Here is a 72,089-nt window from a genome sequence, read left to right as displayed (position 1 = left end):
TACCTTATGAGAGTGTAATGAGATAGCACAGCGTGCAGTTTTAATAGTGGCATTTTAATTGATGAAGTAGCCTACTTTTCTAGCCAAACCTTGCTCTTATGCAAGGCTGTTTTACATTTTTAGAGTCCAAGACAATGATTACATTTTGCCAGGGCGCATAAAACTCCCATCACTGTTATGAATAGGGAAAGCTGCATATCCTGTTCTATCGAGTGAAAAGGTCTGTTCGTTACTCCCCTTTCCACTAAGACTGACAGAGCCCAATTAATACAGCAACTCGGTGCAGTCTAAGTCATGCTACAGTGACTTTGTTTCCTCAGCCCCATACAAGGGGGAAGGGGGGAGAGGAAAGAGGAGAGAGGAGAGGGGAGAAGAAGGAAGTAGAGCAGGACTACATTCCCTAGTTCACTTTCCTCTTCTCTCACTCTCATCATTTGCTTTTTTCTTAATTTCTTTTCCTGATGAGAAGTTGATGAAAGGGGCTAGCCACATCTTTTGAGGAAGCGAGGCCACATCAGCAGAAGAGTGAAGCAGAAGAGTCCTGCCCCCTGCCCCCCCCCCCCCCCCCCCATTCACTCACTGACAGGTCAGTTCTCCTTGTCTCACATCACTGACCAGGCCCTTCACGAACTGCCTGTGCAGTGGTAAACAAGCCCACCTCAGCACAGACAGCTGTGGGACAAAATTATGCACACAAGCATCAGCATCTCCCTCTCCAACCCATCCACCACAGGCTCCTACTGTCAACTTTCATTTCAATCTTCTTCAATCCAACAGGCCCAAATGCCTGAGGACTACATATCCCTCCCACCCACCCAAATCCAAACTACACATTCCACTCCAATTTACAACTCCAGTCAACTTTCAACATTTACAACTCCAGTCAATCAGGGTATGCACAAGTCTGTATCCACATTACAGGCTAGTTTATTTAAAAGATTGGTAGTTGCTGGAAATGGCCATCTCAGCAAGAAACAGAAACCAGCAGAGAGGTCCTAAATTAGGATGGCCTGGTCCAACCACTCTGAGCCAAATGTCTCACTCCCAGTCAAGCATAAATCACAAGAGTATCCTGAAGATTTTAACTCTGTGCAGGTTACTGTGCAGGGTTTTGTTCCAACCAAGTAGTTACTTGGAGCTGGCTGGATAACTTCACAGAGCAAAACCTGGACATTTGGAAGGGTACCGAATTTTACAATGAAATGATCTAGCCCAGTCATTAATCTTGCTTCCTGATGTACCCCCTGGACTCAGTGAACGAATTAAAGCTGTATTTACCAGCATCAAGTCACTTGTGGGTGAGACCACATATCAGTATTCTCACAACCCTCCATAAACAGGAGATTTAGGGTGTGAATTCTGTTGGGGAGAGGTGATCTCAATGACCAGAGATGGAAAAAACAGTTCTTACCTGTGCCCCTGTTTACCTCAGGTCATGTGACCCACATTAGAGTGAAAACACATGTGGTTGTACTTCCGGCACAGGTTTAAAATGGACCTGGATGAGTACTGAATGCTGGGTAGTGCATATATACTACTCAGAAGAAAACAGAAACAATGATAGTGCATGTTTTTCAAGCAGAAGAAATTATTCTATCCACCAAATTTTTGTGATAAAACCCAGAGAAAATTTTAGCTGCATACCATGGAGATTAGCCACCTCTTTTCATTAAATATTTTTCTGCCTTTGATAATTTATTAATTCATGTATAAAAATTAATTGGAAGGCATTCACACCATCAACACCTAAGCACAGGGACTCCGGGGGCAGCTAAAACAAGTGAGGAGTCAGAGGAATTAAAAACATTTTCTTTCTGCTCAAACCTGTTGTAAATATACTGTGATCATGAAATTTTGGATTATCAAAATGAATCACTGCTGTACCTAATGTAACTATTTTGTCAACTAGATAGAAGATTTAATATTAACATAGACTCACGGTGTTCCAAACAGAACACAGTGTCAGGATTCGGGACAGAGGAACCAATCGCAGACTCAGGGATAACCTAATGAGGCAGGCCTTAATGACAAAGGGGCAGATCCAAAACAGTACATGCAGGGCAGGCAGAGCATAATCAGGAAACAGGGAGAGTTCAAAAACCAGGAAGTCCTAACAAGCAAAGGTACAAGTACAAAAACCAAAACACAGAGTCCAAAAACCAGGCAGAGATCAGAACCAGAAAATTCAATAGCAGAACTAGACTGAACATGGCACAGGTACAGGGAAGCTAGAACCAGGGTAGGGAACAGAATAACAGAAAGACAAACTAGCAACGAGAAACTGAAAAGGACAGGTTTAAATGCACTACTAACAAGAACTAAACGAGACAGAGGTGGAATCAATGACAGGAGACAAGAAGGAAGTACATATAAGGAGTGGGGAGGCAGAGACATGAAATGAGACACAGCTGAAACAAATGGATGAAGGTGAATGGAGCAGGAAACAGACTAAGGAAAGCACAGCGGTAACAAAAGGCAAAAATCCTGGGGACTTATACATAAAACAGACAACAGAAAAACATAGAACCTGAAGCAGCCACTTCCACTATAACTTAACATCCCTTCAACTGTAGTCCTGAGGAATATGATTTTTGATTATAGTTGCTTATTAGCTATCCCAGACACTAAAAAACCTGGAGTCATGTGAATTTGACCAATAATTATAGAGGAAACTGTACTTCCCTGTGTCCGGAAGATGGTGTTAGCTAGCAATTAAATCTTATTAAATCTTTATCTTTTCCCCACCACACTGTCACATGACCTTGTCACTGTATGCTGAGATAGGTTGTGTATGTGTCCAAGTTTTTATGAAAACGAGAGAAATGAGACTTTACACACACACAAAAACCAAACGGTTTTATTTATTAATATATTTATATATTTATATTTATATCTTCGGAACACCGTGACCTAACTTGGTGCTAGGAACACAGTGAGTCTATGTTAAATGTCTGCCACTTTCTTAACATAAGGTAATGGGGAGATCAGGCCATTCAGCCCAGCAATGCTCCCCTTTTCCTACCACTAAAGTGTAACTACTGCTTCATTTGCATAAAACTAGATAGTAACTAGCACTGTATCAAGCCTGGTCTTGAACACCAGCGTTTCAGCCTCTAATTACATGCCCTGGCAAGCTACTCCACATAGTAACCACTCTGTGTGAAAAAATACTTCCTAATATCTGTGTGGAATTTATCCATTGCCAAATTCCATATATGCCCCCTTGTTCTGCTAACCAAACCAGTTTAGGTTAAGGGCCTTTTACTGGGGTACAGCAGCAGTGAGCCACCTTAGCTGCAACCCCTCTTCACCTATGGTTTCACTACATGGCCTCCCCTCCTAGCAGAGAAGGCAGCCTGAGGCTACAGCCTCGGAAGTCAGTGCACAATAGGCAATACAGCGGTGCCTAGAGGGTGAAGGTGTACTCATTGTTTTTAACACCCCCCCTCCCAAATTTCTAAACCCCTGTCACTCCTCACTGATGCTCCACCTGTACTAGAGAGAACTGCCATCTTCCACACTAATGACAGGAGAGCGAACAGCGCAGGGAGGGTAACTTGTCTCAGTGGTTAGAGAGTCATTAGTAAGAGCTAATGCAGTCATTGCCCCAGGAATCCAACTTCAACCCACCCTTCGCTTTAAAGAGTCCAACTGTATTGTTTCTTTGTAGGGATAGTCAAGTGACATACGTCCTGGCACCGACGTCCTGTGATGCCAGCTTTGAGAGAATGCGAGTTATAAAACAATAGCAGTTCACCATCGGTAGCAACACATTAGCCATAGTTAGCTTGACAAATTTACAAATATTCACCAGGCAATAGGAACATAGTAGCGAGCGTTGCGAGCATAGTTGCACATGCGTTCTGTCTCAGGTGGATATTTCTAAATCCGGCAAGCTAACTAAAAGGTAATTTGCTTGTTGCTACCGTTTTATAACTAGATATGTATACTTTGCTTTGATAATAAGCAATAGTATACAGAGCTTCAGTGATAGCTTGTCTGGAGTGCAATTTGGGCAGCTACACGTTCCTTTTATCTCTTTACGTGTTCAATCATGCGCCTTTACCTAAACCCCTATTTGTCTCAAACTGTAAGTTGCAGTTGCATCGTTTGTGGTACACTATCATATTTTAGTTATATAGCCAGCTAGTTCCATAGCCAAATAAGTTGCTTGCTCATAAAATAGTTGGTTAGCTAAAGTGAAAACTTCAAAAAGACAAAACATATAAATAGTGCTGTGTACACTCAAGTCAACATTTCATAAAGTCACCTGTTCGGCGAACATTTTCTTAGTGTCACTGTCAACTTTCCAAACGGTGCTGTGGTTTGAGGGTGTTTGTTGCTGCAATTCCTCTCTTGACCGTTAGGAGTCCGATATTACCTATTGTACCTTTGACATTAATGGCATTTGGCAGACACTCTTATCCAGGGCGACGTACAATTGATTAGACTAAGCAGAAGACAATCCTCCCCTGGAGCAATGCAGGATTAAGGGCCTTGCTCAAGGGCCCAACGGCTGTGCGAATCTTATTATGGCTACACCAGGGATCAAACCACCGACCTTGCAGGTCCCAGTCATGTACCTTAACCTCTACGCTACAGGCCACCTTTAATTAGTACCATACAAACAGCTCATAACCTGTAATGAAAGATCATTGAATGGACATTACTACTATATAAACAACTCATGACCCTTAATGAATAACCTCTGAATGGACATTGCTATGATATAAACAGCTCATAACCCTTCATGAATCACCTCTGAATGACACACCCGGATAGCAAAGCTCAGCCACCCTTTTAGCTTTAATATACTTCAATATTACATTTTTTAATTAAGCCTGTCTGAATTTATTGCTTTGAGACATATCTCCTAATTCAGATTTACTCCAGATTCTAATATGATTTTTTCATTAGATAAGATGTGGCACTGTAGAGAATTAGGGGGGCCCTGCAACAGTAGACTGGAATAACAATGTCATCAACCGTCAGAAAATCCGCTCTGTGTCTTCAAGTCCAAAAGGAAATGGTATATCTCATGAAAAATGCAAATGGAACAAGCAGTTTAGTGCCTGAGAAACTTGAGGTTGGCTGTCAGCTAACCACTGCATCACTCTAAACCAGTAGTCTATAACAGGTAGATCGGAGATGTGAGAGAGGCCAGGCAGTGAAGCTTCCAGATGTGTGCATGCTGTGTGCAAAAGTGCTTTCAGTTAACCACATTGAGCTGGGAGCTGGTCTGAACTGGTCAACCAGCTAAACCATGTCGAGCTGGGAGCTGGTCTGAACTGCTCAACCAGCTAAACCTGTTTCAAAACCAAGCTGGAGCTGTTTTTTTCAGCCGGGCTCATTGCCTTGTCTGAAAGTAGAGACAGCCCTGGCACGGGCCACCTCAAAAGACACTGCATATTTAAATACGCACTTCATCCACTGGGTCATGGGAGTCACAGAAGCATACAGCGGTTTGGTTTATTTTAATGAAAATATTTAAATCGGAGGGTTACAGAGTGTTTGCTCATTTAATTTAAGCTGTGCAGTTAGCAGTGCTATGTGACTGTCAAAAACGCTTCAAAGCAACAACCATGGGTTCCTCTAAACAGTTGTCCCAGGATTTCAGAGTGAAGATGGTTAATCTCCACCAAGAAGGAGAAGGCTACAAACACTCTCTCAACATTTCAAACATCGTATTTCCACTGTCAGAAACATTATTTGAAGTCAAGGCAAGATCTGGATGACCAAGAAAGATTTCAGACAGAATGGCCCGAGACCTGGTGAGAAATGCTCAGAGGAACCAATACACCACTGCAAAAGAGTTGCAAAGAGGTCTAGCTATTCACAAGACAACAATACAACGTACTTTAAACAACAGACTTTCATGGCAGAGTTGCCAGAAAGAACGACCTCAACATAAAATGAAGTGACTGAAGTATGTGAAAGAAAACATTGAGCAGCCTGAAGCCTTTTGGAACAATGTGCTTTGGACTGACAAACCAAAGAAGGTATGTTTGGAGAAAAACGGGTGAACCCTTGTAGAGAAGAATACCTTGCCAACTGTGAAGCATGGAGGTGGCATGCAGGAGAAATACACACTAAACTCCAGTTTAGTTTTTCCAAAGGCAGTCTGTTCAGAAAAGCTCATTTATTGAGTAGTTGAATAATTGAGTGGAAACAAATTGAATGGAAAATATTTTCTACAGCTGTTTATTTTATCCTTTTTGGCAAAGTTTTCTTTTTGTTGTGCCTGGTCAGTAGCTTACTAACCAACTGGCCTGTAAGCCAGGACAGGTCAGTGGCACATCTCCCCATTCAAAAAGCCTTTACATAAATCTTCTCACCACTTAACTAATCTTGACAGGTAATTCAAAACATAGCTTGAGCTGGTCAAACCGTGTCAATCTAGGAGCTGGTCTGAACCGGTCAACCAACTAAACCATGTTGAGCTGGGAGCTGGGCTGAACTGGTCATCTAGCTACCTGCTGTTTCATAACCTAGTTTCAGGTGTTTTTTTCAGCAGGGATCACTACTGTTAATTTAAAAATGGTTTATTTTTTCTCTGGAGAGAAAGTGGTCGCACCATTATGAGTGCTCAGTAGAATTGAGTAGGCTTGATAATATTATCATAAAGATATACTTTCCAGATCTCACAGGGACAGCATGGGGTAGATTTCACAGCAATGTTTCGGCTCTACACTGAACATGACTCAAATGAAAACGCCCTCTAAATAATTCCTCCAATGTACAGTACAAAAACACAACATTTTGACTTTAACACAGGGAACTGTTCATAGGAAAGTAATTAATGAATACATCCAGCTGTATGGTGGGGAGACAGGCTATTTCTGGAGCCCGAAGTGAATGTTCTAGATTAGTTCCTATTTGGCTGGAGACCAAGGGAAGTGCCTCTATCATCAGAACCAAAGATAATGGTTAATGACATACTGTGACTTAATTAATCAACGGGGGTCTTGGAAGAAGCACTTCAGATTTGCCATGCATTTTGTAGCTAGCGGGTCCTCTTAAAAGCAGTGTACAGCATGCATTTAACACCAATCATTACCATCACCGCATCGAGCAACTGAGGTGTGACCCCACACTCCATACAAGGAGCCAACCGAGCCACAAATATTTGTGTTGCTGTGATGGTTGACAACTATTAAGAACCTGAAGTAATTGAGCAAGGCCTCACAAAACGTCCCTAAAAGGGGACTCCAATCTGTGCACTGTCAATCATCAATCTGTATGGGCCAATCAAATCACTGTGCAAAATGCTATCACTAGCACAAATCAGTGAGCTGATCTGGTCTCAGCAGAGGGGGATGCTCCAGGATCTTCCAGCATTTCCTCAGAATCCCAGAGTCAATTACATGCCTTAATCATCCACACATCATAAATTGGGATTTTGATTCTTAAGAAGACCAGTAATTAGGCAGCATAAGCCTGCCCAGCTCGCCAAACAATGTTTAAAAAAATTTTTGGGAGGTATATTCCTGGAAAAGTAGACTTCTGATTTTGTTTGGGGTACATCAAAAACATAATTTGGCATACAAGACTGCACATGAGAATAATCCTTTTTGATAGTGATTTCATTATAACTAATTATTAAACCTTTCTCAGGGGTGTTGTCCGAAGCCCAGAGTTTTGATCTTTCACAATGTATTTTAATGAGAAAAACAGACATGCAGTGCAGTATGTATTTGGTACCCCAACAAACAAAACAGCTGAAATAAAACAATGACTCTGTGGTTAAAATGCAGACTTTTAGCTTTAATTACAGGGTAATTTAATTTCTATATTGGATGAACAGTGTAGGAATTTTAGTTGTTGTGATACATACTCCCTTTACATACATATACAATTGGGTGCTCAAATGTTTCTTGGACAGGTGTGTTAAGTTTAATCATTTCATGCATAAGAGAGCTAGCAAAAGGTCTGGAGTCTAGGAGCGCCATCTGCATTTTAAATCTGCTGTTGTCTTTCAAAATGAGGACCAAAGAACTGTCAATGGTGCTAAAGCAGGCAAGACCTAGCAAGATCACACAGCAATGGCAAAGGACCTGGTAGACCAAGGAAGACAAGTGAAGTGGATGACAGAAGAATAATTTGAATGGTGAAGAAAAAGTATGAAGGCTGAAAGGCTTGAACTGTCCAAGAACCAAAGCACCGCCGCCTCATCATTCATTTATTTAATTTAAAAAAGTTATCAAGCACCCATAAAACCCACATTAAAAATTATCCACCTATGCATATATATACACTCACTGAGCAATATATTAGGTATTTATTAGACACATTTTTGACACTTCTACTGCTGTAGCCTATCCACTTAGAGTTGATGCGTTGTGTGTTCAGAGATGCTCTTCTGCATACCACTGTTGTAATGTATGGTTATTTGCGTTACTGTCACCTTCCTGTCAGCTTTGACCAGTCTGGCCATTCTCCTCTGACGTCTCTCATTAACAAGGCGTTTCTGTCCGCAGAACTGCTGCTCACTCGATTATTTATTTATTTATTTTATTTTTTGCAAACTCTAGAGACTAGTGTGTGTGAAAATCAGCAGTTTCTGAGATACTCAAACCACCCTGTCTGCCACCAGCAATCAAGTCACTTTGATCACATTTTTTCCCCCATTCTGATGGTTCATGTGAACAATAACTGAAGCTCCTGACCCATATCTACATGACTGTATGCATTTCACTGCTGCCACACAATTAGCTGATTAGATAATCGCATGAATAAGTAGGTGTAATAAATGCTCAGTGAGTGTACATTTTGGTTATTGAAACAGCATTTTATAAACACATGGTCCTATGTCCTGCACGTCATCAAAACTCCAAGAATTGCATTCTCTATTTTTGCTTTTTGGTATGGCAAAGGCATCAGTTTTAGGGAGTGAAATGCATGAACTTACTGCACATACTTTAAGACATTAAAAGTGTCACTGATATGCTGTAACAAGAACCTTTCCTCATCAGTACATTCGGCAAATGAAATGGGTGCTCCCTGCCCGACATTTCATCACTTCATGATTGCGTGCCTTCATTACTATATTGAATGGCATGCAATCAACCCCATCACTGCATCCAGAGACAAAATTAACATTCCATCTTTTCTGAATTTTAAATCAAACCATTACCGGCATAGGCCTCGCATTGCGTACATACGGATATCGTAATGTGTATTTCCCTTATATAATTTTCAACAACGTTCAGTAATGAAAAAAGAAACACATTCGTCATCGATGTCAGTTACTTCAGAAAGTATTTAGACCCCTTCACTTTTTGCTGTTTATTGTGTTGTAGATAAAATTTTAAATTGATAAAATTGCCTATCAATCTTCACCAAATAACCCGTAATGACAAAGTGAAAACATGTTTTTAGAACTTTTTTTTGTAAATGTATTCAAAATAAAAAAAATTTAAAATATCTAATTTACCTAAGCATTCAGACCCTTTGCTGTGGCACTCCAAGTTGTGGTCAGGTACATCCTGTTTGCTTTAATTATCCTTGAGATATGTCTAGAACTGAATTTAAAAATTGGCAAATTGAATTTTTTGGACAATTGATTTCACAGAATAGCCTGCTGGCCCCCGACCAGTCCGGCTTCAGACCTGGCCACTCGATGGAGATGCCTCCCTCTCCTCTGGCCTGATCCTTCTAGATCTCTCTGCGGCCTTTGGCATGGTCAACCACTCCATCCTCCAATCATCCCTGGCAGCTACAGGGATCTGCAGCATAGCCCTAGACTGGATTAAAGGTACAATAAATAAGATCTTTGTGTTAAAACATTGTTACAAACCATTGAAAATCCCTTCCTATCATCAAGGCTCACTGACATGTTAACTCACCCTCTGCCTATGAATATAGTCCTTAAATTCGGGTTTCAAAGTGTACATTTGTCAGGCCGTCACTGTATCAAAACATTGTACAGCTGTACAGCAATTCAAGCTCATTGGTTGAAAATTGGTTCTAACTACCACAGCTAAATATCTAGTTATAAAACATTACCAGTTTGTTATCAGCAGCAACAAGAAAATTAGCTATATTTAGCTTGACAAATTTACAAATATCCTCTTACGATAAAATATAGGCAATACAAACATAGTAGCGAGTGCAAAAGCGTTGTGCTTCAGGTGGATATTTGGGAAGCTAATAGCTAATTTGCTTGTTGATAGCAAACTGGTATTGTTTCTAGCTATATAAGCAATAGTATACAGTAATAGTATAGTTACATAGCCAAATAACTTGATTGCTCACCATATAGTTGATTAGCTAAAGTGAAAACTTCAAAAAGATATATAAATAGTGTTGTGTTGTGTAGCACAAGTCAAGATTTCATAAAGTCACTTGTTCGGCGAATATTTTCTTACTAGAACGCTATGAAAAGATGGCAGGCTCTGTTGCGTTTGTCACCGTCAGCTTTCCAAAACAGTGCAGGACAGCACTGAACTGCATAATAAGACTTTATATTACGCGTTATATTCATAGACTGTGGGTTGTGGTTTGAGGTTGTTGTTATAAATACATAGATTTTTTTTTCTCCCAATTTAGTAGCCAGTTATATCTCCCTCATTCAATTCGAGTTAGTGTTGGATACACCGTCCACACCCCGCCCCCTGGCGGGCCGAGGAAGAGCGACACGCCTTCTTCAAGACGTCTCATCTCTCTAATCCTGTCCGTGGTTCCAAGGCGTCCGAGGCGTCCGAGCTGCCAATCAGCTGCCAAGACCCTCCCTCTGGTGAGCCAATTATGCCGCTCCACATGAGCCGGCCAAACTTGGCCTTTGGCAGGACTGGGAATCGAACCCCGGTCCCCCAACTGCAGAGAACTGCATGCATCTGCTGCATCTTAGCCTGTTGCGCCACCACGGCCCCCTTGAGGTTGTTTGTTGTTGCAATTCCTCTTGACCGTTAGGAGTCTGAAATTACCAATTGTCCCTTTAAATCCCATCTCTCTGGTCGCTCCTCCCAGCTTGGTTGGTAAAGTATCAACCCCTCACCCCCTTGTTACAGGAGTTCCCCAGGGCTCAGTCCTCGATTCCCTCCTCTTCTCCATCTACACTAGATCCCTTGGCCCTGTTATCTCTGCCCATGGCATGTCATAGCACTGTTATGCAGATGACACCCAACTCTTTCTCTCCTTTCCCCCATCTGACACACGTCTTTGTTCGTATCTCCGCCTGCCAGAGAGACATCCAGAGCTGGATAGACAACCACCATCTAAAGCTCAACCCAGGTTAAATGAAGTTAATTGTCATCCGGCATGACTCCTCTGGTATTCAACGTCCCCAGACACTCTCACGTCACCCACCTGCTTACTGACCTTCACTGGCTGCCTCCCTACCTCACTGCTATGATTAGCCATGTGTATGCTATAGGTTATAATTGCAGTTATGTATAATTATTTTAGTATTTGGGGTATTCTAGCTGCCAAGCATGGTACGCAAGTTGGAAAGTTGATTTACTCTCCAAGGGTTCAAGTTTTATTGATTCGATCACTCTAGGACTTGGAACTGTACTGTAGGGTCTTTAACACACTTGTCTCTGGTTCTGATTTGCATTTTATTGTATGTCGCTCTGGATAAGAGTGTCTGCTAAATGTCTGTAATGTAATTTAATGTAATGTAATGTAATGTAATGGACATTGTTTAGAAAGGCACACACCTGTGTATACAAGGTCCCACAATTCACACTGCATGTCGGGACAAAAACTAAGCCATGAAGTTCAAGGAACCATCAATCAGGGCAAGGGTATAAGACAATTTCTAAAGTTTTGAGTGTTCCCAGGAGCACAGTGGCCTCAATAATTGTGAAATGGAGAGCCCAACGGTCACAACGGTATTGGCTAGACAGAAGCCAATTTTGAGTAAAAGGCATATGACAGCCTGCTTGGAGTATGTCAAACAGCATTTACAAGCCTCTGAGAGCCTGAGGAAAAAGATTATTTGGTCTGATGTGGCAGAAATTGAACACTTTGAGCACTATGTCTGGCGAACAACAGGCACTGCTCATCACCTGGCTAATACCATCCCTATGGTGAAGCATGGTGCGGGATCATGCTATGGGGGTGCTTCTCAGCAGCAGGGACAGGGATGACTGGTCAGAATTGAGGGAAGGATGAATACAGTCAAATACAGAAAGTTCCTTGAAGAAGACCTGCTCCAGAGTGCACACGACCTCAGACTAGGGCAACGGCTCACCCATCAGTACAACAACGACCCGAAGCATACAGCCAAGACAACACTGGAGTGGCTTTGGGAAAAGTCTCTGAGTGTCCTTGAGTGGCCCAGCCAAAGCCTAGACTTAAACCCCAAAGAACATCTGTGGAGAGACCTGAAGATGGCAGTTCACAGACGCTTCCCATCCAAGCTGATGGAGTTTGAGAGGATCTGCCAGGAAGAATTGGATAAACTGTGCGCAAAGCTTGTAGAGATTTACCCAAAAAGACTCGAAGCTGTAATTGCTGCCAAAGGGGCTTCTACAAAGTACTGAATTAAGGGTCTGAAGAGTTATATAAATGAGATTTTAGTTTATTTGTAATACATTAGCAAAATAATTCTAAGAACGTTTTCACTTTGTCATTATGGGGTTACTGTAGATTGATGGCCAAAGATTGCAATTTTATCCATTTAAAATACAATCTACAACACAATGTGCAAAGTGTGCAGACAGTAAAGGGGTCTGGATACATTCTGAAGCCACTGTATGTACTATTCTCCAATAAACTGGGACCATGTTCTGCAATGGCCATCCAGTATCCAGACTTAAATTCAACCAAAAACCTGAGCCAAACCTGCCCCAAGAGGGCAGTACTATCCAGAAGCACAAATCCAAGGATGTCAATGATCATGATATTGTGCATGGAGGAATAGTGAAAAACCCCTCCTCTCAAACCTTATCACAAACTATAGGAAAACTCACAGCTGTCATCTTTGCCAGGGGTCGTTGCACAAAGTATTAAACCAGAAGTGCCAGTAATAGTTTTTTTCACTTTTGCTTGATTAAGGATGCTAATAATTATGTACCTAACCTGTCTGTGTGTGTGTGTAAGTTGGATTTATCAATGCACACAAAGGCGTGTTTATGAAGACATAGCGGTCTGCCAGAAAAATCCCCCAAAAAAACAAACACTTATCCTCAATCGCCATCTAGTGGTTGTTTTAAATAATTGCTATTCTTCCCCTTCCAGCTCCCAAGATGCGAATAGACTACAATACAGGCAATTTCTCATGTTTTCTTTATAAATCAGATGTTTGTGCAATTTCTGGTAGCCAATACAAACTTGGTTAGTAATTCACCTTGACTGTTCCTGCATAAACAGTAAATATTGGGCTGAATACATTTCTTTGTTCTCCAATTACAAAGCAGTCCTGATGTTGGACAGTTGACACAGTTCCTGTTCTTTTGGCTCTGTAGTCCAGCACATTGGATTTGAAATGAATAAATATGAGGGTAAAGTGCAGACTGTCCCCTTTAATTGAGGGCATTTCCATCCATATTGGGCGATGCGTGTAGGAATCCTATCCTTTTTATACACAGTCCCCCTCATTTTAGGGGACCAAAAGTATTTGGACAGATGGCTTGTTAGCTGCTTCTGAATAGGCGGGTGTATTCAATCACTTCCTTAGAGTAGGTAATGGAGAGCTTTCAGTATCTAGTCTTGATTCTAGGCTTTTGATAGCCTTTGTAGTCTGTTATTGCCGTTTGTCAACATGGGGCGCACAGTTGTGCTAATGACAGTCAAGGAAGCCATTACGAGGCTGGCACAAATGCTGAACAATAGGCTTTCCGAAATAAACAATTTGGAACATCATAAAGAAGAAAGCACTGGCGAGCTCAGGATTTGCAAAGGGGCTAGGTAGGCCAAGGAAGACCTCTAGAGTTGATGACATCAATTTCCTTTGTTTGTGCTATACTCTGAAGACAATTGAGTTTGAGGTCAAAATATGTACATGAGATGATAGATCCAATTTCAGCTTTTATTTCCTGGTATTTTTTCTAGTTTGGTTAAACAACTAAGAACATATCACCTTTTTAATCATACAACCAAATCTTTGAGCAAAAGTATTGGTATAAGTGACAGGTGTTTCTTGTTGCCAAGATGGGTCCTGTTAGATTGATTGGTTAAATAATAAACAGTTCTGAATGTCGACTCTTGGTTTTTTAGCCTTGGGGTTTGCCTATGAAGACTGCATTTGTGTCAGAAAAAATAAACCAACATGAAGACCAGAGAGCTGTTTTTGGGAGAAAAGAAAGCCATGTTGAAGCTTAGAAAATGAGGAAAATCGATCATAGCCATAGCACAAGCATTGGGCATAGCTTGGACAACAACTTGGAATGTCCTGAATAAGAAAGAAACCGCTGGTGTACTGAGCAACAGACATCGAACAGGCCAACCAATGAAAACAACAGCAGTTGATGACAGAAACATTATTTAGGAAAGCTTACAGTTTGTTTCTTATTTCTCAGACTCAAAATGGCGCCCTTGACTATCATTGACACAACTCCGGGCATCATGTTGACAAATGCTAATAACAGATTCCAAAGGCAATCAAAAGACTAGAATCAAGATACCAGGCTATTCAGAAGGAGCCAAGAAGCCAACCGTCTATTTACTTTTGGTCTTCTAAAATGGAGGGTACTACATACACACATCACTCGATATGTACACTCAGTGAGCACTTTATTCGGTTTTTAAGAACTTATTTTTTAGACTTGTCTTCTTCTGCTGTAGCCTATCCAGAGGTTTGACGCAATGTGTGTTCAGAGATGCTCTTAAGCATACTACTGTTGTAATGTGTGGTTATTTGCACCACCTTCCTGTCAGCTTTTACCAGTTTGGCCATTCTCCTCTGACGTCTCTCAATAACAAGGCATTTCTGCCTGCAGAACTGCTGCTCACTGGCTTTTTTCATTTATTGCACCATTCTTTGCGAATCCTAGAGACTCCAAGTTTGCGTTTAGGGATTGAGTCAGTAGCAGTAAACTCTACTAATTTGTTGATTTGGCTTCAAATAAACAAATTGAGGAATGAGTATTTCCCGTATTCTTCATTTCGTAACCGGTCCTAGAGAACCGACATACGGTATTGTCTCTGGTATTGTCATCCTATGAGTATGTGGCTAGCATAGGCCCAATGTGAACTGGAACTGAGGTTGTGAACATGCCCGAGTGGAGTTCAGACCAGAGACATACAAGAACAGGAGACATCTTCTGCTTACCGGCCCCATGGATTCCTCTGGAAGACGGTTCATGGAGGCAGCCATGTTTGATTATGAGGCTTTTTGGCATCTCAATGGGAAGGAATGAACAAATAATCTCTTCTTTTGCGAACCAGAAAAAAACTAAATAAATAAAATCAGTCCGTGGAGAGTAGCCCAATTAGTTCAGTGTGAAGAAATGTTTTAATTTAAAAGTATGGTCCAACGCAATATAAATTTGCCGGGGTAAAGTCGTAGTTTTGAATGGACTTCAATAAGGAAATTAGCTTTTTCGCGAAAGAGGCTTATTACAGTACGCTGCAATACCTCCACTAACCAAGCTTCAGGGGAAATTAAAATCCCTTGTCGCGAGGTTCAGAGATTTAAAGGTGGAATCACAACGAAAGAGAATGAAGAAGTTTTAATCATCAGCAGGTTTAAGTAGCCTACGCAGCCTACCGTGTGATGAATGCTGAAGGCGATGGTTTAAAGTGCACTGCAATCGAGATTAGCACGGGACCACATCAAGTCAGAGCACAGCGCAATCTGCAAGGAGGCAATCTGGTGTTGTTCTTGATAAAATCTAAAATCAGCGGACCATAAACAGAAGACACTACAACGTATCCTTATTTAATAGTTTTATTCTCTTTTTTAATAGATCTGTACAACCAAGAATCAAACCTTTCACAAGCCTAGCAAAATCTGACCTGTACACGTGAATGCTCGGGGCAGGATTGCTTATACACACGGTTTAAATAATCAAACTATTCATTATCTAGCTAAGCAAACACTGCAAACCAGTCCTATCAGCAGAGAACAACAGATTTGGAAGGAGTGGGAATGGGGGGGGGGGGGGGGGGTGTACTGGAGAGAGAAGACAAGAACAGAATGATCCCTTTAATTCCTTACAGTCTTCTGTGTTTTACAAAAGTACAGTGAAATATTGTATTTACACAGATCTGCTCAAGTCCAGGGCTCTGGCCTTATGAATCAGACAGACAGGATGGGGGCAGGATGGGGTAGGGGTGGAGGAAACCTCTATTTTATTTTTTTTATACACACCAGGTACCGATTTGACCAGTGACGAGGGCAAATCTGCTCAGTGGAATACGGAGTTGAAATATTCATATAAAAATAAGTTCAGTATTCACATCTTTTAACAGGTGGTTTCCTGATCCCTTGTCTGGTTCGATCTCGACCGGACAGAAGAGTTAAAACCATTAATTAGCTGCAAGATCTGGGCGGTTTCAGTAGAAATTAGTGATGCGAGAGTGAGGGAGGAGACTCGCTGATTTGAACCAATCACAGTGTTGTGTTTTGTAATCATTCGACTGGTTCCCTGGAGTCAGCTGCTAACCTTGTGTGAAAGTTCTGCCCATGGTGGGTTTGTGAGGCCCCTCTGTCAGCACAGTAAAAATCCCAGATCTTCAACAGCAACGACCACGAGTCACTGACCGTCAGTAAAACGCACAAAGCAGAATCAAGAGACTCCGCACCAACAGCAGAGGTACATTAAACATTTATAATAGTGTTTTTAGGACAGACTCCCCACACAGTAATGAAACCTGTCGCAGTTCCAGACCGAAGCACAGCTTTTACCCTCTATTAGCATTCCAAATCTCACATTTAAGTTCTCCATTTTTACTTGGCAAGTTGTCAGTTGTCAGTTTACATAGCAGGTGTGTTTCACTTGCGTGTGCATCACAGGGAGGGTCTACTGTGAGCAAGCACTCAAAGCCAGCAATCCAAATATTCAGCCTTGATCCACATATATTTTTGGTATATGATAGCAAATGAGATGAAACTCAAAAGCTTTATAAAATAAAAAAAATAGAAATAAAAAAACATTCAATGCACAAGAATAACTGATATGACTGAAGCAAAATGCAAATGAGTGAGGATGATTGTGTATAATTGGGGTGGCGGCAAAACCACTTCTCGGACACTTTGGGTCATTAAATGGGTACGAGCAACATGCCGATAGAGTTAATAGTAGTGAAACTCTACGCTGTGGCCCAATCGGGTGCAGGCAGCAGGATGTGGCCAATCAGCTGCCGGAGATGAGGGTGTTCCGTCCTACAGTCAGTATCAATAAGGAATGAACGGCAGTCAAAGCAGCAAGAACAGGGGGCAGGAAAACCTGACCAATCGTGTCCCTCCATTAGTGTCTTTTCAAACCACAGCCATCGCTGTGATGTGAAAACCTGTTAAGTGTACATTCCCTTATTTAAATTTTAAAAAGCTCTCTCCACTTTCACATTGCAGTAAATCACACTGCAAGGTAGAGCAAATCTAACAAATGTCCTGGGCCCCCAAACTCCATTCCTTGCCCCTAGCTCCACCCATTAAAGGAGACAAGTAAAGCATGCAAGGACAAAGGAATTGAGGAAAAGTTAATCGGGCAAATTGAACATTTTGGAGGTGGATCCACAAGTTGATCGTTTGTATGTCTGAAAGTATTGTGAAAAGTACTTCTGCAAAGGATGCACTTGTGTTCCCATGCTGAAGAATCCTATGGGAACCTCCTTGCTGCTAGCTCCTAGCTCCTTCAAGGAGCATTTTAAAGGGTTGAAACGATGGTGGAGCCGAGACAGAGCAGCCTTAGCCAGGGAGGCGCAGCAGTGGTGGGACACCGGCATCTCACTGCGTACCAGAAACACAAACCGTTTGGGGAACCCTGGGCACATAGAAGTCACCAAGAGACCTCGGGCAGGACCAGGAGAAGCCCGCCAACTGATGTGTAGGAGGGACTCGTTAGACGAGACCTCGAGTGCGATTTGGTGGCGTGAGGGTGATTAAGGGTGTATGAGAAGGGGAAGGGGTTGCACATGCAGCCTGCGCAGATACACACCGCTAGCAGACGTCTGATCATACACGGCTTGCCTGTGAGCCAATGGGTGTTTTCCTATCCCCTACCCACCTCGGCAATGTCTTCGAATGCAGCAGCTGCCACCGCATCACCTGAAGTTCACCGTAAATGTGTAAAATGAGCAAACTCGCAGCCAGCCCGAGTGGTAGTTCCTACATCAATACAGTCACGTGAGCAGTGCTACAGGGGCAGCAGGTGACCGACGCAGAACCCTCACCAGTGGACTGTGTGTGTTTTTGTGTACGTTATCAAGGGGAGGGGGGCACTTTGGAGCACGCCCCCGCTGCCACTAATCCTGTAGTCGCAGGCCTCACAGATGAATTACCCATAAGGCCACAGTGATGTACAGGGCTACAGGACACAGGATAGGAGCACCGTGCTTTGTGTCAGCTTTCCGCTCTCCCACAGTCCAAGCCACAGAAATGTCCGGCCAAGACCTGCACCGCAACCTGACATGATCTCGTACAGTCCAACAGACCAAAAACATCCGTTTCGTATTCCAGCCAGCCTGCCAATGAATCAACTACCAAAACTGAGGAAAAAAATAAAATGATAAAAATAAAAAATAAAAACCTTGAAAACTGTCGAGGATCCGCACCAAAAGACATCCTGAGAGAAAAAGCAAGAGGTTGGACAGTAAAGGTGAAGAATGCACTCCTGTTAGTAACGTACTGTGGGTTTCTGCACTCCTGTTGATTACTGTAGCAGGGCATCTGAGCACAGTGTGTCCAGCACAGGTGAGCCAAGCCTCCTGCAGGTCAATCAGGCGACCAGGAGACTCCAGGTAGGACGGAATCAACCTTTATTCAGTCACTCTATAGATCTCTTTTCTCTTTTCTGAAATTTACATTATCAAGGAGCACAAGTACTTTTATCTTCTTTTCTATTTTTTTTTCTTTTTTTTTAGGGGGGGCATCTGTGGGGGGGGGGGTGTGTTTGCAAAGTGGTACTTCAATTCACTGATAATCCTTAGCTGCAGATTTCATGAAGGATTTAAGGAGAGGAAAAGAGTTCTCCCCGAGAAAAAGAAAAAGTGCAAACTGAAAACCTCCAGAGCGGGAAAACCAGGGGTGCAGGTGTGGGGCTGCCCAGAACAGGTGCCAAACTCCAGTGTGCAGTGACAGGAGAGGGTGCAGGACAGGAAGGTCAGGGCAGAGTGGAGTGTGGGGGGGTGGGGGGGGGGATTAGGGCGGGGCATCGAGGTGGGACCAGCGGGGTTCAGAAGCTGTCCACCCAGGTGCCAATTCCTCGTTCTGCGAGAGTGCGGTTCACTGACACCAGCTGGGTAAAAAAAAAAGAGAGAGGGTTTGGGAGAGACAGAGAGAGCAGGGGCAGAGAGTAAAATATTAAACACGGTCAGAAGCCAAACATCAACAAACAGTTTCTCCCACAAGGCAAGTAGAAAAGAGCCCAATCGGATGGCTGTTCCAAACGGGCAGAAGGTCCTGCTCTCTGGGTCATGCCCTCATGCTTAAGGGTTCAACATTCACAACCAACCCCTGGGTGAGCACTCACCTCATCCCCCACCATGTTCCACATCTGGACCAAGGGCAGGCCCGTGTTATTGTCATAGTTCGTCACCTGCAAGAGCAGAGGCCTCTTTACACTCTCAGACTATGCTACATGCACTGCATTATTACAATACGTTACATTACCATTATAGTAGGCACCTATTGGAATCATTTATATTAATAATACTTTTGGAGGTCAACGGTCTTAGCCTTTATGTCATGAAGGTGCACAACACATCATAAGGACTTCACTATCAAAAGCATGCTCCCATAGTGCAGTTATGGATTCAACAGCAAAAACAGTAACAATCCTTGGTTCATGCCCAGCTGTATTCTCCAAATTACTCCAGTGACTGCCATATAGAGACTGCCACTGTTCATGTTTGCCATTCCTTCTACACATTTAGTCTAAAGTTCACCAAAATGTATTGAGCATATTAGGATGTACTCAGAGCAGTCAGTAAAGCAACATCCTCATCCTCATTGTCCTTGGCCCCTTCGTTGTTGCTGGCAACTATATTTATTAATTATTAATAATAGTAATTATTATTATTATTAAGAGAGGAGGCAATTCGCTTTTTTATTTTTTGTTTACCTGCGCTAGCAAGGCCACGCCTCTCGTCATCTCCTCCAGGGCAGAGTTGGCCTCGACAGAAAAGCGCTCCTCACCTGCACAGGGCAAGAGAAGGGTTTACACACTCAAAACCTCCCAAAACCTGCGGTGAGTTTCACATGGACACGTCACTGTGGCGAGGAGCTTACCAGGGAGAGGTGCGATGTTGTCTAACAAAACTTCAGCTCCTTGGAACGGCAACGTTACAAAGTCTGATCTGCAGGATAGAGTAGCGCTTAAAGAGCAGAGCCGTACACCCCTGTGCAACACCAATCCAATGCAGTAATACAGTGGTTTAGGAAAGTATTCAGACCCAGACTCTGAAATCTCTCATTTATTTAAGTATTCAGACCCTTAATTCAGTACTTTGCCCCTTTGGCAGCAGTTACAGCTTTGAGTCTTCTTGGATAAGTCTCTACAAGCTCTGCACACCTGGATTTGGGAAGTTTATCCAAATCTTCCCGGCAAATCCTCTCAAAATCCATCAGACTAGGGAAGGGTCTGTGAACTGCCATCTTCAGGTCTCTCCACAGATGTTCTATGGGGTTTCAGTCTGGGCTTTGGCTGGGCCACTCAAGGACAGTCAGAGACTTGTCACGAAGCCACTCCAGCATTCAGGTCATTGTCATGTGAAAAGGTGAACCGTCGCAAGAATATTTTTCCTCGCGCGCTGAGAGTCCTGTAAATGACGTTTGACATCCTCCAAGCGAGCTGTCATAGCTTCTGTCTAGCCAATGCCATAAAGGCCTGATTGATGGAGTGCTGCTGAGATGGTGGTGCTTCCAGCAGATTCTGCCATCACTGCAGAGGACTTCTCTGGTGGAGTGACCGTTGTGTTCTTGGTCACCTCCCCAACCAAGGCTCAGCTTGCCTGGTCACTCAGGTCGGCCGGGCGGCCAAGTTTAGGAAGAGCTCTGTTCGTTCCAAACTTCTTCCATTCTTCCAGCTTTAAAAACGGTTTTATACCCTTGCCCTGATCTATGCCTCGCCATAATTTTATCACAGAGGTCAATAGAGAGTTCCTTGGACTTCAGACACGCAGTGTGATTTGTGGAACCTTATATACACAGGTGTTTGCCTTTCTAAACTATGTCCAATATATTCAATTTGGCAGGTGTTCGAACTATCCATCAAGTTCGACACATCAAGCATAATTAAGCAAACAGGACACAGCGATTTCGGTTTTTGAGTTTTAATAAATTTGTTCACACTTTGTCATTATGGGATATTGAGTGTAGATTGCCGGGCAAAAATCTATTTAAAATGAAATTAACACCAAAGTGTGGAAAAAGTGGTCTGAATACTTTCTGAAGCCGCTGTACATACATCTCTGTTGCACACCCATCCAATTCATTATATGCATAAATTGAACATGTGCAATATAAATACTGCAATTTGGTAAGCTGAGTACAGCACTGCAAGTAATACATGCGTTCTACTTCTGGCACAGAAGCTGTAGTTCTACAGAAAAACCACCGCAATGACTTTTGGACCACAATAGACACAATAAAAATGTATACTAAATTAAAGTTCACACAGAAACAGTGACTTCAGAGAAACCGGCGGGTGTTATACGCAGCTCACCTGATCTGCCGAAGCGTGTCGATCTTGACTCTGTCATAGCCGCCGTAGTCAACATATCGGATCTCCACCTCATTGGAGTCTTTGTAGAAGGAAATGACCTGCGCTCGCCACCACGCACCTTCAACCGCTGGAGCCGCGCAGATCACACCGACTGCACGGGAGAGAGAGCAGTGAGCTCACGCGCGCTCACACACGCGCGCTCACACACACGCGCGCTCACACACACGCGCGCTCACACACACGCGCGCTCACACACGCGCGCTCACACACGCGCGCTCACACACGCGCGCTCACACACGCGCGCTCACACACGCGCGCTCACACACGCGCGCTCACACACGCGCGCTCACACACGCACGCTCAGACACGCACGCTCAGACACGCACGCTCAGACACGCACGCTCAGACACGCACGCTCAGACACACACGCTCACACACACGCTCACACACACGCTCACACACACGCTCACACACACCCGCTCACACACACCCGCTTGCATACACATACACTCAGGGGCACACCCTCACAGGCAACCGCTCACGCACACACGCATACGCTCACACACACGCGCGTATACGCACAGGCACACACACGCGTCACACGCACACACGCACCTTCAGCGGGCGATGGTAAGGCAGGAGTGCCCGGCTGAGAGTAGCAGAGGAACATCTGTTGGTCCAGGCTGCGGAGAGCGTGGTACGTGGGGTGTGTGTGCTGCTGCACGAACACGTGTCCAGCCGAAACGATGTTCACCACGATGACCTCCACCGTCACCCCGTTGGGCAGGAGCAGCTGTGGGGTGAGAGCGTTATCAAACTTAACATTTCTGTCGGTTTGGGGAGGGGGGGGGGATGTCCAAAGGTCAATGCGTTTTCTGGAGGGGTTGGCAGGGGAGAGGAGGGGTTTAATGATTTTCGGAACAGTTGGATGGGGGCTGCTTACCCAGGACGTCATGGGCAGGGAGGGCAGGGTGAGGGGAAGAGGGGGTGGGGCATAGAGGTTGGTCAGGTCCAAGTCCTTGAACTTCTTCCCTATGAGGGCCAAGGCTTTATCCACCTGCTGCTGCATACCTGCACAGGAGAGAAAACCACCATCATCATCATCATCAAGAACAACCGGCGTGAGCTGACATCTGAAACTCGTGTGGAACACAGAAGCTCACCCTCTATGTGACAGATCTGAAACTCTTGGGTGTAAGGCAGGGTGGAGATGTAGATCTTCGCTCCGGAACTCTGCTTCAGGAAGCTCACGTATCTCCCCTGTTTCCCAATTAATCGGCCCACCAGATGCTGCCGGACGAACAGAGGGCACAGAGTCACCAACCAGAGTGCACAATGTCAGTTCAGCGGTTTGACCATTCATAATGAGCATTTACCCATCAACACATACTTGAATGCTGTGAGAAAGTATTTCCTCGATTATTGCATATTTGTTACACTGATTTTATTTTGTGAAAAAATTCAAACACCCATATTACCCATGTGAAAAAGTAGTTACTCAAATTAGTTACTCAACCAATCAGTTGAAATTGGTAACCAACTAATTTCAGACAGGCCTGTTGAATCAAACGGCTAGATTAACCTTGTGAAAAAGTAACTGCACCCTTAAACTAAACTGGTTGCAACCTTAGCAGCAATAGCTGCAAACAAAAGCTTCCTTTAATTTGATATTGGTGTTACAGCCTTGTAGAGGAATTTTAGCCGACACTTCTTTGCCAAACTTGTTTAACTGAATTTAATTAATCCAACTAAAGTCATGGCCAAATAAGCGAAACTATACCAAACCAAAAACTTCTCCTTTCCTCAGTGTCAACCAGATTAAAGACACGGTGAAGACCCAGAACTTCTGGACTCTCCAAACAGAACCTTCTTCGCACCAACTGCTGCAGGAGGCACAGAGGAAATCTGGAAACCACCTACATGATATAATACTGAACTCGGCCATCCAATCTTACAGCAAGAAGGAGAAGAAAAGCAACCAAGTTCAAGTGCCCCAAAAATGGAGCCAGCAGAAGCAGCAGGAAGGAAGTGCTTGGAGCAATAATAGAATACCATGTCCTCAAACAGGGAAAACCTGGCCTTCTCACACCCTAGTACCAACAGTACCAACTTCTCTGCCTGTGTTGGAAAGGAATGGTGCCGTTGGAAATGCAAGATGCCATGATTGTGACCCTCTACAAGAAGAAAGGGGACCAAAGTGACTGCAGCAGCTACAGACGATCGCTGTGCCCAACACCACCAGGAAGGTTTCTGCCCGAGTCATCCTAACCAGACTCCAGAGGCGTGTACCCCGAATCCCAATGTGGCTTTTGATGACAGATCCACCAAACATGATCTCACGATGGCAAATTCAAGAGAAGGGTTGTGGAGAGGAAGCCATGATAGACCAGCTTTGTTGACCTCAAAAATACCTTTGACTTGGTCAGCAGTGGGGTACTTCAAGGTTGTGAAGAAAGCAGGTGTGAGTATGCGAGTGCGTAGGTGTGAGTACGCGAGTGTGCAAGTGTGAGTACGCGAGTGTGCAAGTGTGAGTACGCGAGTGTGCAAGTGTGAGTACGCGAGTGTGCAAGTGTGAGTACGCGAGTGTGCAAGTGTGAGTACGCGAGTGTGCAAGTGTGAGTACGCGAGTGTGCAAGTGTGAGTACGCGAGTGTGCAAGTGTGAGTACGCGAGTGTGCAGGTGTGAGTACGCGAGTGCGTAGGTGTGAGTACGCGAGTGTGCAAGTGTGAGTACGCGAGTGTGCAAGTGTGAGTACGCGAGTGTGCAAGTGTGAGTACGCGAGTGTGCAAGTGTGAGTACGCGAGTGTGCAAGTGTGAGTACGCGAGTGTGCAAGTGTGAGTATGCGAGTGCGTAGGTGTGAGTATGCGAGTGCGTAGGTGAGTACGCGAGTGTGTAGGTGAGTACGCGAGTGTGCATGTGAGAGTACGCGAGTGTGCATGTGAGCCCGTCCCACACGTACAGTGACTGACCTTTGGCACCTCGATCTCCCAGATGATGAGTTCTGAACTCTGTGTGCTTCCGCTGTGACCATCTCCTGCCCCCAGAGTGCAGCCACTGTCCACACTGTCCATACTGTTCACATCGGAACCTGAAACAGAATCAATACCGTTCACATCTGGACCTGAAAAATAATTCATACTACTCACATCTGAACCTGAAAGAGAATCGGTACCGTTCACATCGGAACCTGAAACAGAATCAAGACCGTTCACATCTGAACCTGAAACTGAATCCATACCATTCACATCTGAACCTGAAATGGAATCGAAACTGTTCACATCTGAAACTGAAACAGAATCCAAACCGGTCACATCCAAACCTAGCGGGCATTCAAGGCACAGACCATTAAGTAACGTGAAAAAAGTGAATTAAAACATCAACAGGAGACACTTCAATGAAGGTACAGCAGCCCACGCACACTCCTGCAGTCCTCCATGCCATCCCCCAGGGATGAGCAAGGTGAGAGCAAGCCAGTCTTTCCCTGACTCACTATGGCCTCATCAGCAGGGGAATAACCGGCACCTGCGGTGTGTACAGGACCTCCCCCCATACCGTACCCAGCTTCTGCCCACTCTACTCTAACTCTGTTTCAGGGGCTGCGGGTGCCAGTGCTGCCTGTGGTGTAACCAGGTTTAACTGGTTCTACACCCGACACTGTATTTCTTGCAGCAGAGCTAATGTTACAGTTCCGCATGTTGTGGCCTTTGGGTTGAAAGAATTTAGGCTCATCGAGCAAAACAAAATGATTGCAACTAGCAAATTATGCATTAAAATAAAAGATGCCGGAGCAACCATGTCAAATATTAACAGACATTTGAAAACGCATCCAGAAAGGTCAGTCAGTTTACCAGCATGGGAGCTGATGCCACCACTGTTCATTGCTGCCCAGTGAATGTAACTTGGCTAAACTGCTGGGTTGGTCAAATGACGCGGTATATTGTTCGTGTCACACTGTAATCATCATCACCGAAGCGCAAATTTTCTTCTTTTTTTGACTGCTAAGTTGTATCGTTAACATTAAAAGCTACTGTAGAACTCGAGTTTGGCATGTACTGTAGTTGCAGGCGGTTTTGAAATGATTTCTAATTTCACTATGCATTGTAATTGTAAATAGCATTCCAGAGGATTCTAGATTCTCCTATAGCAAATCATAGTTCCCGATTTCTTGCATAAAAAATATCTTACTTTTATATCTAGATTATTATTATTATTTTTTAATAAGGCACCAACCAGCATGTCAAGAGCAATTAGGGGTTAGGCGTCTTGCTCAGGGACACTTCAACACACCCGCTTCAATCAAATCAGCAACCTTCCGACTGCCAGATGACTGCTCTTACCTACTGAGCCAATGCCGCCCCCTGTGTAGCAGCCGTGGTTGCCATGCCCACCCAGAGGTAAATAAACATGTTCCCTGCATGAAGGCCCTGACCCACACAACCACCAACAGCACATCCTACAAGTGTGCACACAGACCACATGCCTCATAAACACCGGCTAACTGTGGACTGCATGAATGACCAAATAAAAACGAAATAATTAGGTAAATAATAAAGATTTTGCCTAGAGGACGGATTATCAAATCACGAAAAGCTGCGGGTTTTCAACCTTCCCTTTACCTGGGAGTCAGGTGTGAAGACAGACGAGCCAATTAGGCGCACTAATTGTTAATCACCCAGAGGGAAAGAAAACCAGGGCTGGATTTGGATTTCAGGGCCAGATTTGATGATCACCGTCCTGGAATTTGAGACCCTAATACAGTGGTTCCCAAGCTTGGTCCTGGAGTACCCCTGTGTATGCTGGTTTTTGTTCTAACCCCAATTGCCACTGAATAATTTTGACAAGCTGTTAATCTTTGTTAATTAGGTGCTTTTCATCTTAAGATGTACTATTTAGCATAAACCACATTACCTTTGCAATGGCATGAAGAATAAAAATGAAAATTCACTGGAAGCATTTGGCTTCAATCTCCAGCCTGTGTTTCCCATAAGGTAACGGGCGGTCAAACTCCACCCTGGAACGCAGAGACTGGTTTATGGACGGCCACCCATCCAGGCAATCACATAACACTCCCACGAAAATACGGTAACATTAGCATAAAAATATCACGGAACCTAACTTGGCTAGACTGAATGATATGGCGGACCGCTCTAACTTCACCGAGTTAGAGAACAAGCTTTTGACAAGCTTCGATTTTGACAAAGAAATGCTACCTTACAGTTTTGAACCAGGATTTACAGAGGAAGAATTGCATGCGCGAGAGACAGACAGCGGAGGACGAGGCAGCAAAAGCTAACCGGAATTGGCTTTGTTTTGATACAGCTTGTTAGCTAGACATTTACTTACTCATCGCTAGTTGCCCTCCTGGACCACTTGCTTGTGGATACTTCTTCAACGAATCCTCCTATTGCTGCAGAACAAGTTGCTAAGGACTGCAGGATGCAGCTTCGAACACTTACCAACTTCTTCTGCAGTAATAGGAGGATTAATTTAGAGTAAGTAAATGACTACCTAACAAGGTATCAAAACGTTGGTTGCGGATACTTCTTCCAATGAATCCGCTCAGTTAGCTGCCTCGTCCTCCGCTGTCTCTCTCTGGCTCAAGTAATTCTTCCTCTGTAAATTCCGATTCAAAAGTAAGTTGTATTTCTTCATCAAAATCGAAAAGCTTGTCCTCGGCAAAGTCAGAGCTGTTCGTCATATCACTCAACCTAGCCAAGTTAGGTTCCATGATATTTTGTGGGAGTGTTATGTGATCGCCTAGATGGGTGGCCGCCCATAAAGCAGTCTCTGCGTTCCAGGGTGGAGTTTGAGCACCCGATACCTTCTGGGAAACACAGGCTGGAGATTCAAGCCAAACATGTCATAGGACATAGGACATTGTTTTGAGACCTTTTTCCCCATATTTAGGAAACTGTTACACTGACGGTGATTTAAAAAATGGCGACACACATAATTTAAGCATTTAATCCAAATAAGCTCAACTGAAACAAGCACGACAGTGCTCCTTTAAAATTCCTGGATTGCATTTACCAGCATACACAGGAGTACCCTAGGACCGAGTTTGGGAACCATTGAAGGGCAGCATACACAGGAGTACCCTAGGACCGAGTTTGGGAACCACTGAAGGGCAGCATACACAGGAGTACCCCGGGACCGAGTTTGGGAACCACTGCCCATCCAGGACGGGAGTTTGGCACCGCTGGTTTACGGGCAAGGTGAAGCGGTGTTCAACTGACCTCCTGACTGATCCGCCTCAGCCTCTCCGGCCAGGTGGGCTCCGTTGCCGACGCCCGCACCATTCAGCCCCTTGCCGTTGCAAGGTGGCCCCGCCCCCTCCAGACTCGGCCCCCGCCCCGGGCCGTCACCCGGCCCTTCGGAGGTCCGGCCTCGAGAGATCCCCGAGATGTGCAGCAGGTCCTCACTGCCTCCAGGAGGTGGGCAGGAGAGCGCTAAACTGTGCAGCAGGTCCTCACTGTCTCCAGGAGGTGGGCAGGAGAGCGCTAAACTGTGCAGCAGGTCCTCACTGTCTCCAGGAGGTGGGCAGGAGAGCCTTGTACTGTGGAGCAGATCCTCGCTGCTCACCCCATCCTCCGACTGGCACGTACTGCACCCCGAATCCTCAGCCACCCCGCCCCCTTCCTCCGCCCGCAGCTTCGCCAGGCTCGGGGGCGTGGCCTCCGGCACCGCCCGGCAGGGGGCGGGGCTTCTCAGCTCAACCTGCTTGCTGGAGCCAACAGGCTCCTCCCACACCGGGGGGGCCAGGAAACCGTTAAGCTCCTCCCCTCCGGGGTCAGAAAGCCGGAGTCCGGCAGTCGAGGGCGTGTTCGTCGCTGAAGACAGCGATTTGCCCTCCTCCATCCCCGACTCGGAAAGGCCCTTTGAGGGAGGACCGTCCTCAGGGGGCGGGTCTCGTGAGGCACATAGCCTCCCATTGGTTACAGGGGTGCTGCTGCTGGGCTCCCAGACACCCCCGCTCTCTTCCTCCTCCTCAACTTTCTGGCTTTGACACAAAGCCCTGCCCCCAGCCCCAACGCCGGCCGTGTCCCCACCCTCAGCCCGGCTGACAGTCAGAACTTCCTGGGCAGCGGCCAGGATGACCTCTGTGATGAGCCCGGCGGCAAGCCGCTCGATCTCCCCCGTGTTTCCGGAACTTTCCCCCGCCTCCCCGTCCTCCTGGGCGGGGCCGAGTCTGCCCGTTTCCACGGCAGCCGTGTGAGCGGAGGGGGGAAGGGCGACGGCGCTCGTGGTGGTAGCGGCCGCGCTGGCCGCCGGCGGGGCGGGTTTAGAGGGCGGAGCGTCGGCGCAAGGCACTGCCGTTCGGGCCGCCGCCACCTCCCCTTCGGGCTCGGGCCGCACGGCGCTGGCCTGCGCCGGGGCGGGCGTCTGGGGGGGGCCCGGCGAGCCCCGACTCTCCTCCTCCACCTCCGGGGCGGGAGTGGCGCTGGAGTCAACTGTCGCTGTGGCAACAGCTTGCGTGGCGTCGAGCTGTACTTCTGCGCCGACGTCTTCCTCTTCCTCTGGTCCCAGGAGTGCGGCGCTCTCCTCCACAGGCTCCTCCGGCCCCGTGTCCGAGCCCCTCCGTCCGGCGGCCTCAGCTCCCCCCGTCTCCGCGGCGAGGGCACAGGAAGAGGAGGCGGGGGCGTCTGCCCTCTCTACCGCCGCCCTCAGGGGGGCGGGGACCTCGGGGGTCACCTCCTGACCCAGCAGGGGCTCCTCCTGCACCCTGCACCGGGCCCGGCTGGGCTTGCGGTGGGGCCCCCTCTCCAGAGTCCCGTTACTGCCCTCGCTGGGGGATGCCAGCAGCCCCATCGCCGCAGGGCTTACCCCCTCCTCCGAATCGTGGCTGGTGATTCGTCCTTTCTTGCGGGAGATGTACCACCACCAGCCTATCAGTGCCAGCACCCCTGGCAGTGTGTACGGGACGAAGGAACGGAACCTCAATGGCATCTCCTCTGGACCCTAGCAACTACACCTGGGAGGGACAGAAAACAGGAGGTCAGGACCAACACATCTTTCTCCACTTCTTTTTCCTTGGTTGGACTTCTTCCACCTCAAATCATGTCCCAACAGTTCAGAAATGATCCATTTATGACATAGGTTTGTTATTATTCACAACAGAAGTCTTTCCTACAATTGTTATGTTTTGGTTTCTTTAGAGTTCAGAGTTTTCCCCAAGTGCCGGTTGCCAGCTAAATGGCCCGCTACTCACATGTAGCTGGCTGGCTACTCTATAAAACATTATTACATTTTCAAAACTATATAGGCTATTCAATTGTATCTAATTATAAAATCAGTAGCCAAATAATATTGTCCACTGCCAAGTGCATTACCACGAGCACTAGCTTCCCGTATCAACGTGACGTTAATTATGTGCTCCCTTGGGACAGAGGAAAGCCCAGCTCTCCGTCATCTTCTCTGCAAACCTAATCACAATCAGCGGTGAGTTTGTTGTACTGTAGGCAGTTTCACATATAAGCTAGCTAGTTAACACACTAACATATTAGCTAGTTAGTTAACATACTACGTTATATCAGCGCTTTACCCGATTAGCAAATTGCCCTCAACAGTAAAATAGTTGTAATCTTACAAGAATAAAGAAAACCATATTATAGGCTACACAATCCCTAAGGTTAGTTAGTACTATCCTATATCGTGATCCATTCCATAGCCAACAAGCCTAATGGCTAGCTAACTTTACAATTGGCTACTCGGACACATTTGTGAACAGTTTGCCGACTTTGGGTAACGTGATCTTAATAAACATTGATATTAGTAAGAATACAGCCTCATCATTTGCAACAAAACGTCAATTTTTTTTAAATGACAATATAATTGAGAAGTCCATTGTTATATGAAGTTAGACTGTACTTGTGAAGAAAATTACAAAAACAATGCACAAAAGTTTTAGTCGCCCAATTAAAAGATAATTATAGTCTTAAGTTTTTTTCGTAAGTAATTTTGGACTATTCTATTTTCTCTTGTTTGGTATAGCAGAAACTAATGTGTGAGTTTAGGGTTTATGAAACTGCCATTGAAACCAAACCTGTCAAGAGCCCATGACTACTTTTTTCATGAAAGGTGATCTTGAGCGAATCCTTCCTCAGTTGAGGATGGCGGCACACTTCTGACTCCCCTTTTCGGGGCGGTTAAAATATGCCGAAAGAGACGTAATTATTATTATTATTTTTTAAAGAATGGTCCCTCAAGAAAACAAATGTTCTCTTAAACCCCAAACTCCTTCTGAAAATATCGAATTGCAGCTTGCTTTAAGGATTGTAGCCATTTAAAAATCGAATTTCATTCACGAGGCACTTTTTAAATGAAGCAGCATAGGAAGCTCAAATTTTCAGGGTTTCAATTCCTCATCATTGCCGACCACCACAGAAAATAATTAGATATTGTGCGCTGTGGCGCACTTCATTTCAGTTGACACTGAATGGTCCGAACGCATTTTCAATTAACAGGCATTTGGCCTTAGAACAATGGCACATGTCTGTGTGTGAGAGAGGGACTCGGTTGTAGAGAGCAGGGGTAACATTTCCCCACAGGAGGAACGTTCCCGGGCTCCAGCTCCGGGGGAAAATGCAGCACATCTCAGGGTCACCTCCAGCAGGTTCACACAAGGACGCTGTTCCCTGCACTGGAAAACCGGGAGCCGCCCCTCTCTGTCCCGCGCTAGGAATTCTGAAGGTGCTTTAGCGCTCCTCGGCCTCGTTCACCCCTACACGACACGGAACTGCAGGAAATCCCAACGCTGCCACAGACCAGGGATGTTTTTCCGCCCCTACTGGTGGATTCCGGAATTTCCAGATCAGGAGCCCAGAGCTGCCTGACTGCAGAGCCTCGCCTCGACGTTTGAATGCGACCCTCTTAATGTCACTGAATGATAAACCTCCTTAATGATACAATCTTTTACAGAGCGCTACCATTTTGCATCATGCAAAAAAAACGATGTCAAACAGAAGTGCAGAGCTGATGGAAGGTTGAGGCAGTATTTTTTTCCCCAAAGACAAAGGCTCATTTACACACCCCTTCACCCCATGCACAGAACCGACAAGTCCAGCCTTTGCTCAAGAAAACCAAAATTCTAGGCACCAAAAAAAGAATCAACAGATAAAAAATTCCTAAACAAACTTCAAAAACACACAACACATTTATTGACTCGAGTAAAGTTGAAACACCCTCCTGAAGATCCCCTATGAATATTAAAGAAACCACCCAAAACTCATCCCAAAGAAAATGTGTTCTTTATATTGGTGAGATCAAGGTGCCTCAGAAATATCAGAGATCTGAAGTGGTCTTAGTAAGGCCCAAATAATGTTGAGTACAACACCATAAATACAAACTATGGAGGGTAACCAGGCAATGTAATCCACAAATGCCTTATTTATTCATGATTCACATGAAATTATTATTTTTTTTATTCTATTCAATATTCCATACCACTCAGGGTTCAATTTACCAACAGAAATACAGAAATTATGTCGCTTTGATCAATCCTTATTTTTCTAGTTACAATAAAATTCTAATTAGCGTCAGAAAACAAATACCGTCATAAATATGAAGAGTATTATGAGGATATGTTGTGCCTGTTATCACCCAGCCCTACAAAACACACACACTACAGGATACAGGTTAAGCAACTGGAGAAATGGTGATTTAATGACTAAAACAATGAGCAGTGTACACAACGCACTCAGAACTTTAAAACCGTAACACAAGCAGGACTGTGTGACAGGAGGAAACTACTCCTCAGGGCAGGAAATGAAAATACAAGCAATTCACCACAACTCCACAATCCACAATCATTCACAACAATAAAGAAGTATTAACTGCTTTAATACTTGATTAGCATTAACAAGTGCAGCCAGTAGCATAGTGGCTAAGGTGCATGACTGGAACCCAGATGACTGTTGGTTCAAGCCCCGGTGTAGCCACAGCTGCTGGGCACTTGAGAAAGGCCCTTAACCCCAGATTGCTCCAGGGGGGGATCATCCCCTGCTTATTCTAATTAAGTGTATTACGGCGCAACTGTTCTAAACAAGTTTTAACCATCACCTCAATTGTAACAACACAAGCTTTGGCAGTACACGCTTAGGTATCGTATAACATGAGAAAGAGAGGCGTCTCTTGTGATTATAACAAAGTGAAAAGGAAAGCGCAGTGTGTTTGAGATGGGCAGATACTGCACACAGAAATCAGCATAGAGCATGGGCACTCCTGCTCGCTCTCTCGGTTACTGTTTAACCGAGCCAGTAGCCTGACACGGGCATGTCTCTGGCTCCTGCCGCTGCGATTGGCCATCGAGCATGCTCCACCCCTATGATTGGCCAGCTCGAGCTCCCCACCCAAAGTTAAAAAGAGACGGAGAGATGCCTTTCCATAAGAGACGTGGGTGAGAGGAGGCTACAGCGGGGCAGAAGGCCTCAGGGGATCAGCCTGCAGCACACCGAAATACACCCCAGGGCTGAGCCACGCACTGCAGGCCACTGGAGCTCACGTCTGTATCTGCTCGTCACAAAGAGAGCGAGCGCTATCACACAGAGAGAGAGAGCGTGAGCGAGCGAGAGCGCTGTCACAGAGAGAGAGAGCGAGCGCTGTCACAGAGAGAGCGAGCGCTGTCAGAGAGAGAGAGCGCTGTCAGAGAGAGAGAGCGCTGTCAGAGAGAGAGAGCGCTGTCACAGAGAGAGAGCGCTGTCACAGAGAGAGAGCACTGTCACAGAGAGAGCGCTGTCACAGAGAGAGCGCTGTCACAGAGAGAGAGCGAGCGCTGTCACAGAGAGAGAGCGCTGTCACAGAAAGAGAGAGAGCACTGTCACAGAGAGAGAGCTGTCACAGAGAGAGAGCACTGTCACAGAGAGAGAGAGAGAGAGAACTGTCAGAGAGAGAGAGCTGTCAGAGAGAGAGAGCACTGTCACAGAGAGAGCGCTGTCAGAGAGAGAGAGCGCTGTCAGAGAGAGAGAGCGCTGTCAGAGAGAGAGAGCGCTGTCAGAGAGAGAGAGCGCTGTCAGAGAGAGAGAGCGCTGTCAGAGAGAGAGAGCGCTGTCAGAGAGAGAGAGCGCTGTCAGAGAGAGAGAGCGCTGTCAGAGAGAGAGAGCGCTGTCAGAGAGAGAGAGAGAGCTGTCAGAGAGAGAGAGAGAGCTGTCAGAGAGAGAGAGAGAGCTGTCAGAGAGAGAGAGAGAGCTGTCAGAGAGAGAGAGAGAGCTGTCAGAGAGAGAGAGAGAGCTGTCACAGAGAGAGAGAGAGCGCTGTCACAGAGAGAGAGAGAGCGCTGTCACAGAGAGAGAGCGCTGTCACAGAGAGAGAGAGCGCCGTCACAGAGAGAGAGAGCGCCGTCACAGAGAGAGAGAGCGCCGTCACAGAGAGAGAGAGCGCCGTCACAGAGAGAGAGAGCGCCGTCACAGAGAGAGAGAGCGCCGTCACAGAGAGAGAGAGCGCCGTCACAGAGAGAGAGAGCGCCGTCACAGAGAGAGAGAGCGCCGTCACAGAGAGAGAGAGAGCGCCGTCAGAGAGAGAGAGAGCGCTGTCACAGAGAGAGAGAGAGCGCTGTCACAGAGAGAGAGTGCCGTCACAGAGAGAGAGCGAGAGCGCTGTCACAGAGAGAGAGCGAGAGCGCTGTCACAGAGAGAGAGCGAGAGCGCTGTCACAGAGAGAGAGCGAGAGCGCTGTCACAGAGAGAGAGCGAGAGCGCTGTCACAGAGAGAGAGCGAGAGCGCTGTCACAGAGAGAGAGCGAGAGCGCTGTCACAGAGAGAGAGAGCGAGAGCGCTGTCACAGAGAGAGAGCGAGAGCGCTGTCACAGAGAGAGAGCGAGAGCGCTGTCACAGAGAGAGAGCGAGAGCGCTGTCACAGAGAGAGAGCGAGAGCGCCGTCACAGAGAGAGAGAGCGCCGTCACAGAGAGAGAGAGCGCCGTCACAGAGAGAGAGAGCGCCGTCACAGAGAGAGAGAGCGCCGTCACAGAGAGAGAGAGAGCGCCGTCACAGAGAGAGAGCGCTGTCACAGAGAGAGAGCGCTGTCACAGAGAGAGAGCGCTGTCACAGAGAGAGAGCGCTGTCACAGAGAGAGAGCGAGAGCGCTGTCACAGAGAGAGCGAGAGCGCTGTCACAGAGAGAGAGCGAGAGCGCTGTCACAGAGAGAGAGCGAGAGCGCTGTCACAGAGAGAGAGCGAGAGCGCTGTCACAGAGAGAGAGAGCGCTGTCACAGAGAGAGAGAGCGCTGTCACAGAGAGAGAGAGCGCTGTCACAGAGAGAGCGCTGTCACAGAGAGAGAGAGAGCGAGCGCCGTCACAGAGAGAGAGAGCGAGAGCGCTGTCACAGAGAGAGAGAGCGCTGTCACAGAGAGAGAGAGCGCTGTCACAGAGAGCGCGAGAGCGCTGTCACAGAGAGAGAGAGAGCGCTGTCAGAGAGAGAGCGCTGTCACAGAGAGCGAGAGCGCTGTCACAGAGAGAGCGAGAGCGCTGTCACAGAGAGAGCGAGAACGCTGTCACAGAGAGAGCGAGAGCGCTGTCACAGAGAGAGCGAGAGCGCTGTCACAGAGAGAGAGAGAGAGCGAGCGCTGTCACAGAGAGAGCGAGCGCTGTCACAGAGAGAGAGCGAGAGCGCTGTCACAGAGAGAGAGCGAGAGCGCTGTCACAGAGAGAGAGCGAGAGCGCTGTCACAGAGAGAGAGAGCGCTGTCACAGAGAGAGAGAGCGCTGTCACAGAGAGAGAGCGAGCGCTGTCACAGAGACAGAGCGAGCGCTGTCACAGAGACAGAGCGAGCGCTGTCACAGAGACAGAGCGAGCGCTGTCACAGAGACAGAGCGAGCGCTGTCACAGAGAGAGAGCGAGCGCTGTCACAGAGAGAGAGCGAGCGCTGTCACAGAGAGAGAGCGAGCGCTGTCACAGAGAGAGAGCGAGCGCTGTCACAGAGAGAGAGAGCGCTGTCACAGAGAGAGAGAGAGCGCTGTCACAGAGAGAGAGCGAGCGCTGTCACAGAGAGAGAGCGAGCGCTGTCACAGAGAGAGAGAGAGCGCTGTCACAGAGAGAGAGAGCGCTGTCACAGAGAGAGAGAGCGCTGTCACAGAGAGAGCGAGCGAGCGGTCAGAGAGCGTTAGCGGTCAGAGAGCGTTAGCGGTCAGAGAGCGTGGTAAAACGCGCCCGTCCCATTGCACAGGGCCCCTGCACCAGGCTGCACGCATCAAGGCTCATGCTCTATTTCACCTGCTCTCCAGCCCTGATGGGGTACATCCATAGACTGGAGAAAAATATGGACCAAGTGCCTGTTACGTCACCCACTGACTATCCATGGGCTCGTGAGCAGCGTTATGAAACTGCGGAACTCTAGTACTCCATGTTGTACAAGTTGGAGCCAGAGACTGCGATGTAGGGAAGTCGTTGTCGCCCCTCCACCAAACATGTGTAATCTGTCACCGATTCGTCCACAAAGACTTGCTTTATTGTCAGATTAACACAATAACTTCAGCACATGGTGAGACATTGTACAGTGCAGGTGTAAAATAAAATAAAAAATAAAAATTGCTTTGTATTTTGACCGCAATTGTGCCATTGACTTTACATTGAAAACGGGTCTGAATGACCTATGCTGAGTCTCTCACCATGTCAGTATGCTATGCAGAAGGCAGTGTGGGTGTGTACAATAGGGCTGCAACTAACAACTATTTTGATAGTTGAATAATCGATCAATTATTGAAACAAATAATCAACTATTCGGATTGTGAATCGCAATAACTCAATGGCTCTTATTTAGCCATCAGCTTTTACACTCTACACTGCCTTCTGCACAGTGACCAGTACACACCCTACACTGCCTTCTGCATAGTAACCTGTACACACCCTACACATAGGAACCTGTACACACCCTACACTGCCTGCTTCACAGCAACCTGTACACACCCTACACTGTCTTCTGCACAGTAACCTGTACACACCCTACACTGCCTGCTTCACAGTAAACTGTACACACCCTACACTGCCTGCTTCACAGTAACCTGTACACACCCCACAATTCCTTCTGCAGAGCAACCTGTACACACCCTACCCTGCCTTCTGCACAGCAACCAATAGTGGGAAGGAACCCCATGTACAGTTCAGTTTAAAATCCAGAGGGAAGTTTCTCATGATGGCTGCCACATCATATTACATTACCGTTATTTAGCTGACACTTTTATCCAAAGCGACTTGGTTGATTAGACTAAGCAGGGCACAATCCCCCTGGAGCAATGTGGGGTTAAGGGCCTTGGTCAAGAGCCCAACAGCTGTGCAGATCGTTTTGTGGGTTATAAGACAGTCCAGGTCCCTGTCACAGGCTGCCCCTGCAACCTAGATGCCAAAATATGCATTACGCACCATCAGACTTCATAGGTTTGATGTGAACTCATTACATCACATTCTTAAAGGATTAACATGGTGGTTGGTCACACTTTATGGAATTTGCACAAGAGGGCATTGAAGAAACATAATGAAAGTATTAAATATGTCCATTCTTTACTTTTGCAGAAGTAAGCGTTTGAAATGCATCGTCCTATATTCAACCGGTTGAGAATGTTCTCTTTGCACGTCACACAGGGATAACCACTCCCCTCATCCCTCCCCTATAACTCGCGACCCAGTCTGCTCCACTGGCCGACAGGTAAGACAATGCAAATCTTTGACCAACGTTAGGTGCACTAAAATTAGACAATTTCTTCTTATTTTAATTTAGCTAGCTAAGGAATGTTAGCTAGCTAGCTAGTTTGCTTTCATCAGGTGACGTTATCAATAACAATAGCTAGCTAGTTTTCTTTCAGTATGGTTGCGCTTTTATCTTAACTTGGATTATTGGATAAGTCAGCGTCCTCATCTTAGCTATCAATAATTAATATACTAAATTAGCTAGCTTGTAAAAATTAGCGCATATCATGGAGGCAGCTATGGTAGCAAACAATGCGTGGAAAGTGGGGGCACGTCATAGCTAACAGACAGTTCTCATTACCACACCCAGACATTTGGGTGAACTTGTATAGTGGGAAATTTAGGCTTAGAAAAATACATTTTAAAATACATTTAAATGAATAAATAAATAAAAATTAGACGTGTTGTTGCCTAAAGACAACTGGCAAGTGTCACATTCAATCACCATGTGACTGACTTTAAAGTTTTCCTCATGGGAACGAATGCAAAAAACTATCTTGATAGGGTGGCACAGACCTGCAGTAAAACACGAGCGAGGAGTTATCTATATTTTGTGTTATTAAGGACAATTTTCCATAGCATAAAAAATGTGTTCCTATTAAACCATTTTACATCATAAAATGAGTAAATACTCGCATTATATCAGAGTGGTCAGTTTTCAGAAACATAAAAATGACCCACAGGGCACTTTTCCTTTTCTACATGACACCAGCACTTCCATAACCAGTACCGGAGCCACAGTGAACCCAGGCCGGCAATCAGAAGTCTTCTCAAAGTCAGATGTGTTGGACATGAACAGAGCACTTTACGCACAGAAATGAAACGGGACTCAGACTGTAGCCCTTTGCATACTCCTCATGGGCCCACCCATGGCAATACATTTTTCACCCCCATAGAAACTATTCTATTGTTTGCGCAGTGGTGGCCGGTAACAGGGTACATGCAGACAGAATTAACAGAGAAATAGTTATCAGAATAACAAAATAAGTCAAAATTTACCAACATTTCATTCCAAATAAAATAGTTTTGCAGTTTTTACACACAAAACTAATCATTGCAATTGTAACTGCTATACATTAATATCCAAGAATAACAGAGACTACGGTCAGTGTTATTTCACATATGGCAGTGTAAAATGGACAAATACTCGATATCTGAAAGTAGCCCATGCAAATATTTAACTCATGTCATGCAAATATCAGAACTTAGCAACAATGTGTCAATAGAACACCGCACATAACCAAAATGATTTGGGAACTAACACAAAAATGTTTTTCTTTTTTTTCTCTCATAGTTAGAAGAAAATACGCTGAAGATACGCTGAACAGTAAAATAATACTGTGGGTATCTCGTTTAAAAAAATCATTTGCAGACTCCGACAATTCAGTGCCAGATTGGAACAGTTGTTCCAGGAAATTGCTGCAGCAAAAGCTACCTGTGCAAAAACAAAGTTGACCTTGAGAAACGTATAGCGACAGGTCAGTCAGATCCATTTGTAACAGTATAGTGTCATGACTGAATTTGGAGAGCTCATTTGACTATTAGCAAATCCTGTCAAAGTTGAGGAAGGCCCTTGCCTGGCGACGTCAACTTCTAAATTACGTCTCTAGCGTTATACCACCGGAACACAGTCGGACATGAGTGTGTCTGACAGCATGTGTACGTGTGCCACCCGAGTGACCTTAGCTCGTTTCCCACACTAACAACAGCACGTTTTAATGGCAGACAGGAAATGTTCTCACCTTGTCATACCTTCGGCAAAAGTGAAAATTGAGCGCCTGGAGCACGGCGATACAGGCTCCACCTACAACATTCACCTTAGCGGATAAGGTGAAACCAACACCCAAACCAAAAAAATGCCCGGAACGCACCAGAACGCTCCCAGTTCGCCACACCAGTTGGTCCCCGGTCTGTGTATGTGTGGGGAGACTGAAAAGTCATGAATCAACTGCGTCGCCGTACGACCTTGAGCGATTTGATAACCTAAGGGTCAGACTATATTTGCGGAACATGTTACAAACCATGCGAGTGCTGCGGGCAGGAGCATCGTAAGAGGCTTATTAGCTGTGTAGCTGCATTTAGAACACAAAGCAACCTCTAAAGTGAGCCTCCAACAAACATTCCTGCAGCAGAAATAGCGGCTAACTCAAAGGCTAGCCAGTCTCAAAACATTGAATAAATTCACGGTGAGAGAATGCCACAGTTAAATCGGCGCCTGGTTAACACGCAAACGATATAAAATGGCTTAATTTCACCCAAACGAATGGTGGGCTTTATATAATGCATTACACATTGTCCATACTCTGGCATTACAATTGAGATGCGTAGCTAGCTAATGATAGCTATAATACACGTTTGGGTCACAGCAAGAAATTAGCTAATGTTAGCGGTCGAGCAGCTAACGCCAATTCTCATTTTTAAAATACTAACTATCCATCCTCTGATTCTAATAGACGTTATCCATAAAACGCATGTAAAATAACCCCGTATATTGCATAAACATTGGTCTGTTCCATGACTGAAATGCCTAAATAATGGCACGGCTGATGGGCTAAATGTATAACCTGTGCTATAAGCGTGTTAGGCCGCGGCGCTGGTCAAACACATACTCATCTGCAGCCAAGACAGACACTAAAACACACCGTTAAGTCAACACGTTACTCAGCGATTACAATGTGTGCATCATGGATTCCGATCGGCGTTCAAAACACGTTTGCCAGCCTACATACAGGTTTCCGATAATCCGGTTTGCACTCCACGTCCAGACAGTCCAGTTCGTAAACGTTAGCCATCACGCCGCTGCGTGCATCTACAGCGCAATAACTCCCAATCTCCCACTATCACCTAGCTAGACATTTCGGGTGGCTTCATTGAACGAGAATCAGTCTGCTGCTAATTTAGCTAAATATTTTAAACACACACCTGACCTGTTATCTGACACGAGACCTTGCCAACTAATGTTAACCAAAAATGGTGCGATGTACTATGCTAGCCTACACAAGCTAACGAATTCAGCAAGCCAAATTCTAGAGACGTGTGTCCCTAGAATTAACCCGCAAACAAGCTGGCTAGAGCACTGCCTTATTGCAGTTCAGACTCTGTGAAGTATTGCGGCGAAAGCAACATACGTGTTTGTGTGTGTCATGCATCAACAAGGGAATTGTAGCTAGCACTTAATATGTAGTGAATGTGCAAGACGGGCTAGCTAGTATTACAGCCAATTGCGCTAATTGCCTGCTAGCAAGTTACAGCAGTATGCAGGTTGACTAGGTAGCCAATTTAGCTAGCTCCAGAGTAGCTACAGCAAGTTCGTTAGCTCGATGTCGTCCTTACAGCAACGGTCTAGTTTAGTTAACTGTAGATACATATCAAGACACGAAGTCTCGACTCACCGTGATTATTTTTATCCCGTACCGCCACCGTGAATTGTAGTTTAATTATATCGATAACCTGGGCCCAACTCAATCCCAACGTGTCCCCCCTCTGTAAATCGCTCTCCTCCCCACGTGCTAACCGTCCGAGCACTAGACTCTAAAAACAGATCCAACAGCTGATCAAACCTCGCGATGGGTTCAGCAACGAGACGGGATTCTCGCGGATGAAAAATGTGGTAGAAACTGGATCATTAATTCCTGCCATTTTGATTCAACATCTCCGCACCTTTTTAATGGAACTAGGGCTCCATCCAGAACCACAATGGAACCTTGTTTCCGTACTCAGTTTTCATGAATTTTCGCTCTCGCGCTGGCGGATGGTAACGTCAAGCACGCATCACGTCTTGGGGGCCGTGATGCGTTTGTTCTTCTGTAAGGAAATTCACATGAAGATGATAGCCTATAAAATGCTTTCCGATATACATTTTATCCATGCAGTACATTCTCACACAAATTTAAAACCCCAAACGACCCCAAACTACTAATTCAAGAAAAGTATATATAATATATATATATATATATATATATATATATATATGTATTATATATATATATATAATGCATATTTCATATTTTGACAGACATATTTTGACTTTTTCCCTTTTTATCATTCTTTTTTTCTATTCTTGTAATATTTACATTATTTTCTCATTGCTTATTAAATTATGTATAAATGTTGATTGATAACATGTGCATCCCTGTACGTGTTGTATAAAGACTGTCATTGAAGTATGACTTGTTGATATGATTGTTGTCTATATGTCTGTTTTGTTGATTTTAAAAAAAGTAATTTAAAAAATATATATTTCTTCTTCTTTGAGATTTTGGTATCTTATAAACCAATGTTTGTATAGCACCACCTACTGCACTGGAGTGTGTAGTTAATTAATCCATACATGTAAGTTCTATTTCCCAGCCCTGTGTTACTAAGAAAACTGGAAAGCGCTCTACTTAATTTCCACATCTCTTCTCCCCCTATCAGAATTCCTCCCAACTCCAATCTCCATCGAGCCTCTCTCACCCTACTACAAAAACCAGTGCAGCGCAGTAATATGTGTTCAACCTTTTTTTAAAACACCAGTTCTTGCAGAAATCCAAATTCCTTTTCCCCATCATAGTAATGTCAAATTTAAACAGGTATGGTCGAATCTGAGTCTTGACATTATAATTTCCTATCTCCTACTTTTCACATTAAAATTCCTTACTGATGCTGGTTTTTGTACATGATAGTATCTCCTGCCCTTATCATCATCATCCCACTTCTTCTGCCATATTTCCATTAAATGGACTGCATTTATATAGCACTTTTATACCAAAGCACTTTACAATTAATGCCTCATTCACCCATTCACACACACAGACACTCACATGCCAACAATTAAAGGCCGAAATGCAAGCTACCAATCAGCTCGCTGGGAGCAATTGGGGGTTAGGTGTCTTGCTCAGATACTTTGACATACCCTGGGTGGGGGATTGAACCAGCAACCTTCCGAATGCCAGAAAACGGTTCTTACCTCCTGAGCTAATGTCGCCACCTCCCCCCAATTACTCTCCCTAACACTATGGGGTTTCCCTCACTCCTTCCAAGTGGAGTGTGAACTATGGCCACTGATCTAAGCCATCCCAGTCCCTCCAGCACCTCCCAGTCACCCCTGCTCTCTCCAGCACTTCCTGACCACCTCCGTCTCTCCAGTGCCACCAGAGCCAAAAAGTAGATGGCCTATGGGAGAAATGAATGCCATTTTCCTAATTCCAAAGCATTTATGACAGTTGGACATTTGCTTGTATATGAAAAAATGATTTTCTAAAAAGGGCGACATGGCTCAGGCAGTAAGAGCAGTAGTCTGGCAGTCGGAGGGTCGGAGGGCTGCCATTTCGATCCCCCGCCCGGGCTGTGTCGAAGTGTCCCTGAGACACCTAACTAACAAATGCTCCTGACGAGCTGGTCGGCGCCTTGCATGGCAGCCAATCGCCGTTGGTGTGTGAGTGTGTGTATGAATGGGTGAATGAGAAGCATCAATTGTACAGCGCTTTGGATAAAGGTGCTATATAAATGCCAACCATAAAAAAATGGTGTAAGTTTAAAAAACAAGCCATAACATCACACCCGTCACACAACTACAACATCATAAACAGGGCTGTATTTTCAGCTGCCAATTCTCCAATTCAACATTTCTTTGTCTGTTTAATGGGATAAATAAATTGGGAATAAATCAACGTTTTTCATGTACATTGCTTGTCTACATCATATGAGCATTTCTGTCAAAATTCAATTTTTGGTGGCAGCTATTTATGCAAATGAGGGGCCCTGAGGTTTTCCACAAAATGGATCGAAGGAAAAAATGTTTTCTTAGGGTCTAAACATCTCTGCACCTTCTTTATGGAACTAGCGCTCCATCAAGAGCCAAAATGGAATGAGGTCTAAACTACAAATATTCCAGATATATTTTTTTCTTTTCCAAAAATATTTGATCTTGGAAAGATAGTAAGTGATTAATATTATTTTTTTCTGCACAGAATTAACATTTATATGAAGTCTTTTTATTTTGCTGTAAAAAATGAATGGATCCCAATGGGGAACCTGGCTTTTTGAGTGGAATTTATATAATCAGCAGAGGGCGACATTAGTACCAGTGCAGAGGTTGATAAGCGAAATTGGGCCCGTTGCCTGCTACCATTTAGTCTATGCTGCTACAAGAGACCAGCTTTCGATTCTCAGCCTCAGCAATGTCGCCCTCTGCTGACGAGTCTAGTCCTATCCATGATTTTTTGCTTAAAAAGCCAGGGTCCATTCATCCAGACAGCAAAATAAAAATACTTACACTCATATGTTGATGTTAATTCTGTGCAATATTGAAAGAAACCTACTTATTTTCCTTTTATTGTCTTATCGCAAACACAAAGATATGATTTTTGAATTATTATTTATTCAGGCCTACATTGTAGTTTGCCTCAGTTGGAGATCTGTGTGATATAAATCAACATTTAACTTTTAAAACAATTCTTAAACATTGTGTATTAATTTTAACATCTTATTGTTCTAAGTTTTTAGACACAGTTGGGCTTTGTGTGTTATGTCAGTGTTCACAGGGGTCAGCCCGTCAATCAGACCTTTCTTTGCCAACCACAGGAATGCATGGAATGTTGTAAATCATGCGTTGCCAGTCGGAGGAGCAGTGGGGGGGGGTGGGCGACCCTGCGAGGTGCATTCAGGCACTGTTCGTTTGGTCTCTCTCTGTTCTCTTGGTGTCAGGGATGTAGACAGAAGAACCAATAGTGGATTAAATGAAGTGAAACGACAGGCTTTAATGTGGACCAGGAAGATAAGGCAGGGCTCGAGAGCAGGCAAAACGGGTACAGTGGCGATAGACAAGTTCGTAGTCAAAATAACAGGCAAAGTCCAAACACAGGTAGGCAGCAGTACAGAACGTAATCCAAGGGTCAAAAGTCCAACAGTCTGAGCAAGGTTCCAAGAAAATCCAAGATGGAACAGACAGCAAATCCAAAAAAGCTTGGAAGGCCTGGAGGAGACGTGGGAGTTTCAGGGAAACAGGGCTTCAAAAGAACGCAAGGCTTTGGGTGATGCCGGGGCTTCAGGTAACACCGGGACTTCAGAGGGGCTCGGAGTCTGAGACAGGGCAGGACCCGGAGCCTGGGAAGATGGCGGAGACAGGACCCTGGAACCACACCAGGGACAGAGTCTGGTACGATACTCTCGCTGACCACGTGGACGGGGACAGGGCCAGGAAACGGAGCCAGAGACGGGGGCATGGGACGGAGAGTGGTGTAAATGCTGGGGATGGTGTCTGGAGACAGATCATGAGACGGGTCAGGAGACTGAGCTTGGGGAAATGCTGTAGACTGGGCCCAGGGGAAACACTGGAGACTGGACCTAGGGCGACCGGGGAAACAGAGTGCAAGGCGGCACTGGGAACTGGACCCGGGGTGGTGCTGTGGACTGGGTCTGGCACGAGGCTGGACACCGGGCCTGGGGCAAAACTGTGGACCGGGCCCGGGGAAGCACTGGAGAGTGGACCGGGGGCGATGGGGAAACAGAGTCCAAGGAGATGCCGGGGACTGGGTCTGAGGTGAAGCTGGAAACAGAAAAACAAACAGGGCAAAATCAGGCAGGTAATAAGGACAAGGAAATAGAGGCTAGAACTACAGAGAACAAGCATAGATGCAAGAAAACGAACAAAACGAACTAGCAAAGAGACACGGACACAGGCAGGCTAAAAAGCCACACTAACAAAACAGATGAGACGACTGACTGCAAGGAAATACATATATGGACTGGAAGGCGGAGACACGTAATGGGGAGAAAAGGAAAACAAGGACCGGAGCATGAACACATACCTGGATGACATCCTGGTTCCTGTGGCCTCCTTCGAGTCTGCTCTGGGGGCCCTGCTGCTCGTGCTGTAAAGAATGAGAGGTGTAGGTCTCAATCACCACCCTGAGAAGTGCCACTTTATGCTTCCTGCGGAGAGAGGTGTCATCCCTGGGGCACAAGGTGGGGGGGGGTGAGGGCATCAGCAATATGGAAGATAGAGTTTCCTTGGCCTCGCCTCTTATTACAGGAGGTTAGTACATGCTGTTTTTGCTATACACTGAAGACAATACACTCACTGAGCACTTTATTGAGTATCTCAGAAACTGCTGATCTCCTGGGACTTTCATGCATGCTAGCCTCTAGAGTTTGCAAAGAATGGCGCAAAAAACTAAAAGAAATCCAGTGAACAGCAGTTCTGCAGTTCTGCTTTGTTAATGAGAGACGTCAGAGGAGAATGGCCAGACAGGTCAAAGCTGACAGGAAGGAGACCATAACGTAAAAAACCACACATTACAACAGTGTTATGCAGAAGAGCATCTCTGATCACACAACGCATCATAACTCTAAGTGGATAGGCTACAGCAGTAGAAGTCTAAAAAATAAGTCTAATAAATACCTAATAAAGTGCTTGGTGCGTGTCTGCACATGAGATGACTGATGAACTTTAGCTTTTATTTCCTGGTATTTTTATCTAGATTTGTCAAACAACATGTGTCCAGATAGATTAATTGGTTAAACAATAAATAGTTCTAATGGTTGGCATTTATAGAGCGCCTTTATCCAAAGCGCTTTATAATTGATGCTTCTCATTCACCCATTCATACACACACTCACACACCAACGGCAATTGGCTGCCAATGCAAGGCACCAACCAGCTGTTCAGGAGCATTTGGGGGTTAGGCGTCTTGCTCAGGGACACTTTTGACACACGCAAGGCGGGATCGAACCAGCAGCCCTCCAACTGCCAGATGACTGCTCTTACCACCTGAGCCTATGTCGCCCTCATGAGCTCTGAATGTCTACTCTTGGTTTTAGCTTTGGGATTTGTCTGTGAAGACTGCATTTATGCTAGAAAAGATAAACCAACATGAAGACCAGAGAGCTGTCTTGGGGAGAAGTGCAATGCAATTCAAGATGGCTTGCCTAACACAAGTGGTTAAGTAGCAAAACCAATCAAAGTGAAAACCGCCTACAGGGCAAAGGGGGAGGTACATGTTCACACAAGTTTAACAAGAGGCTCTAAATACACACTTATTGGGGGATGAATCACCCACAGCTTAATTTGCACTGCCTTTGCCCAAATTGAAGCCTGTTCTAACCTGCTCCTGAAGATCTACTGTCCTGTAGGTTTTCACTCCATCCCCAATAAAGCACACCTAATTCAACAGTTAAAGATCTGTTGAGGCTGCCAATTAATAGAATCAAGTGTGCCAAATTATGGTTGAAATTAAAACCTGCAGGACAGGAGGAACAGGGTAGGGCAGCCCTGCTTTTGAGCATGGTAAACCAGCTGATATAGTTGCTCAGCCTTAAGCCCAGTTCAGACCAAAGATTTGTGACTTGATGAAACCCTTTTATAATGTTACAGATAAGGTTTTTCTCCAGTGTGAATTAACCATCTTAAAATTTCTGATGCTGTTGCAGTCGATTCCACTTGCCTAGCCATTGCAGCTTGTCATCTTTGGCCTGAACTGGGCTTTACACAGATCTGTAAAAGTCACACCTTCCTGCCAGACGCTGAAAGCTGCCCACAGAAACATTAAAGGTTCATTGCAACGGAACATTGAGCTTTCATTTCACAGAATTACTGTGTGTTCCAGTTACGAGACGAAGAATATGCAGAATGTGTATGTATTCATATTCACAGTGCTCCCTAATTAGCCTCCACCACACTGACCCACAGCACATGTAGTTGAATGTTGTACTGCGAGATAAGATGCAGCGCCGATCTTAGCTGCTGCTTTCCTTTCCTTTGAAAAGAAGAAGAAAAAAAGCAGCAGAATGCTTTACACGTTTCTCCCACACGCCTGAGATACTTTACTTTAAATATGACGGGCCCAGTGTTTTACACATCTTCACCAAATGCATAAATGTGTATGTACAGTGGTGTGAAAAAGTGTTTGCCCGCTTCCTGATTTTTTTATTTTATTATTTATTTATTTTTTGCATGTTTGTCGCACTTAAATGTTTCAGATCATCAAACAAATTTAAATATTAGTCAAAGACAACACAAGTAAACACAAAATGCAGTTTTTAAATGAAGGTTTTTATTATTTAGGTAGAACAAAAATCCAAACCTACATGGCCCTGTGTGAAAAAGTGATTGCCCCCCCTGTTAAAACATACCTTAACTGTGGTTTATCAAACCTGAGTTCAATTTCTGGAAAAGGTTATAAAGCCATTTTCCAAAACATGGAACAGTGGTGAACCTTCCCAGGAGTGGCGGCCGACCAAAATTACCCCAAGAGCGCAGCGACGACTCATCCAAGAGGTCACAAAAGACCCCACGACAACATCCAAAGAACTGCAGGCCTCACTTGCCTCAGTTAAGGTCAGTGTTCATGACTCCACCATAAGAAAGAGACTGGGCAAAAATGGCTTGCATGGCAGAGTTCCAAGACAAAAACCACTGCTGAGCAAAAAGAACATTAAGGCTCGTCTCAATTTTGCCAGAAAACATCTTGATGATCCCCAAGACTTTTGGGAAAATACTCTGTGGTTTGACAAGACAAAGTTGAACTTTTTTAGGTGTGTGTCCCATTACATCTGGTGTAAAAGTAACACCGCATTTCAGAAAAAGAACATCATACCAACAGTAAAATATGGTGATGGTAGTGTGATGGTCTGGGGCTGTTTTGCTGCTTCAGGACCTGGAAGACTTGCTGTGATAAATGGAACCATGAATTCTGCTGTCTACCAAAAAATCCTGAAGGAGAATGTCCGGCCATCTGTTCGTGACCTCAAGCTGAAACGAACTTGGGTTCTGCAGCAGGACAATGATCCAAAACACACCAGCAAGTCCACCTCTGAATGGCTGAAGAAAAACAAAATGAAGACTTTGGAGTCCTGACCGGAATCCTATTGAGATATGACCTTATATGACCTTAAAAAGGCGGTTCATGCTCGAAAACCCTCCAATGTGGCTGAATTACAACAATTCTGCAAAGATGAGTGGGCCAAAATTCCTCCACAGCGCTGTAAGAGACTCATTGCAAGTTATCGCAAATGCTTGATTGCTGCTAAGGGTGGCCCAACCAGGCAATCACTTTTTCACACAGGGCCATGTAGGTTTGGATTTTTTTCTCCCTTAATAATAAAAACCTTCATTTAAAAACTGCATTTTGTGTTTACTTGTGTTGTCTTTGACTAATATTTAAATTTGTTTGATGATCTGAAACATTTAAGTGTGACAAACATGCAAATAAATTAATTAATTAATTAATTAATTAATTAAAAAAAAGAAATCAGGAAGGGGGCAAACACTTTTTCACACCACTGTACATATGTGTACGTGTGCATCTGTGTTTGCACATATGTGTGCATTTGCATACAAAGCATCTGTGTGTGTGTGTGTGTGTGTGTGCGTGTGTGTTCAATCGGCAGTGGGTCGATGTGAATGTGTGCATGTCTGTGCTGTTTATGAAGCAGTTATGGAAAACATCATCCATTTTTCATCTTGTCTCCTAATGCTTGAGCATCATCACTACAGGAGTAGAGAACTGCGGTATAATGAAAAATGGCAAGTACTGTTTTGTGTGTGTGTATGCCTTGGTGGATTGTGTGTTTTTGCCTTGATGATTACTCTTCACGTGGTCAGTTTGCTGAAGTCAGGGGCTCCTTGGCTTGGGTATAATTGCTTACAGGGCAGAATTTCTTTTCTACATAAAAAAAATGAGAAGCAGACATGAGGGGTAATGAATCATACCCCAGAGAAGGCCCCAGCTGACTGCCAGAGTTTATTAGAAACAAGCCTGAGAGAGATAGAGGGAGATAGACCGGGCGGGAGGGGGAGTTCGCTTTCCAGCTTCTCTGCTTTTAGTGTTTCAGCTGGCCTGCTTTAATTTCTCTGTGCAGGTTCCCTGTCTCTGCCCTCTTTCACTCCTCTTTACCCCCAGGGCTGATTGGTAACTGGAGCCCAGGTGTGTGTGCTTAGTGTCCACTGATTGAGCAAATGTGGCTGCAGCCTGTGACATACACAGAGGGGGTGCTTCATATTTTTACCAATGCATCAACAAAAATTCACATCCAACGCATTCAATAACATAGTTTACTGGGTGTTGAAGATGGAAAAAAGTATCCATTCATATTATCAAGCCTGACATGCATGCAAAGATTACACAAAGCAGGGCATAATCCCCCCAGAAGAAATGCAGGGTTAAGGGCCTTGCTCAAGGACCCAGTAGTTGTGTGGATCGTATCGTGGCTACACCACAGCTTGAACCACCAACCTTTCAGGTCCCAGTCATGGACCTAAGCCACTAGGCTCCAGGCTGCCCCTTTAACTTAGGCAAGAGATGCAATGAACTGACCATTAAGCCTTACCAAGAGCTAACAAGATTCTCACCATGGCAACACAATCCTTTTAAAACAATATAGGTAAGCATGCTACCGCCTTACCAGGTCATCACAAGTCAATGCTCATGCCTGATAGTTTAGAACTTACAGTATTTCTCCCAATTTGTAAGCCTGTCCCATTAATGCAACATCCTGTGCCAATTTTGGGAGAAGATGGTGTGCAGCTGAGTGTGGTGTGTAGTCAGGACAGGGTTTTACCTGCCAGGTATACCAAACACAACACTCAACACTCTCTCTCATCTATCTATTTATATATCTGTTTTTCTGCTACTGTGGAAAGACAGGGCTGTCCACATCGGGAAAAAGAAGGAAGTTGAGATAGTGAGAAGAGGAGGATGGAGAGAAAGGGGCAAAGATTAAGAAAGAAAGAGAAAGATAGGGGGTGTCAATCAAAGACCAGAGTGATATGTTTTGTCAGAAAGAAGGAAATTACCAGTGAAGTCTGGACAATTACAGTTCAATTTTGTACTGCCATGCATGACAAATTATTAGCTGGGACAAGACAGAAGCACCTAATGGTAGACTATTCAAGGAGAGATGTCAATGCCCCCAGTGATCGCAAGTGATCTGTGTTGCATGTGTGTGCGTGTGCGTGTGTGTGTATATAAGGGCTGCATCCCAGACTTGTCTTTTCACTGGTACAAATTAAACTGATGTTTAGGGAAGTGTCATATCCCACAGCTTAAAACACTGTTGACAGTCCATGGCACCCCTAGCTCCGGGCATTTTGGGGTGAACAGGACCCTGGTCATTGTTAGTGGTTCTACTGGGGCTGGTGCTGGCAGGATGAGGAGAGTTACTGCCACTGCTCCAATGCCTGCATGGCTGAGGAGGCACCAGGGGGTCAGAGGGTCTCTGATGGAGAGGCTGGTGGTAGACCTCCTGGGCCCAAATCTGGTCATCTGTGGAGGGAACCAATACGTGTTGATGGCCATGGGCTATTTTACAAAGTGGTCTCCATTCTCTAACCGAGGAAGCATTGGTAGTGGTGGAATGTCAGGGACGTTCTGGGTCCCAGAAAAACCAGGGTTGGAACTTTGTCAACACCACCTCCTCTCCACTTGGAAGACCTCCACCACTCTGCTGCACCAAAAGAACAATGGCCTGGTGGAGCTTTTCAACACAATGTCAGCTACACAACCGGCATTGTCAATGTCCCACCACCTGAGACCTTGGTCCTCATGTTCTACCTCTCCACCATAAAAAAAGTAAATGTTTAGACACCCTCTGGATGAGGACCTGGTACCTTGGCCCAGCACGGACTGTGTCCCTCAGCTGCAGAACTACCGGGATCGGGTCCACCAGCAGACACACAAGCTCCAGGCCAGCCTAGGGGTCAGAGGCAAGAGGGACTATGGCAGCTGCTGCACTGGTTGAGTGGACTACCCAGGGGAGGAGTAGTGTGGGTCTACAACCCTCGCTAGAGGAAGGGTCAGTTGCCCAAGCTTGACAATGACAGGGAAGGCCATCTCAGACATGGTGGAAGGGTCCGGCCATCAGCAATGTCCCAGAGGTTGTTATTGCTGCCAGCCCGACAGGTGGAAAGGGTGCTTTTTGCTGATTGGTACACTTTGAGATGTCAAGATATGTGGCTTTTATTCTACAACCATTGCTACAATATACTGTACATTATTTATAATTATCTTCACATTTGCATATGTTTGTACATACAATGTATGTGCATATCCAGTATACCATAGGCTGAGCAAAGAACCAGACCAGTCCATGAATAAAAAGGACATCTTTCTTCTCTCTGAAGATGAGGGGGCCTGAGGAAGATCCCACAAAGGTGTCCATTGTGCCTGCCACCGATCGCTGGCACACTGGGATTTCAGCTGTGGCTGCTTTAGTGTGCCGGGGCAAAACAAAGCTCTGATGCTGATGTTCTGGGGCAGGAAAAACAGAGAGAGCGAAGCCTGACACAGGCGATGTGTGACACACAGAGGCAAACTCCCCATCACTCAGCTCTGCTGTGGAACCACTTGACACTATTGAGGACAGCTAACAATCATGCCCCAATGAACTGTTAGCTGAACAGGAGAGTCTCCTTTACTGCTACTGTGACTGTGTGTGTATGGCAGCAGTCTTACCGTTACTGGGACGGAGTGTGTATGGCTGTGTGAGAGAGAGTGTGCATGTGTCCGAGTGTGTGACTGAGAGAGGTGAGAGGGGCGTTTGGACTGAATTTTACTCACTTTTGAATTGGCCATTTGAACTCTGATAAGAAGAACTGCTGTATAACACAAAGGGAATGCCTTAAGGGACCACAGAGATATTTTCATTGAAGCTGGTAAGTTCTGCTTTGTTTGGGAATGGTTGGAACATAGTTTGAGAATCGTCCAGCATTTGTTTTTTTGTTTAATTGTTGGAGGCACAACAGATGCTAGAATAACCATATGTAATGCCATAAGGACAGGACAGTGTGAACACTAACATGGTTTATTAACTGCTCTTTTAGCTCAGTCAGCAGTGTGGCCCTGAGCACTAATGTGCTGTTGTACACACAGCTGTTCTGCTAGCCAGCGGCTATTACTGTGAGGGGATTGTAGGGTTTTATGGTGTTTAAAAAGGATTATGGCTATTTTGAGTAGCACAAGCACTGGTGGAGAATATAACAGTTGACACTTGACAGTGGGTGTCTGCATGTACAGTACTGTGCAAAACGTTTAGGCAGGAGTGAAAAAATGTTGTAAAATAAGAATGCTTTCAAAAATAGAAAGGTTAATAGTTTATTTTTATCAATTAACAAAATGTATGAACAGAAGAAAAATCAAAATGAAATCAATATTTGCTGTGACCACCCTTTGCCTTCAAAATAGCATCAATTCTTCTAGGTATACTTGCACACAGTTTTTGAAGGAACTCGGAAGGTAGGTTGTTCCAAACATCTTGGAGAACTAGCCACAGTTATTTAGGCGGCCTGAAATGCTCCTGTCTCTTCATGTAATCCCAGACAGATTTGATGATGTTGAGATCAGGGCTCTGTGGGGGCCATACCATCACTTCCTGGACTCCTTGTTCTTCTTTAAGCTGAAGATAGTTCTTAATGGCTGTATGTCTGGGGTCGTTGTCCTGCTGCAAAATACATTTGGGGGCCAATCAGATGCCTCCCTGGTGGTACTGCATGATGGATACGTATTTGCCTGTAGTTCTCAGCATTGAGGAGACCATTAATTCTGACCAAATCCCCAACTCCATTTGCAGAAATGCAGCCACAAACCTGCGAGGAACCTCCACCATGCTTCACTGTTGCCCACAGGCACTCATGCTTGTACCGCTCTCCAGCCCTTCGGCAAACAAACTGCCTTCTGCTACAGCGAAATATTTCAACTTCAATATTAACTCATCAGTCCAGAGAACCTGCTGCCATTTTTCTGCACCCCAGTTCCTGTGTTTTCATCCATAGTTGAGTCGCTTGGCCTTGTTTCCACGTCGGAGGTATGGCTTTTTGGCCTCAATTCTTCCATGAAGACCACTTCTGACCAGTAGATGGGTGTACTTGGGTGTAGATGGGTGTACTTCTGCCAATTCTGAGCTGATGGCACTGTTGGACATCTTGCAAAGGGAAGTAAGCATGATGTGTCTTTCAACTGGTGCACTAAGTTTCCTTGGCTGACCACTGCGTCTATGGTCCTCAACATTGCCCGTTTCTTTGTGCTTCTTCAACAGAGTTTGGACAGCACATCTGGAAACCCCTGTCTGCCTTGAAATTTCTGCCTGGGAGAGACCTTGCTGATGCAATATAACTACCTTGTGTCTTGTTGCTCTGCTCAGTCTTGCCATGGTGTATGACTTCTGACATTAAACTGTCTTCAGCAACCTCACCTTGGAAGCAGAGTTTGGCTGTTTCTCACCCAGTTTTAACCCTCCTACACAGCCTTTTCTGTTTCAGTTAATGATTGTGTTTCAACCTACATATTAAATGTAAATACCTGTTTGGTATAATTGGTTAATCACACACCTGACTATATGCCTACAAAATCCCTGACTTTGTGCAAGTGTGCCTAGAAGAATTGATGCTGGTTTGAAGGCAAAGGATGGGCACACCAAATATTGATTTGATTTCGATTTTTCTTCTTTTCATTCACTTTACATTTTGTTACTTGCTAAAAATGAACTATTAACATTTCAATTTTTGAAGGCATTCTTACTTTACAGCATTTTTTCACACCTGCCTAAAGCTTTTGCACAATGCATGTTTTTAAATATAGACAGTGGCTTCAGAAAGTATTCAGAACCATTCACTTTTTCCATCAATCCATCCATTATCTTAACCTGCTTATCCTGAAGAGGGTTGCAGGGGGGCTGGAGCCTATCCCAGCATACATTGAGCGAAAGGCAGGAATACACCCTGGACAGGTCGCCAGTCCATCGCAGGGCACACACACCATTCACTCACACACTCATACCCACGGGCAATTTAGACTCTCCAATCAGCCTTACCTGCATGTCTTTGGATTGTGGGAGGAAACCGGAGTACCCGGAGGAAACCCACGCAGACACGGGGAGAACATGCAAACTCCACACAGAGAGGCCCCAGCCGACCGGGATTTGAACCCAGGACCTCCTTGCTGTGAGGCGGCAGTGCTACCCACTGCACCATCCGTGCCGCCCCCATTCACTTTTTGCACACTTTATGATGTTGGAGATTTTGCCATTTTGCCATATGCTATGGGGGTGCTTCTCAGTGACAGGGACAGAGAGACTGGTCAGAGAGAAGGATGAATGCAGCTGAATACAGAGAGGTCCTTGAAGAAGACCTGCTCCAGAGTGCACGCAACCTTAGACTGGGGCAATGGTCCACCTTTCAGCACAACAAGGACCCGAAGCATACAGCCAAGACAACACTGGAGTGACATCGGGACAAGTCTCTGAGTGTCCTTGAGTGGCCCAGCTAAAGCCCAGACTTAAACCCCATAGAACCTCTGTGGAGAGACCTGAAGATGGCAGTTCACAGATGTTTCCCATCCAATCTGATGGAGCTTAACTTAACTAAAAAGACTCAAAGCTGTGATTGTTGCCAAATGGGCTTCTACAAAGTACTGAATTAAGGGCCTGAATGCATCTGGAAATTAGAGATTTCAGTTTTTGATTTTTAATAAATTAGCAAAAGAAAAAAAAAGAAAAGAAAAAAAAACGTTTTCACTTTGTCCTTATTGGTTATTGAGTGCAGAGTGATTGAAAATTATTGTATTTTTTTATCCATTCAAAATATAATCTACAACACAAAGTGTGCAAAAAGTAAAAGGGTCTGAATACTTTCTGAAGCACATGTGTGCAGTATGTGACATTGTTGTATTACTGTTTTTTACTTTTTTGTTTTTTATTATTATGTCTTAATTGTTGACACTATTATTTCCACTTATTTTATCTGAACCAATCAATCTGTAATTATAAGTAGTATAAATTATTGTTCATGTTTTACTTTTTACATACTGTTATACACATACATGCTTTGGCAATATGTATATATGTATGCAATATATTTCCTGCCAATAAAGCACATTGAATTTAATTGAAATTGAGTGAGAGTGTGAGAGTGAGTGTGTGTGAAAGTGTGTAGAAGGCCGTTTTTTCTGCTCCCTCCTCTCTCTCTCTAAATTAAAGTTGCTTTATTGGCATGACAGAACATTACAGTTTGTATTGCCAAAGCATATGTATATAATATATACATATATACAGTGCACATATATAATATACACATATCTCTCTCTCTCTGTCTCTCTCTCTCCCTCACTGCAGTGCATGATGCAGGCCATCCTCTGCTTTGTTCTGGCTAAGATGGCGGCCCTGTACGCTTGTCCCATTCTCTAAGAGAGCGGGAGGGGGAGAGAGAGATACTGTAAGAGATGGAGCAATTGAAAGAGTACTATTCTGTCCGGGAGAAGGGACAGTTCTGTGGCACAGTGCTGTGTAGTGGCCCTGTCACCCTCCCTTCCCCACCACGCCAATCATCAAACCAAACCAAACCCTGTGCCTTGGTGAGATCCAGACCAGGCCTGGGGCAGGTCTGCAGGGCGAGGCAGAGCTGGCTCCAGGGCTGTCCAAGGAGGGAGGGTTGCAGTCAGTCAGAGTGGCCCATAAGTGGCCCAGGTCCAGGGTATTCATGAGGCAGGGAAATTGCAAAGGTGTCATGTCCAACACTGTGTGTGCCTGTATCTAGGGCAGGGGTGCCGGTAAGAATTTTGAGCCCACCGGAAGGGCCCCTTGCCTCACAAGCTATCACAACAATAAAACCTACAAATATTCTCATAGCCCGACACTGATTTCATGTAAGCTCCATAATTATAACTCTTACTTCACTAGATTAGATGTGATCACATGACCTCATATTGATAATAATGTATGTGTCGCCTCTGCAAGTATTACATTGCAGGTCATTTGGCTGACGCTTTTATCCAAAGCAACTTACAGTTGATTTAGACTAAGCAGGAGACAATCCTCCCCTAGAACAATGCAGGGTTAAGGGCCTTGTTCAAGGGCTCAACTGTTGTGTGGATCTTATTGTGGCTACTGGGGATCGAACCACCAACTTTGAGGGTCCCATTCATGTGCCTTAACCACTACACTACTGCCTGCAGCATGAGCAAAGTTTGTGACTCAGTTTCCCCAGATAAATATAACAACCAAGTTAAAGTAATTGTCTGAATTGTTGCAAGATAACAATTCCCACCAAATGTTTGCCGTAGCTCGCCTGCTTTAAAAAAAAGTCCATAAGTCCACTTTGATCTCTTTAATTTGTCTTTTATAAAGATATAATTAGATAGAACCTTTGGTGTTCCGTGATTCTGGCGATGGCCAGATGACAGACAAAGCCAGCTTGGTAACATAAACCCAAGCTAACTACGTTATGAAGAAAATAGTTCTATATAAAACTAATTTGGTAGGTAACATTAGCAAGAGCAAGGTAAAATAATTAAAGCACCTGGTGAGTGAAAATAGATAAAGTGAGCTCATTTGGGTAGGCCTATACATCTGTAAACTGTATCTACATCTATGTCTGTGTGTTCAATGTGTTCTTTTGTGTGCCTTCACAACATAAGCAGTATCATGTCATGTGAATTAAGCTTATTTGGATGTGGTGGGCCACAGTTGGCATGGTAACCCTTCCAATCCCCACCCACCCTCTGTCTTCACTTCACTTCACCTGGCCTGCCTTCCTCCTGTCCCCGCGACGACACTCTTCAAACTAACATCTGTGCCGCACAGGAACCCACAAACACCCCAAAATAACCCCAGTGGAGGGGGAGGGGTTGGGGCAGGATGCATGCAGTCTCGGTCTCTCACACAAGCCTGGTCTTCTCTCTCCTGTCACTTCAGACGACAGAGGTGTCCTGCCCTCGCGCCCAAGCCCACACCACCCCTCACCGCTCTCCTGCCTGACCTGCCTGCCACTGGCCAGTCCTGCTCTATCACACCCTGAAACCTGCATCAGCCTGCACACCACACTGACTCGGGTAGGTACAACCTCGTCAACCTGCACACCACACTAAGATTGCATGTTGAGCAGGTGCTTTTATCCAAAGCAACATACAACAAAGTCCATTTCAAGGTCATTAGAACAAACTACAGAACAGGACAGATAAGCTACAATACCAGCTGCAATACCAAAGCAAAGCATAGGTCCAACATAAAGAGACCAATTCAAGAATGTATCATTCAGAGGTTAAATAAATGCTTATTTAAGCTTTAACAGTCTCAGGATTACTGGCATTTTGGGGAAATGTGCATGAAAATCTGCATTAATATGTATTTCTGTATTTGTATATCCCCAAACAACCTCGTTTCAGTGTGGGAATAAAAGGAATGACATAAAATATGATTTGTGGGAAGAGTACATTTACATTTTTACAGAAAAACAGCTTCTGAATGACTAACTTCCTATGGTGAAGTAAACAACGTTGTTTATTTCCACTATTTTATTTAAAATATGTTTCATATTTTTCCTTTCTCACAGCTTTAACCCCGATTCTCAAAAAATATGGAGTAGATTTGAAAGCTTTTGAAAAATTTCATGATAGTATATATACACTCACCCATCATTATACTATGAATACTTTACTTTATTACACCTACTTATTCATACAATTATCTAATCAGATGTGTGGTAGCAGTGCAATGCATATAATCATTCAATTCAATTCAATTCAATTCAATTTCATTTGTATAGCGCTTTTTACAAAGGGCCTTTGTCGCAAAGCAACTTTACAGAGACACGGGGCCCCAAGAGTACGCCTAGGGCAATGGTGGCAAGGAAAAACTTCCAGTATGAGTCTATCATGTAGATCCGGGTCAGGAGCTTCAGGTAATGTTCACATCAACCATCAGAATGGGGGGGAAAACGTGATCTTAGTCAAGTATCAAGTTTTTTTTTTTTTATATATACTTTGACTGTGGAATGGTTGGTGGTGGCAGACAGGGTGGTTTGAGTATCTCAGAAACTGCTGATCTCTCAGGATTTTCACACACACACACTGGTCTCTAGAGTTTGTAAAGAATGACAAAACAAAAATCCAGTGGGCAGCAGTTCTGCAGACTGAAAATCCCTTGTTAATAAAAGAGACTCATTGAAGAACGGCCAAACTGGTCAAAGCTGAAAGGAAGGTAACAGTAATGCAAACAACCATGCATTACATTAGTGGTATGCAGAAGGCATCTCTGAACACACAATGCATCAAATCAAACTTCTAAGTAAATAGTGAACCAAATCCACAATAGTTTATAATTCCAAAATGTGCTAACTCAGAGAAACATTGATTGAATGGCCTGGCTGTTATGTTTCGTGTTTTCCTATGCGTTGTATTCTGTTCTTGTCGTTTGATTAGTCTGTTTGTTTTTGACCTATCGCCTGTGACCGCTACTACTCTTTGAATTATCATTGATATATCTATTTGCTAGAAATCTGACCTATTGTCTGGACTATTGGTTAGGAACTGCCTTATCCCAGCTGTATCTGATTGCTGGCTTTTGATCCTCGCTTGTTCGACCTGCATTGACACAATTAATTAATTGATTGACTTTGTTAATCAAAGAACTTTCATCGTGGTCTTGCCTCTGGATCCTCAGTTCTGAGAGTCTGATACATGGTGTAGGGTCCTCGCAGGGGCCGCCAAATAAATGTAGGGTCCTTTCACGGGCCACCAAATAACGTAGGGATTTTACTCTCTACGAAACTGGGGCGCCAATTAATGTTATGTAGCAGTATAACCGCAAAAAGTAATCAGTCTCATAAAATTACTGTTATCAGACATATCTAACCACAAATTTAGTATTTTAATTAATAATTAAAATAACCAATATTAATGATTAAACATACCAATAACCTGAAGGTTGGAAGTTCTTCGAAAGACTGCTTTAACTCGGCTCTCATGTCTATGTGATGCCAAAACAGACACCGGGATTAATAAAACATATTTATTAAACAAACATACAAACACAGAACAGATAAACTAACGGGAAGTTAGTAGGGTAAATTAGTAGGGTGTGTGTCTGTCTGTCTGTCTGTCTGTGGGCGCGCGCAAGCGGGCGTGTCGCTTGAACAAAGGAAAGTAAAGTGTGTTAGTGGGTGTGTTAGTTATTGTTAGCTGTGAAACTACTTAGTTTACTCTATAGGCCTATATGCGCAAAAGACGGCGAATCAATTCACGTACATATATATATGTGCTAACAAAATACATTCCAATAATAAGACGGCAAATATGGAAACACAGAATCGTTGCAGGAGTAAACTGATGTAGCGTTCCGCGTACACCAGTTTCCACTCGCTATAGGCCACTAAGGTTACCGCGAGGTAACTGGGTGTGTCCGTAGGCCTGGTAGTGCGCTGTGCAGCATTCAGCCCCTGTCAAAGTGTCGGAGCAGATGAGCTGAAGCGAATGGCCAAAAAGGGTGCGTCGAAGAAGGGCAGAAGAGAAAGATCCCGATAACATGTCTTGCTCTTTGTGATGCCGCGGCTCATTGGCGCGTCCTCACGCCTCCTTATTGTGGCCGCACTGAACTTTTATATGTGATTTTCATAAATGATGGACTTGCGTTCATAAAGTGCATATGTTTCCTCCACTAGTATTTATTTGTACTGTGATATGTGTTGAGTTTGCATGAGTATAAACGGATGGGTGCACACATGCGTTTAGAACTCGCCAAACATTGCATGCACATTCGTTCATTGAGTCACTCACTTGGTTATGCAAAAACTATGTTGTGCTCTGATAAAATGCAGGTTAACCAAAAGATATGGGCCTTTGTACAATGTCTGTGAGCATAAGATATTTATTTAATGTACAGTGCTTTGTTAAATACAGTGATTTAGAGACAGAACTTCTTACCGCCATATCGGCTGACTCTTCCTGGTGCTTCTAGGGAAGCGCGCTCCCGTCCTGGGACAGCTATATGGTTGGGTACGTTCGCGATCGTCTTCATAAAATCAATTATGTGTTGTGTAACACTTACTGTGAGTTTAATGGAATGTGTCCATGTACTGTTGTAAACCTAAAGGCCTGGTGTAGTGTTTGTGTAATAGGTACCTTTTTAGATGCTGTTTAATACGTATTTGTGTTGTGATATGTAAACACCCCTGTGTTTATGGAATGTCATGGTGTGTGCCAATTTGGGGGTGGTCATGTCTACCTGTTAAAAAGGAAGGCATTTAATTTGTTGGGGAGATCTCTATGGGGAAGGAACCAGTGCCTAGGTCCTCCTTATACCGCAGTTGTGTGAGGTATGGTCTGAGCAATTATCAGCATGGATTATTATTATTATTATTATTATTATTATTATTAGGATGTTGCTGAATTGTCCTGTGCGATTGTGGGAGTTGTAGTTCCTACAATGGCTACATTTCAGAAGAGACCAGGATTATGCCTGGAGGGTTCAAGTAGTAACTTTGTCATTTTCAAGCTTGTGTTAAGAAAAGGCTGATAATTATTACTGTTATTACAATTCTCAAATTGTGGAGTACAGAGGCAAATAAATAAATGATGGGTTTTTCTCCCAAATTGTAAATGGAATCTATACTATAATTTGTGCCATTACTGGCAGCTATCATTTTAACTCATCAGTTAAAATAATACAATTGTTCATGATACATTATTGTCAGTCTTATGACAGGTGAGACGGGTGCGTGGGGGGTTGGACCCAAAAGGCACGACTCAGAAACGGGTGTAATAAAGTCCCATCAGGGTTTTATTCAGGGAATGTCCAGTGAGCGTAATCAAAAAAACAAGCAATGTTCAAACACGTAAAAACCAGCCAAAAACCAAAGTACAGTCCCGAGGGAGAAAGCAGTGTCATAATCGGTACACCATGCAAAAAGTCTGGTAGCCAGGAAAGCTGTCAGCGGGGCAGGAGTACAGGCGGACGGTAGGCAGGCTCAGGGTCGATGACGGCGCAGGAGTCAAGACCGAAATCCGAAAGCCGCGGGGCAAAAGCACAAAGACAGCAGGCAAAGCTGTGGTACAGGCAGGCAGTGGTCAACAAAACAGAAGTCAATAATCTTTTGTCAATAAACAGGCTTGGATCGTAATGGGTTGACAAAACCACTCAAAAGTGCACTGACGAAAAGGAGGCAACTATTTTGCAAAGACAAGACATGAAACTGAGCTTTATATGCTGGTGTAGACTGGTGTAGACAATTAGCTTGAGAGCAGCATGAGAATGGAAATCAGGTGTGGAGGATTGACAAGTTAACAAGGTAATTGGTAATCGTTAGTAATAAACCTATCCTGCCCTAGCATTAGTAAATTAGTAAATGACATGCACAAGAAACGTAAGGTAACATGAACACATGGTTAGAATGTTAGTATTACCCAATCCTGATCTAGCATTAGTAGATTAGTAAGAAGACAAGGGAAATTGAAACAATTAGGGTGTGAGTGACAGAAACGGAGAGAGAGAAAGCAGGAATGCAAGGTTTGCAGAAAGACACGAAAAAGTGTATGCTAAACAATGAACAGAACCACATAACATGAAACAAACATAAATCATGACATAACAAGTTTGCGAAATTATGACAAACTATATAACATGACATGGCAAGACTAAGAAATAAATGGTAACAAGAACTAAACATGAAAATAACATGACAAGACAATGAAACGTAACAAGAAATAAAACATAAAAACATGGCGAGACTAGACTAACATAATACGTGACATGACAATAACATAACTAAGACAATAACTGAACATAAAACATGATGTGAAAACATGAAATGTGACAACAGGTAGGTAAAAAATAACAAAATAATCTACAATTCCCCCAGGACCACAATGCAAGAGACAGAAGCAATTAAAAATTTAAATAAATACAGGACTTAAAGAAAAAAAGACAATTAACAATGACTGCAAAGTATGCATTTTTCCTGATTCTGTGATTTACATTTTTAAAAAACATATACACATTGCATGTGAAAGCTCCTAAATTAGAAATACTGCATAGACTGGGATGCAACTTTTGGTATAAACATGGTCGAAGCAGACAGGTGGTGAATAGGCAAATGGCGGACTAGTCTGACCAGAAATTTGCAATCCACAGCAACAAAATCTCAGTGTTCTGCTCCATCTTGAATGACATACCCCCAGCAGTGGGGGTTATATGTATTGCTCAGAGACACTTCGACACACCCAGGGTGGGATCAATCTGGCAACCCTCCAACTGCCAGAACCAAAAGTCTGATGGACTGGAGTATTTATTCTTTTTACTCAAATACTTCTCCAACTTTATTGTTAGTCACCGTAATGTTTTATGTATTATTAAGATACCATCACAAGATGGCAGTATAATACTATACCTTACTGGCTCAATACACCACATTTACTGTAAATACACTTAGTGAGCACTTTATTAGGTATTTTTATTTTTCAGAATTCTACTACTGTAGCCTATCCACTTACAGTTATGATGCATTGTGTGTTCAGAGATGCTCTTCTGCATACCACTTCTACAATGTGTGGTTATTCGCATTACTGTCACCTTCCTATCAGCTTTGACCAGTCTGGTCATTGTCCTCGGATGTCTCTCATTAACAAGGCGCTTCTGTCTGTGCTGCTCACTGGATTTTATTTATTTTAATTTTTTTGTACCATCCTTTGCAATCTCTAGAGACTAGTGTGCGTGAAAATCCAAGGAGATCAGCAGTTTCTGAGATAATCATGCCAAGATCAAAGTCACTTAGATCATATTTCTTCCCCATTCTGATGGTTGATGTGAACATTAACTGAAGTTCCTGACCCAAATCTACATGATTGTATGCATTGCACTGCTGCCACACAATTGGCTGATTAGATAATCACATGACTGAGCAGGTGTAATAAAGTAAAAATGTTCCTAATAAAGTGCTCGGTGAGTGTATATATTTTTTTGTCAAAAAAATTGGCTCTGGGAAAATAGATTGCCTATCCCTCAATCTGTGGTAATAACCCTAGCTCAGACGCATGAACGGAAGTATGGCTTTGCCAGTGGGACAGCTAGGAAAATGCCATAGTGGCTGGAATATAGAGCACATTTTAAGGGGGGCATTTACTTTTTCACAGGGGTGATATGGGTGCTTGATAACCTTTTTCATTACATAATGGAAATTATAATTTATAAAAAAATGTTTTGTGTTCACTCAACTTCCCTTTGTCTAACATTATAGTTTGTCTTAAGATCTGAAACCATTCAGTGTCAGACATATTATCTAGTTTGTTATCTAAATTTGTAAAACACAGAATCTTGAACCTATAAATGCCACAGAATCAAGCAGGGAAGGCAGAGCTTCGGACAGCAGGGTGACACCTGGCTCTTCATTGCTTAGTAACTGTCTTGGCCAGTGAATTATCATAGTGAGCCATTTCCACTCAATATCTCTTGCAGAGCCAATGGAGGGTTGCCAGATCTGCCATCTCCTGTGGTGTATGCTGCTACTTCTGGGGGCGTCCGTTAATGTGCGCGCATCAGACGATGCAACTGAGACCACACCCAACACAGTCCACAGCACCACCATCAAGCCTTTGGATGACTCCAGCCCAACGAACACCGCCGGCCTGCCAGACTCTGAGCCCCCCTCTGACATCGTTGCCCCTTCTAGCAGCCCTGACATTTGGGGCTGCTTCAGGTGGGTGGAGTGGAAGGCAGGAGTGCTGATTGGTGGAGCTATGCTGGTCTTCACCCTTCTGGGCTCCACGGTAGGTCTGGCGGTCTGGGTATGTCAACTCAAACGGCAGGCCAGTGGAGGGCGCCCCACCCGGACCAATGCAGACCTGGTCAGTGGGATGGGGTACCCCAGCTCCTCCCGGGTGGTCAGCAGTGGACACAGGGAAGCTAGCCTCAAGATGGAGGAGGTGCAGCCAGCAGAGGTGGTGGTGGAGGAGACAGCAGGGATGGGCACGTGTACAATCGGCAAACAAGATGATTCTGGAAACGGGGAGGCAGACAGGGGGAGTTCCGCCCACATTGACACAGCCAGCCAATCCCCTGCTGGACCCTCCAAGGAGGAAGTTGAGGTTCTGGTGGTGGTATAGCCGCATCCATGCTAAGATGGTGGGAGGGTTGGGGCTTAATGACCATGTTGACCTCCATGAGCTGAAGAATGGGGTGACCGTCACCCCTGCTTTCAATGTTGGCTTCCGTTTCAAGGCTTTCGTCCTCCAAAATCGTTCACTTACCTTTACACGGTTCAGAGATTTTGGATTTTGGAGAGGTTTTTACATTTTTAATTGTTTGATTTCTGTCCTGTTTCTTTTTCCCAATATTCAGTGCCCAATGCAGGCAGATTTTATTCTGCTTAAAACTGTGCTGCAACTGGGGCTCCCGTATGGACAAGCTTTCATTTGTAAAATGGAGTACTTATGCTGTTCATTATACAGTAATGTACTACTGTATAAAGCAAAGATGGTCATATACCAGCCAGATTTAAGCAGATATTTTTTTTGTGACTGTCACTTTAGGTAAGTGATCTTTTTCCATCCTGTTCCTCTTACAATTAACTCCCTGTAATTACACACTTACCATCTGGATTCTACATTTTATTACACAGGAGGCTTGCTTTTCCTGTTTTAATCTCACTGACACACTTTGAAATAATTTATGCATTTTACTGTACCACAAACAAACAAGTTATTGTTAGGTGTAATGCAGGTTCTTGGCTGGGTTTATCATCTGTGTAAACCTTCACTGTACAAGACTGCCAGTGCAAATTATTGCTGTACAATGGAACATTTCTTCAACATTTTTTGTGAATAATTTTAAAAGGGTTGTATCATTAACAAATGGACATCCAAAGCTATTAACTGATAGCTGTAATAACAAAAGAACAATGGATGAGAAATGTGTGTGAGTGATTTATTCAAAGTAATTATGGTTTTAAAGAACATGATGCTTGAATGGGGAAATTTTGTTTCAATCTATCATCTAAGTATGTGCTCCTAATGTTTTAACAGTACCAATATACTTATGAATGTTCTTACCACACTTTAACTGTTCAAATGAAATGTCATGTCCATAGGAAAAAAATAGCTGTTAATTTGTTTTCTAGTTGCTTAAAAATAAATAAAATCTTTCAGTTCTCATATTTTCCTTGTCTTCGTATTTCCTTGTTGGTGAAGAGGCTAGTGGATTTTATCATGAGCAACGGGCAATTTCTCATTGTCTTCTATACATAATATCCCAAGATTTCTTATAAAAGTTCCCACAACTCATCATAATCCAAAGCATCAATGACCCACCGCCATACTAGACAGTAGGTACGAGGTGATTGTCATGGTATACATTCCTCTTTTGCCACCAAACATGTTGATGGTGTGTATAGGCAAAACATTCAATTTTAGTCTCATCCGATCATATCATACCATATCTCTTCCAATTATAATTCCAATTGCATGTGGCAAACTCCAAACTCTTGGTTTTGTTTATTGTGCTCATGTTATCTTTGCTAGGGGTGTTTGCACAAAGTATTACTCCAGCGGTGCCAATAATTTTGAAACCTGCTTTTGGGGGAATATATTTTTTATTTGAAAAATGCCGATTCCATTGAATCATTAAGTGCACTACCGTACACATGTCGCAAAATAAAGCTCATGTCAATAACTATTATTTTTTTAGTTTACAGTATTTTTTGTGCATATTTATCAAGGGTGCCAATAATTCTAGAGCCCACTGTAAGTATGGCATTTACATTTTTTAAATGCTAAATATACCTGTCACAGTGGCATCATTCCAATCACAACAGTATCAATGCTTGCAAATAGAGGTAAATCTATTTAGTAAATAGCTACTTGGCTAAATCTATTTAGTACATCCACTGGTAAAGCAACTTGGCTACCATGGAAACATACAGTTACAGTCAAGCACATGTCTGAGGTTGAAGATTCCTAAAGTGATATCCTGAAAGTGAAGATAAATCAAGGTAAATATCACCTGAGTAGAGAATATTTGTATTATCTGTCATTTCCAAATTGACTCTAATTTCATTAAACTGTGAAATTATTTTCAAAAGTGACTTTATTCTGCATATTTAGTGAACAAACTTGTGCCATCACCATCATGCACCCTGCTGAATGGCTGAAGCTAAGAAGGTGTGTTCCTGGTTTGTATTCTGCTTAAATAAAATTCCAATGGCCCAGTGCAGTGATGGGGACACTGTGCTGTAGGAGATGCCGTCTTTCGGATGAGACGTGCTTGCTGTGGTCATTAAAGATCCCACAACACTCTTTGAAAAGAGTAGGGGGATCCCTGTTGTCCTAGCTAAATTCCCAACACTCTCTCAACCGGCCACCTAATCATCTTCTGATTTCATTGGTTAAAAACATGTATCCCCCTTTCTACCTCTGGCTGGTGAGAAAAGCACTATATAAATGCAAGCTATTATTATTTCTAAGTACCTTGCCATTATTATCCAAAATCAGGCCTTTTGTTAATCCCACAACAAGCATTCCAAACATTACATCCAAAACACCTAATCCCCAATTGCTGCTGATGAGCTCGTTGGTGCCTTGCATGGCAGCATGGCCAATTGCCGTTAGTGTGTGAGTGTGTGAACGAGAAACATCAATTATACAGTGCTTTGGGTAAAGGCCCTATATAAATGCAGACCATTTACAAAATGACAACACTATGTAAAGGAAAGGTAGCATGAAAATATTTCAGTTTTTTTGTTATTGGCTACTTTTCAGCTTTTTGTCTTCTGTCTTGGTGCAACATGGAGCATTCTTGGGGTCTGATCAGGCTAATCTTGAGCCAGTGCTTTGTAAATTCTCTTTGAATGTTGCACATGATACTGTAACATTTTTTTAGTTATGAAGTTTTAAAAATTTGCTCTTACTGTTAATGTGCTTACAAATACAATGCTTTCATAAGTTGTTAGCATTTCAAGCATATACTGTCATCACCAACAATGTCATTCCTGCCATAGACCATGTTTTTTGGGTAAAGATTAATGAAATTATGTCGAAAAAGGCAGAAGCAATCAGAGATGGGGGGGGGGGGGGGTATTTGTCAACCATCACAGAACAGGAAGCCAGAGCAAGAACAATAGCATCAAAAAAACTATTCACACCCTCTGAATACTGCACAGTTAAAAATGTCTTAAAAAAATTAGTAACATTTAAAACCTGAATTGTGTGGCCCACAGAAGGTTGGGACCCAAAATGGCGGCACAGAGCCTTTCCACCAGCAGTGGCCACAGCGATGACTCAGTGTGTCCAGGAGGGGGCGCATCTGGGTCCCAGCTGCATGGTCAACAGAAGCAACAGCTCAGAATGGGCCCTTGACGACAACTGCTAACGACAGTTTGCCAACCGCTAACAAGATGGCACAGCATTATATGTATAATACAGGAAGTAGAGCCTACACTGCAAATCAGGAGAAAACCACAATACAGCCACAACTGTGGCGATACTAAAGATAGGACAAGGGCACAAATGTGGCAGGCAACAGGAATGAGGCCCATTCACTTAAAAAAACTGTGCCAAATGAAGGAACAATTATCATTTTGAATCACACAGCAGGTGTGACATATTTGCACAAGTACACAGCTCTAGGAGAAACCACTCATGCAACAGGAAAAAGGGCAAGTAAGAGATCTTTAACACCTTTCACACTTCTCTCTCGCACATAAAAGATCAGAATACATGATACTCAAACTGCAAAAACTGAAGCTCCTTATACGAGCCAATCATGTTTTAAAGTTTCAGGGAAATCAAGATTAATTAATCAATGAATCAGTAACTAGAAATACATTTGGGGGACAAACTTTAAACAGCCAAGCATGGTAGCATTACGAGTATAAATAGAATAAAATACTGAAGGGAGTAATAGTGCACACTGCCATTCCTGTAGCTGTAATTATTGTATGAGTACATCAGTAGTTGTTTAGCAGTTGTAGGTTTTGTATTAGTAGTAGACATTCTGGTAGTTTCGTAATTGTAGTTTGGGTTGAACTCGCATTGATGTTGCAAAGGTTATTCGTCTTGCCAGACACTTTGTCCAGAAGCTTTGTGAGAGAGAGTCTGTATCTGTGGCAGCCTCAGCAGTCGACTGTGACTTCAGCTGTAAGTGCATCAACAGTCCATCGACAGTCCAATACTGATGAATGGAAAAGTTTTCAATATCAAATCATAAATATCTATAAGAATATTTTATCTATTGAAATAGTCAATGCCAACCAATATGCGGCAAAGTTACTGGAACAAGAATAAGAAATAAAAAGTTGAACATGAAAGTCTTTTTTTTCTCATTTACATTTCTAGTAAAAAATTTAAAAAACAGATGGGGAAATCCTAAATGCATTTATAGCAGATAGAGTACAGTAGCTTTGTAAATTTCCTACACTGGTTCTCTTTTCTGACCTCTTCCCAACCACCAAATATACAGTAAACGCCAGCACACGTGTGCGCGCACACACATATACACACACATACACACACACTTTTGAAATAAGTTTCCTTCCTTAAGTATAATTATATTTTTCTTCCTGGTGACAGGCTTCCTTTCTAGCACAGCTCTGCTCATGCGAGAGACCACTGCACCACCAGCCCTGCTTTCACAGCTCTCACTTCCTGCCACTTGATGAAACAGCTTCACGTTTCTGCTTTTTCTGAGCGACGGGCATCGTGTGCCCCGGCAGAGCAGTGCATTGCCCTTGCTGCCTGGCCAGGATCACACACACACACACCGGGAATGCTCGGACCGAACAGGTGAACAAGGTACGCAGCGTGAGGTGAGTTAACTTTACAGCTACCTGTCATTCTTCACAAATCTCTGGTTCTTACACTAGCAAACCAAAACTGACAGTAAAAATGATTTAATCCAATTAGTCTGCGATAGTTGCGACCGTAAGATTCAGCCCAGATTCTTACTCCAGCAAAGCTCCAAAACAAACACTTTTGTTCACAAGACTTATAAATTCAGTGTTTCATTAGCATCTTTATGTAAACTAGGTTTCTTTGGTTTGATAGGAACTGGTTTCTGCTGCAAATACAGATTCAGGAAATCATTATTAGCAGCAGAAACCCAAGGTGACTGTTCTTTAAAATGGTTCATTGTACATTTTGCTACGTGACCACATGACCCAGTCTTATGTAACGGCCAAAATATGGCCATAGTATAGTATGTCACCACAGAGGTACTTGCATGGCTATTTAACGACACTGATATCATGGCAAACACCATCTTAGATAGAGGAGTACACAACATTTAATTAATTTATCACAGTTCAGTGTAAGAGGTACTTATGAAAGATGAGTGTATTCTGACTATATGCGTGTGGGTGTACTTGCATGTGTTTGTGTTGCACAACATTAATCTCCAGTGCAACAACCTGTGGCACAATGCAGGACTTGAAACAAAAAAGATAATAATTGTGGATCATTGTGCATTACTGCAAATGCATTATGCTTTAAGCATGCTTTGTCAGATCAACGTTGCTACAAGAATGGTAATGACTGTATGGTGATTTCCCCTTTTATTTATCTTTTCCTCCAGATTCACCATAGCCGTGTTGCATGTCAAAGAGTAGAGTAGTGTCTGTTGAAATGGGGAGGAGCTTTTACCAGCTCCTGTTCCTGCTGTGGGTGTTCGCTCACACCCGCAACATGACCGCAGGCTTGGCCCTCTCCTCCGCCCGCCCCATGACTGAGTCACCGAGGTCGACTGCCGGGGAAGACGCACATCTTGAGCAGACGAGACCCGGTGGATTTCACCAGAGCGCAGAACACAACCGGTCCTCCACCACAACACTGCCCACAACAGGACCCGGCTCTACCCGTCCCCAACAGCCTGGTGGACAGCCTACCATGCAGAAAATGGCAACATCTGAGGTGCCGGCACAGTTCCCCACAAGGCCCAGAGAGGCGGCCTCTGCTGGGAGCATGAGCACAGGGGCATTACCTGGCCAGGTAACCTCGGGAGGACGGTCCATCACGAGAAACCCATCATCTAAAGAAGAGGTCCAGCACGAGTCCACCCAGTCCAGGCTTGCCCAGACAGTTTTGGGAGAATCCAGCCCGAACATCCCTAACCATAACGACACGGCAGCAAGCACTCAGGCAGTGCAGCTCACAACAGCAAAGCTGCCAAAAACCTTTACTCCCACAGTGCAGGCCCTCAGCCAACACGTCGCATCCACTGCCAACCCCGCCTCAACCCACCATCCAGGAGATCCCCCAAGCACCATTGCCTTCTCTAGCTCCACCAGACAAACAAGCACTGGCTCCACCAAACACACTGCAAAAACAGGCACCATCCTGGTCACAACCTCCATCTCAAAAACTACAAACGACTTAACTCCTACCCCTTCCCCAACCACCAATACCACCCCTACAAGCACCATTGCTGTGATGTCATCCTTTGCTCCGGCAACCATTTCAATAAGCACAGGCAGTACGGCCCCTGTTCCCAACCCAAAGGGGACATCAAAACCGCCGGTGGCGACACCATCTGGCGGAGGCTCTGGCGGAGGCTCGAACACTGGAGTGGTGGTGGCAGTCCTGCTGGGCGGAACCCTGTTGGTGATGTTAGTAGTCATTGGGTTCATCATGTACAGGAGGCGCCACTTCCGGGAGAGGCAACTAAATGATGGCACATGGGCGGGCCCCTCTCCGTTTCTGGATGGCAGCAGCGCTGTTGCCGGCGACCCCCGGCTCATGGCGGACGAGGAGGGCGAAGACAGGCCGCAGGACTCTAAGCGGATCTCTCTGATGGGCTTCTTTCCCCGCGGGTTCTCTCGTCGGCTCTCACACCTGAAGGAGGTCGACGAACAGGTGCTGATGACTGATGTCACAGTAGGTAGCACCTTCGGCCAAGCTCAAGAGATAGAGCTTGGCTCTACTAATGGAAAACCACCAGACCAGAACCAAGGATCAACCCAGGGCCAGAACCAGGGATCAAATAAAGACCAGGAAAACAACCAGGACCCAAACAAAGACCAGGAACAAAATGAGAAGCAGATTCAGACCCAAGATGACACCACCGTCAACACATCCGCCTCTCCCCCTGCAGTGGAGTCATCAGCCCAGCTCCCTGCCCAGTTGGAAGACATCAGCCAAGACCCCACCCCTCCTGAAGCTGAAGCCACACCCCCTCCTCCACAACTGGATGAGAACAACTTGGCATCTTTTCCCATTCTTCCTTCTCTTGACCTACAGGAAGTTGACCTGGGTCCCCTAGTCAGTGAAACAGACATTACGCCTCCCCCGCCGAGTGAGATAAGCATTGTCCCACCCCCTCCGCCACCTCTACCCTCATAATTATAACCACCATCGCCAGCATCAGCACCTATTCCATCATAACCATCAGAGCCAGCAACAACACCAATTCCACCAGCCCCATAAGAGACAGCAGCAGCACCAATGCCATCAGCCCCATAAGAGCCAGCAACAACACCAATGCCATCAGCCCCATAAGAACCTGTAACAACACCAATGCCATCAGCCCCATAAGAACCTGTAGCACCATCAATGCCATCAGCCCCATAACAACCTGTAACATCACCAATGCCATCAGAACCATCAGAGACAGCAGCAGCACCAATGCCATCAGCCCCATAAGAACCTGTAGCACCATCAATGCCATCAACCCCATAAGAACCTGTAGCACCATCAATGCCATCAGCATTGGATTTGTGTACATAGTTACATGATTATTGTAAAAAAGATATAGTAAAATTGGATTGGTGTAAATAGCTAGCAAGCTAACTTGACACATTGCCTGGAGAACATTGCTTGCTTACTGTATTGGATTGCTTTTTATTTATATTATCTTTTACAACTTCTACGGTTGGCACAAGTACCTAATTTCATCTTCATGACTTTCAGAAAGAAGCCTAAGTGAG

The 72,089-nt window shown here is 44.5% G+C and overlaps 3 protein-coding genes across 6 annotated transcripts in view; 2 read left to right on the top strand and 1 right to left on the bottom strand.

Moving 5' to 3' along the window:
• Positions 1–15,819: 15,819 nt before the first annotated feature.
• Positions 15,820–40,979, bottom strand: akap1b (A kinase (PRKA) anchor protein 1b). Of its 2 annotated transcripts, none has more exons than XM_061217520.1 (11): positions 40,837–40,979; positions 28,011–29,746; positions 24,744–24,862; positions 22,937–23,063; positions 22,717–22,844; positions 22,389–22,566; positions 21,774–21,924; positions 20,339–20,406; positions 20,172–20,245; positions 19,581–19,646; positions 15,820–19,346 (listed from the first exon to the last, which is right to left on the bottom strand). In XM_061217520.1, the coding sequence occupies exons 2-11, from the start codon at positions 29,719–29,721 to the stop codon at positions 19,284–19,286; spliced, it is 2,685 nt and encodes an 894-aa protein (XP_061073504.1). In that variant the 5' UTR covers positions 29,722–29,746; positions 40,837–40,979; the 3' UTR covers positions 15,820–19,283. The 2 variants fall into 2 exon arrangements, with proteins under 2 accessions (XP_061073504.1, XP_061073505.1); XM_061217521.1 differs by lacking the exon at positions 40,837–40,979 and adding an exon at positions 40,174–40,303.
• Positions 40,980–51,738: 10,759 nt separating this feature from the next.
• LOC133108575 (uncharacterized) lies at positions 51,739–65,333 on the top strand. 2 transcript variants are annotated; one of them, XR_009704676.1, is made up of 4 exons: positions 51,739–52,076; positions 55,529–55,628; positions 57,107–57,243; positions 63,638–65,333. XR_009704676.1 is itself a non-coding variant. In XM_061218160.1 (3 exons), the coding sequence occupies exon 3, from the start codon at positions 63,643–63,645 to the stop codon at positions 64,282–64,284; it is 642 nt and encodes a 213-aa protein (XP_061074144.1). In that variant the 5' UTR covers positions 51,749–52,076; positions 57,107–57,243; positions 63,638–63,642; the 3' UTR covers positions 64,285–65,333. The 2 variants fall into 2 exon arrangements, 1 of the variants encoding a protein (XP_061074144.1); XM_061218160.1 differs by lacking the exon at positions 55,529–55,628 and having other exon boundaries at positions 51,749–52,076.
• Positions 65,334–68,746: 3,413 nt separating this feature from the next.
• Positions 68,747–72,089, top strand: part of LOC133107995 (protein EVI2B) — a 3,911-nt gene continuing 568 nt past the window's right edge. The window contains exons 1-2 of one of the 2 annotated variants that reach the window (XM_061217378.1): positions 68,747–68,964; positions 69,743–72,089. The exon at positions 69,743–72,089 is cut by the window's right edge and continues 568 nt beyond it. In XM_061217378.1, coding sequence (XP_061073362.1) covers positions 69,763–71,505 — 1,743 coding nt within the window. In that variant the 5' untranslated portion in view covers positions 68,747–68,964; positions 69,743–69,762 and the 3' untranslated portion in view covers positions 71,506–72,089. Of the gene's footprint in view, positions 68,979–69,742 lie in introns of both variants that reach the window. The other variant, XM_061217377.1, reaches the window with a different exon arrangement.

Source organism: Conger conger, chromosome 13 (genome assembly GCF_963514075.1).
Source record: "Conger conger chromosome 13, fConCon1.1, whole genome shotgun sequence".
Lineage (NCBI taxonomy): Eukaryota > Metazoa > Chordata > Actinopteri > Anguilliformes > Congridae > Conger > Conger conger.
This window is presented reverse-complemented; position numbering and strand designations above follow the sequence as displayed.

Excerpts from the sequence above, each read along its gene's own strand:
- akap1b (XM_061217520.1), bottom strand. The coding sequence starts at position 29,721 with ATGCCATTGAGGTTCCGTTCCTTCGTCCCGTACACACTGCCAGGGGTG. Across the intron at positions 22,567-22,716 it reads CCCTGCCCATGACGTCCTGG|CTGCTCCTGCCCAACGGGGT; the intron begins GTAAGCAGCCCC and ends CTCACCCCACAG. Across the intron at positions 19,647-20,171 it reads GCGTGGCCTTGCTAGCGCAG|GTGACGAACTATGACAATAA; the intron begins GTAAACAAAAAA and ends CTGCTCTTGCAG.
- LOC133108575 (XM_061218160.1), top strand. The coding sequence starts at position 63,643 with ATGGAGGGTTGCCAGATCTGCCATCTCCTGTGGTGTATGCTGCTACTT.